Below are 72,089 nucleotides of genomic sequence, written 5' to 3' on the forward strand. Positions count from 1 at the left end.
AGTAAGTTCTAAGATTTGTTTCATATATTGTTAGAGTAAATCTCTATATGTATATTTTGAAATTCATCATTCAACTGTCCATCTGTAGCGAATAAAATCTAGGAATGAAAAATGCCTTTGTACTGGATTTGAACTCATGAATACTGCAGTCACAAATATATAAACACATGCAACTAACCACAAAGCTAAGCCATTCCTACAATTTCCATTGCTCTTACCATGCGCTGTATACCCTTTTTGCAATTTCACATGCTAAATTATTAATTAATACAGTGTGTCCTCAAGTCACGATGGCCCCATTATAAGGTCTTTTTTGCCTTACTATTTAGAACACGATATTTTTCCAGTCTCTTCATACGAGGACAAAGTGTTTTTCGACTTTTTTTCCGCCATACGACATCAACAACAAATACTCTCAAAAAGTAAAATGTGGCAGTTGGTGTACTGAATACAACTAAATAACAAAAATACCGAAATGCTATTCTCCGAAATCCCTCCCTCAATACCTGAAAGAGATATAGAGTGCTTGCAATCTCAGTTCAGCATTGCTCATTATAAGTTGTAGTAAACACGAATTCGAAAACAGATAAGCGGTAAAATTTTAGCATAAGAAAAAGTTGAAGTTTTCTTTAGTAAAACACGTACAAAAACTTAGCTTTACCAGTATGAATAGGTACCAATACCGTCATATTCAAAGTTTTAACGGATAGCTTCTACTGCAACATGAACTATTTTTTTACCTACACTTCCACACACTTATTTTTATTCTTAATCTATATATATATATGTCTCTCAAAGTTTGTCGTCTGTCTGTCCTTTGGTATGTCCAGTTATAGCTATCAAAATTTGGAATTAAAATTACACATTTAGTTGGACTTGAACTCAGGAAGATTGCAACCGCAGGTTTGCAATCCAATTATCTGACCCCAAGACTATGAAAGCTTTTACGACTGATTGTCCTTACCACATAGCGTGTACACCCTTTTCCGTTTTCACAGCCAAAATGACATTTTACCTGAAACTCTATTAGCTCTCTTAGACCTTCAAAACGCGATGCGTTTCTGTGTTTCCGTGAACTTCTATTTCCGCTTGTCTGTAAGGTTCAGTTGCTAAATCGAGGCCAAGGCCAACTCTCTTCACATGGAAAATTGTATATGTGGGAATAGCAAATTGTATATGTGTCAAGTAGGAATAGCCTCTACATTCCCTTTCCATTCGGTCAGAAAAAGGCTGTACGATATCTCATTTTTACAATTGTACCAGTATCAAGAGGTACCAGTGTTGTCGTATTCAAAGTTTTGATGAATAGCTTCTGCTGGAACAGTAACCTATTTTTAAACACACTTTCATGGACAAATTGTTATTATTAATTCAACATATTCAGAATTTTTTTTCAGGCTTATTAATAGTATCATTATCAAATCATATTTTATTGTAATTGTAGCAAAACAGACTTAATGTAGCTATTACTTGCTAATTATTCCACATTTACATTTAAACTCTTTTATGGTTGTTCTATTTTTTAAAATTTACTTGACTTGCGTAAAACACTTCTCTCATGATATGAAGTTTGAAAGTTACAGTTGTTTGACAAAGTTTGAAAACCATTACAGATATTTTTTCTGCTAATTTAGTTAAACTGCACAAAACACTTTTCTCATGATATGAGTTTGAAAAGTAGAATGGTAACTGTTGTTATATTTTAAATAAAATAAATTTTCTTTGCAAAAACTTTTTTTACCCTAGCAACACCAGACTTTCACTAGTTTCATATATTCTTGATTTCTATTAGTTCTTTTCCGTTCATATTGATTGTATTAGGATCTATAGTTTTTCAATGCAATCATTGTAGCAAAACAGACTTGATTCAGACAATACTCGCCAATTATTTTACATTTAAACATTTCTACGGTTGTTTTATTTTTACTTTTGATTCATTTGAGTAGCAAAAACATGATATTAGTGATATGAAGTTAAGAAGTTAGCAAAGGTAATGTTGTATATGTTAAATGAAAATAAATTTTCAATGCAAAGACCTTTTTGTTATTCGGGCAATGCCTAGCATTTGCTGTTCTATAATAAGAGCGGTGGTCCGTGATGAAAAACTAAACAATTTTCTTTAAAAGTTGACTTGCAACAAAATTCACATTACAGTTATTTGGTATCAAAAGATTCGCCATGTCTTACTCTGTTGTGTTGTAGGTGCCAAATATGTGGAAATGTGATTACAAGCTCTTAAAGGCTCAAAAACGAAAAGCCGCCGTAGATTGGAATCTCTTGATTTCGATGACGTATCCGCGGATTTTGGTTATTATTTTGTCACGTGATGTTCTCGCGTGAATTGAAGGCCAATAAAAAGATCAATATAAAACTTATCGTAGCAATAGTTTATGACAAACACTTCGGGTTTTACCGAAGACACCGTATCAAATATAGATGCTCGCTACTTTACAGTTTCAGCTTGGCCATTCCGTCTGACCATTCAACGTACATGTACATGTCTGAGTTGCGATCATAAAAAATGCCAAATTCTGAAGAGTTAAGACCCTGGCGTTTCGAGCCTGACGCTCTATCTGAAGAAGATCCTCAACAGAATCAAACCTCCCAGCAAGTAAGCACCGCCACTAGCCAGCTCTTATGTGCCAAGCTAGCTAGTGGTAATAATTTTAGCTAGAGAGTGATAGAACGAATATTATTATATATAATTTTAATGGTGATAATTATCGCTTCATATTGCAAAAAAATAATTACAGATTTTTCTCGAATGAAAACATTAACAATTTTAATATTCAAATCTAGTGCTGCACTGATATACTGTTGGATAACATCGACCTGATGTATTAGCTATGGTTGCATAGACATATCTGTTCATTTCTTTAGGAGCTAATACCACCGGCTACCGAGTGGTGTGTCTGCAAGCGCTGTCAATACATGCCATCTCTTCCTGAATGTTTGTGCTGCCATGATGCTGAGTTTGCGCATCGTTTCCATGACCGCGGGGAGCATGAATGCCTGTGTATGCATCCTGGTGTAGACGAAGTTGTGGCGCCTGCACCCCTTGAGTTGGGGTGGAATAATTACCTGCGTTATCATAGTGAGTTGGATTATCATTTAATGCCAACAGCACCAAAGCTATGCTAATGTGTCAAGCATTATCTATAATTCTTGTGTTATACATTTAATGCATCGGCTGAACACACATATCCTGAACTCGTGGAACACAAGGAGAACTGTTATATTTGGCTTGTACACTTACTGCAGTAGAGAGGGTATTAGTTTTATGATTTTATTATATAAAGATCGAGATTATTTTGATGATCAGCAATTATTGTTTTTCAATAATTGTTTTGGTAGATAATCTATTCCCATTTGGAGAGCCATCGCCAAATGCTCGGAAAAGGTTATGTGCATACCACAATCTTGTGTTTTGGCTTATGCCACAAATCTTGTTTGCAAGTCTGCAAACTCTTCTTCATCATCCGTTGTTGAGAAAAGAGCCCTAATCTTAGACGCCAAACAGGCAAGTAGAGGCCGTCGCTCACCGTGACGAATTTGCTGCATAAGCCAAAACACAAGCTTGTGGTATGCACACAACCTTTGTAACAACATCCATTGTAATGGACCTCACTCTCAGGCCGTGGGAAATTAGATCGGACTGGCATCGCTTGAAGCTTTCCAGCTCCATGGCATTAGAGCTGGTGGTCTCCGTTGACTGCAAAGTAAAGAAAGTGACGACCAACAATCACTTTCACATTATTTGAATGAATTATTTAGCTAGATCAGCAACTTCATGTTTATGTATTGATAACTACTAAAAAATTTGGGTTTTTGTCAGGCTGCGAAGTAAAAACTGTCAAAGTTTTACCTTGAAAAGATGGCTGCTGACTATTAAACCGCAGCTCTGATCCATCATAGTGTAGGCCCCGTATAGTGCGCAATGCCCCGGACTATCGCAACTACCGTCACCTGCCAAATCAAGCTCCCAATCGATTGCTGCCATCAATCCCTCGTTATGCAGGGTGTACTGCTCCGCAATACACTGTAAAATATTGTAAAACTTCATTATACAAGATTAATTTGTATCATTATCATTAGTCTAAGGATGTAGAATCCTCTTCCCCCTTTTTGTGTTATATTATGATGAAGAATCAGAATTTCAAATTATAATATATTTTGCTTGAAGGATGACATATTTTCATTTCAAGAAAAAAATGGTTTTCAAATGTCGTTATTCAATTAGTGTGCCTAGCTTTTACTCACATTTTCCAAGTTTATGGGTAAATATTAACATTCACACCATGTAAGTATTCTCTTTGTTGGTAGAGGCAAACGCTGTGGCTTGGTATCGCGATGTTCAGGAGCGACAGAAAACGGAGGTTCTGCGTAAGGCATCCGCCAGAAAAGAGTGATGCAGCTGCCAGCAGGGGGTTGATGACGTGAGCTCTGTTCACCCTGGCAGTTGTTTCCCAAGTGTACGATTGGTGACAGGAGGCACATGTAACCTTGAACTCTACCCATCCGCCTTCTCGCACCATCGTGAATGAGCAGGGGAGGGCGCAGGCATGACAGTGAAATAGTCGCTGGAGTGCTGTCACACTTACTATTATTTTCTCCTCTTTGAAGAAGGATTCGGGTCTGAAATTACAACACAATAGTTGTTGACTTGCAATAAGATTTGTACAACATCATTTTTTGTTATTATATCATATTTGCTTGATCAGAAAAAGAATAAATATATAGCCATGCAATCATGACACAGATTTTACAAAACCTTATCAGAATCCATGATATTGTAAACATAAAAAATTGAGTAATAACTCTATGGATATTCTTTATATTTTGTCAAGTTTGGTTAAGTTCAGCTCTATCTTACATGTAATAGGAGAGCGTTTGATGCTGGCCAACATAGCGCTCAAACTCTTCCTAGTCTTCAGTGGTTGGCACAAACTCTTCATCATCTAATACTAATAATAATCATCTAATAATATTAATATGCTATTAACGATGATACCAAAAAATGACAATAACTATTTTATATAACATATCTATAAGTGAGTGGGGTTAAGAACTTTGGCGAAATTAATGGTGAAACTTATAACATTATTTGATCAACTACAGATTGATATATTACGTTTTACAGATAGATATGCAGTATGAATTAGTTTTGTTATTATAATAAAAATAATACACGTAATTAAAAAGATAAAATACTAATAATATTATATTACAATTATTTTGACAAAGTAAATCTAACAATTTTACGGGCGATGTGAATGTGGCCTAAATTATGCACTCTTCTATTGGTGGAGTGACATTACCCATTTTGGACGCAAGAAATCTGTGATAACGTACTTCTAACTTGTCAAAAATTTCTAAATAAATATGAATTGGGAAATTTAGACATAGCTCTATCAGTTAATATCTATTGCTTGCAATTAAGCTTGGCTGATTTTATAACCTGCCTTGCAGTTTATTAGAGTTTTCAGTGTTTTATTTCATTTTAAAATTGAAATTATGCTTTTTTTAGAACTTTTTTTAATAATGTTTCATAAAAGCTCATTGCACTCATTGATATGTTTTCTACAGTTTGCAGCCAAAACTGGCTTTTTATATGCAATAGAAAAGGAGTTATGAGCATTGATCCATTGTGAATCGAGTTTAGATAAATGCAATGATGCTATCAAATAATATGCTATAAAGCTGCAACTTTGTTAGCTGTATAAAACTAATCTAATAAATGCTAAAAATATATATTCAAGAATGAGTGACATAAACAAGCCATATTTATGTATGCAAAAACAAAAATACTTTTGAAACACAAATATTTGCATCGTTTGGTCAGCCAGTTGCATTCTGATTGTTGCTTTTGTTTGGGACCATTTCAACTATACTATTTGAAAAATGTACTAGATGTGAGCTTTCCTTATGGAAGCTGTTATGCATGATGATATTGCATGAATTCTATTTAAAATATTAAATGTTTTTTACATGCATGATAAAAATATACAGCAATTATATTACCAAAGATCAAATAAATCTTTAATAAAGCAAGTTGAAAATATAAAACATATAAGATGATTAGTTGAAAATCCAATTTGACGCTGTGGAGGCGAACCTTGACTGACTTACTATCAATTCTACATATGAATATTTCAACATTTCACACGACCTGCAATCATTTTTCCAAAAGATGCAAAATAATTGGGCCAAATTCATCCAAACTTCATGCGCATATGCTACCCACCTTCTTCCAAATAGTAAAAAAATTTTGCTTTCAAAACTCCGCGTTGTTTTTGAAAACCAGCATTTTAAACATCCATCTGCAAGCTATTTGATTTTAAAAGGAAAAACTCTCATGCATCACCAGACTTACCCATAGCCTGTCAGTAAACCTGAAGGCAGTTGATTAGCACAGGTAATAGTTTCAGTCTAGTAAGCTTAATGTCATGAGTTCAAGTCTTATACAATGCAATATTTTATGAAGCACTTCAAGTACTGCCTGTATTCTTTGTGACTAGTTCAAACAATATTGAAAAAGGTTTTATAGGTATATGTAATCGACTGCCTCTCTGCTTTGTAGAATAACCTTCACTATAGTAAGTAATTGTGTGATCTGGAGCTCGGATTTCTTTTAAATAAACCATAACAAGATAAAAATTATTAGTAGCATTGATACAAACAGTTTAGATCTTGTGGGTTGTTACAATTTCAGTTGGACCTTTTTCTTCAAAAATTAACTATCAACATTATTTTATAGCAGACAGCATTTTGAAAGCTGAAGTATTGCAAGAGATGATAACTTAATATACATGTAATGTTTATCCTGAGTACTGCCCAGATATGACGAGGGTAGATACAGGGAAATAAAAAGAAGTAATGCTGTAAGTAAATAGGTAAATACCATTGGGTGATTCAGTGTAACTATCAAAGTAGTAAAGTCTGAGATAATAGTGTAGGTACAAATGTAAATACCTAAATCTACTATCATAATAATCAATAAATTTGGAAGAATATGGCTGGTAAAAAGGCGTCTATCAGTGAAATAGGTTGAAATTTGTTCTTTGATATAAACATTTTATTGCAAGTTTAAATCATGGCAGCTTTGACCAATTAAAAAGGTACAATATGAAGGTAAACTACGCTCAATAAGTATTGCTCATGGCAATTTATTTTAGGTTGTGGAATATGAAGTCACTGAGAATATTGAAAATTTCTGGGTGCGATATTGAAGTTGTTCCTGAGGCTGTCACTGACCTGAGTTCACTTGAAGAGCTAGTCATGTTCTCATGCAATATAAGACAGCTACCAGAGAGGTATGGCAATAGATTAGTTGAACTACTCTACCAATTCTTGAAAGAAAATTGCCTTTGTTATTTAACATCAATGTGATAAAAACTCACGAGTTGAGTTAAATTATTATAATAATATAATAAGTTATAATAGCACTTGATATAACATATATTAGAGTATAGAGTAGATATAGAGTGAGTTTAGAGTAGGTTTTAACATGGTGAAAGTAGGTAATCAAACAACTTATTAAATAGTTTTTTAAAGTTTCATGGTTTAATTAAATCTTAACACAATTATACAAGTTGTTGGTTGCACCATTACAAACAGTTTTGATTTTGTTACATTGACACGTTTTTAATTTGTCTAGTAGATTTTTTTTATTAAACTGCTGGACGTTATTTGAAAATAGAAAGTACTTTGGAAGCTGAAGCATCGCAAATATGGTATACCAAATTACTAGCAACATCTTTAGCCTTGTTGCCGCCGAGTTATGATGATGGTGGAATTGTCAATCAGATATTACATAAATAAGTTACTCTAGCCAAGTAATTTTCATACTTAAAGTTGGAGAATCATAACAATTAAATTTTGAATTTAATTAAACATACATGTACTTAGCTCATTCAGAATTGACAGAATATATTTATGCTTATGTTCCTTTGAACAATAACTTTTTAAGCAAACTGTAAGAATTTAAATCGTACATAAGTTGTCACTATTCATTTAGCAAAAATAAATTTTTTTAAATGCAACACTTCTAGACAAAATTGACTGAATTGCCTCAACAGTATACAAGCTGTTAATGTCATTACTTCCTACATTCATGGTTGGAAGTATAATTTTTCTATTACTATAACCTAATGTATTAAAATGATGTTTTGAACAATTTGGTATCAGCTATGAATTTTGATGAAGAATGCTATCAGTAGATGCATACCTTGAATGTTTTCCTCAAATGCAGTTTCCCATTAGTTCTTTTGTTTTTGTTTTCAGCCTTGTCTTCATTCTCATCCTCATTATTCTGTGTCTTGAAAACTTTCACATATTGTTATCTTGTCTCAATAAATTACTACCATGAGGTCTTATCCTGAGCATCTGATAGCAGTCAACTCCAGGGCAATCACTCTGGTAGTCTAGCCATAGTATCTGATGGCTACATGCTCCGTAGGTAGGCTGTTTGGTCATGGTGTCATAGCATCTTGTGGTACTCAACAGTGTGAGAACAGTTGTCAGGTCATAGCACTTGGTGGCTACCTGTCCAGGAGGTTGATGGCTGGGGAGTTTGGCCATGGTGTTTTGTGATAACCTGGCAATGATGGATCAGGCAGTCCCAACTTACTATCCGGGAAATCCATATCAATCGATACACGACCTTTGGAAAAGTAGCACACCAAAAAGGAAGAGGCAACCTGCTGGTGGCAAACACTACCTTGTAATAGCTTTTTTGCAATATTTTTAATGTTGGTTACGGCACTTTGTGTAAAAGGCTTTAGCGAGTAAACTGAGATCGACAGATTGTGTAGCCAGTGAGGAACTTGGAACAGCCAAAATAGAGTGACTTTGCCAAGTTCAATTTTCTTTTCCAATTCTTCAACTTGCATATCTTTTAGCCCAAATTTGATCTCATTAAGATTGGTTGAAGATATCCAGTGGCAGCTCGGTAGCGTAAGCTGCAAACAATTTTTATACATGTATGTGTAATAAAACTGTAGCCTTCTATTTTTAATGAGTTTTTTTGGTAATCATTTTAGTAGAAACACTAAACACTTGAATATAAAGCTTATATATTGGTATAGACAATTCTTTTACTGAATGCCTCCCTTGAAGTTTCTCATGAAGAGTAGCTTCTTTTCTTTTTTACCACATTCTTCCACATCCTAATCAATATTCTTTGTGTCAAGAAACTATTTACAACTGAATGGTCACTACGTATCTTTTCAGAAGTACTTAAAATGATTAGAAGCAATGTTTAAGACCTAAATTAATGATTATACCAGATATAGGTATATTGCCATGTTAATTATATATGCTTTTTATATTAGTCCGGTTGCCACACACCGTGTCAACAGGTAGCATAGAATGGGGTCTATAATGGTAGTTCACTAATTTCAATATCTTTTTGCCAGGTAATTAGTAATCTGGTGCCCTACATCTCTTTTAGTTGATAAGCTGGGAATAATTAGCTATTAAATGGTGAGTAGAAATAAAAAAATCTTTTTCTTTACGCCATGAGCAATTCATTAAATCAGCCAATCATAACTGTAGACCTAAATGTAGATTTTTTTTTCATATGATGAATACTTGCTTGAATCGATAGCAGTTAGGTCTTTAGTCTGGTTCCGGTAACCATCAGTTGAAGGCTGTGCAAAACCATGGTGTCCAACATAAATAGCTACAGTTTTTGTGACACAATATCATTGTTTTGTTCACTTTCACCTAGTCAGGCAAGTGAGTCATCATTATTTACAATGGAAAAATAAAGAGATATTCTTGTTGCTGCATGTAATTTGACACAACTATCAAAGTACTCAAGTTATTTGTTCCAAATTTTAGATATACATGTAAAACATATATACATGTACTATGAATATTTACCTTGAAAATTTGTAAACATGGAGTTGAGTATTTTATATGTAAAGTGTGAGTAAAAATTTATATTGACCCATTCTAAAAATATTGCAAAATTTTCATTGTTGCCCTATGCTATGGGCTAACATGTCAGGTAGCTAGGTGTACAAACTGATTTCAAATGCATACACACTGGTAAATGGTATACTGATTGCATTCTGCCATGAATATAAATTTTGGGTCTTGAGTGTTATGCAAACAGCATCAGAAAAATCGTAAAATAAAATGACATACGATTCACTTTCTGTACATATTATGAAGGGCTAGACATGACTAAAGACATCTTAGAGTTTGTGAGTTAGGAAGTTTGAACAACATTCCAAAATAGGTGTATTCTTTTGGAGAATAGTAGTACATTGTGATAGATAATTCTTTGATTTTCGGACTGTTGCGATTTTCGGACTGTTGTGTTTTGGCTTCATTCTCTACTAGCTCTTGCAGGCAACCATCTATTGAGTTAAGATTAGTGCCATATATTTTATTTTCTGTTTGCAGTAATGCAAGCAAATTCTTTTGCATACATGTGGTGTTTTGAAGCCTTTGAAGCTTGTGGTTAAGCGTGTTGACTTTCTTTAAAAGATTCGGAATACGTACATGTAATTCTGGTGTGATCTTTGGTCTACCTCGTGGGCGCTTATGTAGAGGGTTAGGAGTGACCTTTTCAGATTGGTTGGTGGCTGTTGGCTTTCCAGAGCAAATTGAGGGTGTATGATTGTGATATGGATTGTATTAATTGTGATATGGAATCATTAGACTTATAATCTACATCATTGATCCGTTGGATTGCAGTACACAGTTTTTGCAGATTAGTGATAAAGTGGAAAATATGCAGAATTTTCAATCAAGCGATGCATTTACTTCGTGAATGATCATTTGATTATTTATTTATGAAGCAACCCTTACTAAGCAATTTTATTTATTTTGCAACCCTTTCTTGCATAACGTCCTCATATGAGGACAAAATACTACATTCAATTTGTAAACCCAAAAATTAGAAGTTGTTTTTCCTTGTATCATTCAATTAATATTTTACAAATTGTTCTCTCCTGTTGTACTGTTATTGAGGCCATAGGAAGTAGGTCAAGGTCTGGAGGGAACTCTCAATTTAGGCAGCTGTGCAAAAGGTGAGTTTGCTAATTATCAGTGATTCTTTTGCTATTTCTTCAGTTCCTCTTCTTCTTAGAAAGGTGTCTTTTTTCTGAGCTTGTTCAGTCTTTCAGGCAAATGATTGAAACAAAACAACGTTGTTCAAAAGCTTGTAAAACTTTCAAAGTGGCTAAAATGAATTTTCCTCATTGGAGGGCATCATGCAATAACTGAATAAAAGTTCCATAATGCATAAAGTCTTCATTAGAAATCTTGTTGATAATAACACTGTCTACATTGTTTTTAGTCTCGCTAAAATTTCTGCATCTTTCAACTATGAGTGGTCAGCAATCCAGAAAAGCAGCCTCTGAGGCTCTTTAAGCTATTTTATGCTCAGACTCTGAAGATGGCTACATTTCATCTTCAGGTGACTGCAGTGATTTTGACACAGACTACAATGTGAATGCTCCAGAGGAACAGGTTAGCGATGATTCTGACTGGGAATACTCTGCAAACGCTTTTAGTTTGAACAGGGGAAAATTCTATGGCAACAGCAGTTTGAGTTCTGTCTGTTCTCTGCCTTCTCCACCTTTTACCTCAGCCGTCGCAACAACTCCTTTGCCACAGAAGAGAAGATAAGTGGCCGTTGCGTCGGCTTCTTGTTCTTCAGCATCTACTTTAGCTGCAGTTTCACAGAAGCAAATGTGTAAGACACCACCAGTTGCTAACTCTACACTTTCAACATTTGGTCCAAACGAAGCATTCCCATCAACCGTTATCAAAGCATCAACTAGTTGGACAATCAACAATGAAAACGACTATGCGCATAACGAACCTGTCTTTACTGGTAAACGTCAAGTAAATCTTGCAAATACTGAAACACCAGTCAATATATTCAAACATTTTTTTGACAATGACTTGCTAGATGACATTGGGTATAACACAAATCTGTACGCATCGCAGGCAAACATTAACTCTGCATTCAATTTTACAAGAGGAGACCTTATGGTATTTTTGGAAATAAACGTTGTGATCACCTACATAAGATATCCAAGATTACGGATGTATTGGTATAGCAACCAAGGAACTCGATGTGGATTGATTGCTGATGCAATGAGTGTCAATAGATTCGAAGCTTTACGCCGGCACCTCCACTGTGTAGATAATGAAAAGCATGATGCAGACCACTGATAAAGTATGGAAGCTGCGCCCTGTGATGGAAGCTCTTTGAAAAAGGTTTATTACAAGTGTAGATGCTGAGGAATGTCATAGTATCGATGAGCAGATGGTTCCTTTCACTGGCCAGAGTGGTCTAAAGCAATATATCAAGAGTAAGCCAAAGAAATGGGGTTACAATACATGGGTGAGATCAGGTGTGTTAGGCTACGTTTATGACTTTGCATTGTATCAAGGAGCAAGCGGTAATAAACCTGAAAAAGTCCTAGGACTGAGCCAAGATGTTGTGATGCAGTTATCAGACTGTTTGGCTGGCAAGAAACACAAGGTTTACTTTGACAACTTGTTTACAACGTTGGAGCTGTTAACCGAGCGAAAGACGAAAAAGATCTATGCTGTTGGTACTCTCCGCAAAAACCGGCTATGTGGCGCAGATGCAGTTTTGATTTGTGATAAAGGTATGAGAACGAGAAGAAGTGCTACCTATGCAACCAACAAAGACAACATCACTGTTGTGAAGTGGAATGATAACAATCTTGTCTACACTGCAAGCACATTTGTGGGCATGCAACCAACCAGCGTAGTACAACGATGGGACAAAAAAGCAAAGATGCACATGGATGTTATCAGGCCTCGTGCTATTGAAGTCTATAACAAACATATGGGAGGAGTAGATTTAACAGATTTCCTGATTTCATGCTACAGGCACAGCCTGAAGCACAAGCGTTGGTATTTACGTCTGTTTTTTCACTTTGTAAATGTCACAATTGTCAATGGATGGCTGATCCATCGCTGGGAACATGGAGACAGCGTTGACTTGCTTGAGTCCCGCAGCTCTGTGGCACGAGCGCTAATCACACAAAGCTGGACAATGTCAAATAAAAAAAGGGAGGCCATCAAGCTCATATGTACACCCTCCTAGTCTAACAAACATCAGAACGAGGGTAGCAGATGAGATCAGGTAAACAAAGTGATCATTATGAAGTTTTCAATTACTGACTAGTCTCTAGTTTACTAATAATTTTAGTAATAGTAATAGGTTACTCATTTATTTTAAAATGCTTACTTGTAAAAATATTTATTTAGTCAACATGTGCATCTTGCTATAACCCTACAACTTAAAAGCTCACAATTTTCACAACATTGGTTGAATCACTTTAGATACAACCTTGATGCTGGACACTGGCCAGAAAAGTCAACTATGAAATATGCAGGCCGATGTGTTGCTCCAACCTGCCACAGCAAAACAAGATACTTGTGCACAATCTTCAAAAAAGCTCTCTGCCCAGAATGCTTTGTAGCATATCATATCAAGTGACTTTGTCTGACTACAGCCTATAATGCTACCAACCAATTGTTGTTTGTCCTCGTATGAGGACAGAGCGCATTGTTTCATAACTGCATGGCGTCCTCATATGAGTACATTAATTTTTACGTATAATTTTTATGTATAAGATGGGGTGGAAGTAAAATAATAAATGTTTTGTGTATTTTGTGTATAAATGTGTAGTTTTTGCTTGCTAATTCTCCTCTAGCTCAATGGCAGCTATATTCATGCAAGAAAGGGTTAAGGATGAAGTAGATTTTGCAGAAGGCAAGTTTGCTGATTTCTCACCTTAGTTTTTTCAGATTTGAGATTCTTTGCAGATCGGGAAGTTCTTTGATAGTTTGACTCTTGAGTAAATGTCTCTTAGCGTTCAGTATAGTCTTTACAAAAGACGAGCTGTTCAAGTTGTTAAAGTGGCTTCCAAAAGACCTCTTAGGCTTTTTGTAGGTTTAGTACTGTTATATAGCTCACAAAAACGTTCAACTACTGGCTTGTTTCCAAAGCTTATCAGCTTGCTAGGACGTTGTACTCTATTGTAATGAATTATGCAATCTACGATAGCTAGCAATGGAAATCAACTTAAATATGTGATTGTGTCAAAAATGTCGATTCAGTGAAATTAAAAGCAATAAAAGGCTAAAACATCAGCTACGATTTGATGTTATTTTTGTCTTTGTAGACAAACCCTGTCCAGAGATATAAGCAGTTGAATGAGATCATTTATGAAACACTCAGATTAGAGGGGGTGCTTTATTTTCGAAATATATAGTGATATATGTGGAAAAATTCCACAAGTGATAACTATAAGATCTCATCTTTAGCCAATCATCAGCGCAAAATTTTTATATTGGTCATAATAAATGTTATCGCTCGTAAACCGCGTTGCCTGTGATCTCAAAGATTCTCGTTGCTAGGGATTTTACTCAATTACTAGCTCACGCATAGAAATTTTTATTCAATTTACTGTATTAATTGACATCTTTAATTTACTGAATTACTGCATCTATACGTTTATTGATGAAAAACAGAATTGCAACAATGCTTCCAGTTCCAGCGAAGGTGACTCAGAGTTTTCTGAGCTTCAGGTGGTTAAATATTGGTGCTGACAGCTGATGGTTAGCTGACAGGCGTCAGCAGCCTTATGCTGCATTTAAAGATAGGAGAATGGAAGTAATTTTGTCTTTAACTTTGAGTCTCCTATATACATACTAAAGATGATAACTTTAGTAATCATTAATAGAGTTGCCCCGATTATAATATCGGAATCGGTATCGGTGGCGATATGGGTGTTAAGTATCTGAATCGGTATCGGCCGATCTTTTCTTAAAAAATCGGAAACTTCACATACTTTTTACAAATCAACTATTTAGCAGAAAACCGTATTTTAGTCTGCTACACTAATAAAAAATCATCAGCTGCAAGTTCCTTACTTTTACCTAATGAATTCCGAGCCTGTCACGCAATCTATTTCGTGTCTATAGCCTAATAAACATCCACACAGCCGAGGAATATTTTGGCTTTAGTCCGGTCGTAATCACAAAGTGCGGTATTTCTCAATTACAGCGATATGATTTATTGCAGCCAATCACGAACAAAAGAACACTGATGAGAAACATGAATGCGGTGTTATGTTTCTGTTTACTAACATCACGAAAGTAATTTGAGCAGTCGATGCATAAAGTTATCTATCTCTCTCTTGATCCTGACTATATGATGTATCATTTGTATCGCATAAAATAACCTCAGTGGCTTATCGGTATTTAGCCTGTCCTCCATCATCTGTGGCAAGTGAGTCCTTCTTCAGTACGACTGGCTACGACGATAGTGATAGGAGATAAGGATGTCTCACTGAGCTAATTGAATCACTAACGATAATTGAGAGAAACATTTATTTGCTCTAAACTTGTACAGACGCAGCAGTTCGTTCAGCGGTGTAGAAGAGAGATTCAATTATCACAAATAAAGCTGTACCACTAACAGTAATTACCATTATTAATAACAGATTTCAAGAACCATGGACTGTTTTGTTACTAGATGCACGGTGTGGCAGTATGTGAATGTATATTCATGTATATCTTTTTTCCATAAATACAAACAAATAATACATCCATATTTATATTTTCTTTGCATTATATTTATATTAGCATAATAAAATTAACAATTATCTATGCAACGCAAAAGATCTGAATCGGTATCTGAATCGGATTATTTTTCAATAAGAATCGGTATAACGAATCGGTATTTGAATCGGCTGGGGAAATTAGAATTGGGGCATCTCTAATCATGAATACATTTACTACTTAATAAAATTATAACTTTTTTGTTATCACCAATCATTGTTTCACAACTTTTTTATGGTTTCACTTAGCTATAATACTTGCTTCAAATTTCCTTTAGCATTTTCAGCTAGTAATTTAGATTCATGATTAGAATTTATGTTCCCTTTTCACTTGTAGAAAGTGAGGAAAATCAATTGATCAATGCTCATCTTTAACTCCCAGAAACAAAGCTTTTATTAGTTGTCTTGGCGTACTTATGCTTTTGTTAAACATTTATTCATTTTTAAAATTACACTCGCAATCTATCCAACTCCCAAATTGAAAGCTTTCAGTAGTTACAAGTTAGAACGACATATCTATGAATAACATATATTTATTACATTTGTTTTATTAAAACAGGATGTTTATGTGGCACCACTAACTGAAAAGTTTTGTCAGTCTAGAAGTTGCCATAAATGGGAAAGAGAGACACGAATGTGTGCTGCACAAATCATGATATGTTTTGTTTAAGTTTGCTGCTGTAGATTAATTTGTCCTATTATATGAAATGAAACTATGTGAGTGGCCATAGCTTGAACAGATGTTTTTAATAAAAACGTTATGCCTAGATGAAAATTTTTGGTTTGTAAAAATTATATAATAAAATAATATTGTTGAAGATAATGCAAAACATGATTTGCAGAACATGTTGTATAAATCATAGCCCCGTTGTCACCTGTGCTGAAATATTGTCTGATGAATGGATTTATGAAGTTTAATCAGAGCTGTATTGACAGGTACTTTGTATAGCTCGACTCAGTTCCAAAGGACCAAATATTAAAAGCTCAACATTTTTTATGCTCTACTACGTGAAAACGTGTGAGTCCACAAATCACCAAACAGGTGCACGAATGGTTTTATTAGCCCTGTGCCAGAATCCGGGGGCTAATTGATTTTGAAGAAATTGATGTTGTTTTGCGTTCACTATTTTGGTCAATTCATAAAACCATTTGTTTTGTACTTGAATCAACTAATCAAGTGTGACGAGTAAACGTTTTTAACAACTTAGTGTTTATAATGACTAGATAACGTTGACAATACATAACATTTTTAAGAATGCAGTTGGTTTCACCCTATATTTGAACATATTCTTTGCAAAGATGCGACTTGTTTATTTTATTTAGTAACTATTTTTCGGTGTGGTTATCAACTGAAAATTTCGCTAATACAAAGGCTGCAATGAAACAAGTTAACTCGACGACCTAGTTACCGTTGACTGGCAGAATCGTAGTTGATACACAAATGTTCGCACAGCATTTAGAAGAAACTAATGTGACAAACTTTTAATTTCCCTTATTCGAGGCGTTTGAGAAATTTATAATAATGTATCTGTAGCTGGATTAAAAATTTTATCCTAGCAATAATAAGCAAATATAAAATAAAATATATGCCAATAGAGCTGCGTAGGGCTATACTTTTATTGCAATATCCAATGAGTATATGAGAGATAGCGACGGACTCTTTAATTTCACTATATCATCATTTTGGGCAAGTCTGAGCACATCTTTTTTCTGAGCATTTTTACCGCAATCAATTTTTGTCAATTTTAATCTTCAAATGTCTTGACAATGAGATCACCTGAAACAACAAAAACATGTCAACTGATAGAAAAATATTATTACTTTTTGTTAAAAACAACTAAAATTTGATGCAATCACATCTTTAAGTAGAGATGTTAAATTCTTGTTGCTGCTACCAATGATAGCGACTGTTTCTAACCGAATGAAAAGAGACAAAGTACTTAATTGCCATTGTCAGCCCTAAATAGCCACCAAATTACAAAAGTCTAGATCTTTGTTTGTAGAACTGATTAATTGATTTAGCTAATTACACATGGCATAAGAGAAAAATGTCAATGTATTTCTACTCACTATCTAAATGGCTAATTATTGCTGCTTAACAATAATATCACGGATAGGTGTAATTAAAAAGGTGAATTATGCTCCGGTCTATCTGTTAAACCATAGATCTATAAATTAACTATACCTGTCGTGGTGATGAAAAATTTTATGAAATGGACAAAAATTTGTCTAACATGCACTTGGCACCTCTTTGCACAAAACAACTCAAAATTGTGTCAGTAATGAACTTTAAAAAAACGTTTTAGAAAAACCATTACTTGCATGTGTATCTCAAAACAATTTACAAAATTCCTTGTTGTATATATCTCCATACATCTCAGAACCATACTTGAAAACAATTAGAGCAAAATTGATCTTTGAATCTTTCCCAGTGCTGGTATTTGCTCTACTCTCCATGGTTTCTTACCTAGAATTAGGACCTGGACTAGGTAAAGTGAACAAAGCAATGACGGTGTGTCGCAAAGGATGTGACTATTTAAGTGGGACACTATGTCTTCATTAGATTGCCCAGTCTAGTATAGCTAATAGGTCTATGCATTAAACGGTATCAGGTCACTTACCCCCTGGCCATTTACCCACCCCCCCCGGCCTTATACCCCCGGTCATTTACCCTCTGGTCCTATACCCCCCTAGGCTATACACCCCCCTGGTCAATTGCCCCCAGGCCAATTACCCCCCTCCCACGATATCTTTGAAAAGTTTCCACTAAGCACTAATTATAAGTGCAATATGCTTGATCTTAAATTAGGTATTTTGAAATTGAACTTGTAAGATATTTAGACAATTAATTGTTTTTTTTATTCCATGAGTACAGATGTCAACCAAGAATGGGTTGCAAAATAGAGCTGCTCAAAGGTGCTCAATACCCTTGATCCTGGGTTGGATAGATTCTTTGAAGCGTAACTTGTAAAGAACTAAGACAGTTAATGCATGTATATATATGTTGAAAACTGTGTTGTACCATTAGTATCATAAAATTTATCATGGAGTTCATTACTAGTACTAAAGGTGGTTCGAAGTTAGAGTATGAAGGATTCGTCTATGTGAAGCAGAAAAATTTAGCAAATGTTTGTGTCATATGAGTGTGAAATGAGACGGAATGATAAACTTTGCAAAGCTAAATTGAAACTGAAAAGTGAAGAAACTATTGGGAAGACCAACGAACACACACATCGTTTCTACTGGTCGTTCGGAGGCTTTGCAACTGCGTCAGTCAGTTAAAAGACGTGCACTACACGTCTTCTACAGAAGCTTCTACACATATTCCAGCCATTCGCACTATACGCAGATGAATACGCAGATATCGCCAGCATGCAGGCAACCCACACCCAGTTCCCCAGAGCTCTGAGGAGATTGTCATTCCTGAAGAATAAAAAGTAACATCATGTGGAGAAGATTTAAATGTAAATGTTATGTAAATTAAGATTTAAAACTAAATGTCTATACATGTACATGTTTTGCAAATACATGTAAATTACTGTCTATGTGTATTAAAATACAATTTTGTGATTAGTTTGTAAATAAATGCATTTATTCTTAAGTGTCTTTTTAATTATTAATTATTTACTACTAATTAAACCTTGACAAATTAATAACAAGTCATTCATGTGATTTAAACCCAAACTTACCTGATTTAAGTTAAACTGTATTGTGTGTTATGGGGGGTTATTGACCTAGGGGGTGTATAGCCTAGGGGGTATGTGACCAGGGGGTAAATGACCAGGGGTATATGGCCGGGGGTAAGTGGCCAGGGGGCAAATGACCTAAAATCCATCAAACATAAAACCTGTTACACCCCATAGTGCTGCCTCCTTTGTAAAAAGTGACACAAAAATGCCCTGTGGCAACCAGACTATATGCTATCAACCCGAAAAAAAAGTTTGGTAGTTTTAGTTAAAAACAACTTCACTGCTTTAGTTTTTTTTCTTCGTCTAATTATAACTTAGATCTTCATTTCAAAGTTTAGTTTAAGCACAGTGATAGAGGGTATATAAATAGGGTAAAACCTTTATTAGATCTGCGTGACACTCTATTTTTCTACCCTTTCCCATTAGTAGTGTTTTATAAAAGGTGCCGTCCTAATAGACTGCAGTGCTGTATCATTCGATGAGCACATCAGAATTTTATGAAGGGAAATTTAACCCTCTACAGGTAAGCGATGCTAATGTTGCCTATATTTTAAACTCTTTTGAGCGGAGCGACATTAGTGCCGTCAACCTCAGCATTATTACTAAACTCGTTGCCATGTATGTCAAAGTATCGGACCGAGTTAAACGAGGAACTACTTTGAGCAAAAAAATAATAGCCAGATGCAGTTATCAATTATTTCTACGGTTGCGGTGTTAAAGATTTAAAGATTAAAAAATACCGCAAAGGTTTGAAGTTAAAAAATGTACTTCAGTACGCATTATTAATGAATGCTATAATGTCGTACAGTGTTCCTCAACTTTTTTGCTACTGTAAGCCGATGTCTTGGCTATCGTGGTAATAAAAGTACGGATCGTAAGCCAAATTATCAGCCTATCAATAGGGTTTCACTTTTCTTTTCCTTACAAAACTTAGACATTAGCTAGACCAATAAAATTGTGTGTCCAACAAAAAAACTTTGTTCCCAGCCATGTGCAACCAATCGGAAATCTTTGTGCTTAGCAATTCTACTTCTAATTATGTTTCAAAACAGAAAAACCAGATCGCTATAGCCATAGCAATAAGAAATTCACTGCATTCTTCCAATGCGAAAGAAGTGTTAGAAATTTTAAGAAAGTGGAAGTCACTAAGCAGTTTTATACTTATCTTTTAGATAAGTTTTTTCTGAATAAAATAATTTTACAGTAAAACAATATTTGCATTGATTCTCAAGATATTGCATAAATACTAATGGTATATCGATTTTTCGAAAATCGGTTTGTTTCTTTTTTGGTCAGAATAGCGATTGTAGCCAATCGTGAAAGAATTAAAGGTCTTCTCATCATTTGTCAAAACACATTAAAGTCTTCATGTAAGATAGTAAAACCACATTATGGACAAATTCAAAAATAATTGATCAAATTTAGACCTTAGTGACTTTGAATCATTGAATCAAAAAAATATTTCTGAAGATTGAGATGATTGATTTTTGTGGGTACATCTTCACTAAAGTCATAGCAACCAATACAACAACAACCAAAGAATTAATCGCTTTTGATGTAACCGAGTTATTGTTAGTCAATTTTAGAGACACCTTTCTAATGATTCGTTTTTATTATGTGTTCTAAAGATTGAAGAATGTCAAGGTGGCGAGCAAATGCAGATGGCACTCAATTAAAGGGTGGCACTGTATTTTGCATTTGAGTAATTTAGTGTCACTAACATATTAGTTCTGGGCCTGAGTACTGGCCCTGTTATGATGAGAGTAAATAGATACAAATAAAAAGAAGTAATGCTGTAAGTAAAGAAGTAGGTACTATGTTGACACGGTGAGTGGGGTGATTCAATGAAACTATCAAAGTGGTAAAGTCTGGGATAATAGTGTAGGTACAAATGTAAATGCCTAAGTTTAGTTTCATAATAACCAATCAATTTGAAGGGCTGTGACTGGTAAAAAAGTGTTAATTAGTGAAATAAGTTGTAACTTGTTCTTTTATGTAAATATTTTATAGCATATTTAAATCTTGACAGCTGTGACAGGTACAAAGTTACAATATGAAGATAAACTACACCCAATAAGTACTTGTTCAAACTACATGTAATTTATTTTAGGTTGGGCAATATGAAGTCACTGAAAATGTTGAAACTTTCCTACAACAATATTGAAGATGTCCCTGAGGCTATCACTGAGCTGAGTTCACTTGAAGAACTACACATGTCCTCATGCAAGATAAGACAACTACCAGATGGGTATGTCAATAGATTATTAGGGCTACTCTACTGATCTATTAGGGCTACTTTAGTAATTAGCAGTAATAAAAACAGAAAGTACTTTGGGAAAGTAAGTTTAACTATTGTATTGGCAAAACGATGCTAAATTCTTTCATATTTTGCGCTCCTTCGGAAAGTGAAATTAATGCCGTCGGCCTAAGCATTTGTGCTAATCCTCTTTTTCATTCACGTCAAAGTATTAGAGCGAGTTAAACAAGAAGTTATGTTGTTTAAAACATTTGATGAAGGCAGTTATTAATTATTACCCTGGTGTTGCCTTTAAAGTTTTAAAGAAAAATACACAAAGCTTTGAATTTGAAAGTAAAGCTTTGGAGGTGTTCCTACGATATGCCATAACAATCGGTGATATTCCATCATATGTACGATATGCCATAACAATTGGTGATATTCCATCGTATGGTGTTTTTTGAAGAGTATTCTCATCGTTCATCAAAGCGCTTTAACTCTTCAGGTCAGATTGTAAACCACATCATGAATGAATCTAAAGACAATGAATTAGATTTAGACCTTAGTGACTTTGAATCAGAGTGTACTTCTGATGATTGTTGCCATCAATTTTTTTAATTTTACCATCACTTTAACCATGAAAACACGACTGCGACAATTAAAGAATTAATTGTTATTGATGTAACTGAGTCAATATTAGTGCTATTTTGTAAATACTTTTCTACTGATCACTTTCTATAGTGCGTTTGTAAAGATCAAACATAATGAATGTTAAAGTGGGGGGTCTAATAGTGGCACGGGTGATTTTGGAACAGTAGTCAGGCAATAGCATTTAGTAGCTACCTGTCTCGGAGGTTGACGGTTGATGCCTTTGGCCATAGTATTTTTTGATAGCCCGGTAATGATGGAGCAACTAGTCTTGCCATAGTAAAAACGAAAAATGTAACCAAAGTCGATACACGGTCTATGTAGGAATAACAGACTCCGGGAAGAAAACGCAAGCTTCCAGTGGTGCAAACAAAACTGATAACTTTTTGAAAAAATTCCGATGTGGCATGCCATGCACTGGGTTGAAAAAGACTTATCGAGCACCTAGAAACTAATTAAGTGCGGAGCCAGTGAGGAACTTGTTATATCCAAACTATCTGAGTTTACACGGTTTGAGCTGTACTTTTTAATGCTTTGCTTTATATCCCTTCTGGTCCACATTCAGTTATTTCAAAGATGAGAAAAACTTTCTTTTAGCAGCTTGGAAGTATAAGCATACTAGCTGCATTACCCGCCTACAGGAACAGATTCATGGATAGCATAAGGTTTATTGAGAGTTGTCTTTCATACTGTAAAACAATTCCAAATATGCAGTCTACTGAAATTGATGTCCTGCTCAGAGTATGCATGCACATATACATGGCAATTTTGGGGAGAACAACGAAAATCTGCAATGTATTTTAAAGCTAGATGCGTGTAAAATCTAGTAGATATTCTAGATTCATGTGTCTAGATTCATGCATCCGTTCAAACCCGTCTATATTTGCAGTTGACGATCACGAACTTCTGCCGCTGAACCTCCGCCTCGGCTGACCAGCCTTTACTCGCCGAGCAGTTGACAATCGCGCTCTTGCACTCGCCTCGCAATCAATCACTTCGCACTCGCAATCAATCGCCTTGCAATCAATTGGCCCACACCCGCCTCGCAATCAATCGCCTTGCACTCTCTTCGCAATCAATCGCCTCGCAATCAATCGCCTCGCACTCGCAATCAATCGCCTAGCACTCAATCAATTTGCAATCAATCGCCTCGCACTTGCCAACTCATTCATCCGGAAAGCCGTGCCTAAAGACTCTCGCTGTACTCGGGTCGAAAAAAGTCTCCCGCGCATCCCCGAGTGACGCCACGACCCCAAGCCTAGCTATGCTACCCGGCGTTGCCCGGGTAGTAAAAAAAGTCTTTGCACAGAAAGTTGATTTGTATTTAACATATGACAACATTTGCCATTCTAACTCTCAAACTACATATCACAAAAAAAGTGTTTTGTGTAGTTGAAATAAATTAAGAGAGAAAATAAAACAACTGTAAAGGTTTTCAAACTTTTTCAAACAATTACAACTTTCAAACTTCATATCAGGAGAAAAAGGTTTTGTGCAGGATAACTGATTTAAAAATAAATAAAACAACTGTAAAGATTTTCAAACCAATGTAAATTTAAAATTTCATAACTTTCAGCGACCTATATCTTTTGATAACGTATAGTAGAACCTCAGTTCTTGAACATAATCAGTTCTAGAAGTTTGAGATCTGAAACAATTTTGCCCATTAAAATAAAATAATGTTAATCCGCTTCAAGGCGAGAAAACAACTTTGGTAAAGTATTTTTTCAACATTTTACACCATAAGCTGTACTTGTACCCTGGTAATAAAAAAGTCTTTGCACAGAAAATCTATTTGTATTTTTAACATATATAACAACATTTGCCATTCTAACATTCAAACTACATAGGTAACATGAGAAAACATGATAGGTAACTTATCATGAGAAAAATGTTTTGTGTAGTTGAAATAATTTGAGAGAAAATAAAAACAACTGTAAAGTTTATCAAACTTTGTCAAACAACTGTAACTTTCAAACTTCATATCATGAGGAAAAGGTTTTCTGCCAGTCTAATAAATTAAAAAAAATAAAACAATTGTAAAAGGGATTAGATGTAAATTTCAAATAATTAGCAAGTAATAGCTAAATTAAGTCGGTTTTGCAACAATTACAATAAAATATGATACAGTAATGATACAATTAATACAAACTGAAAAGACAAAATAAAATTTGTGAATATGTTGAATTAATAGTATCAATTCTTGCATAAAAGTGTGTGGGTATAAACAGGTTACTGTCCCACCAGAATGACAGAATATTATAGTATTTTGAAGTTGAAATCTTATTAAAACAATGTCTGCCAGAAATGGTTGAATAAAAGAATTATATTAATAATAAAGATTGGAAACTAATCAAGTAATAATAACAGTAATAGGAAAATGAATAATGTTTAAACTTCAAACACGATACTCAATGTATGTTTAAAAGAATGCAAGTTGAAATAATAGCAACGATGAAACAAACTTTAAAAAACTTATATTATAAACTTCAAAAGTCATAAGAAGTTTATAAATGTAATAAGAGATTTTAAATTTATATATCTATGGGCCCATATATATTTCTCAAAGTATCCTATGTAAATGTATGTAAGTATAAGAGAGTGGAGAATAACTGATACTTGCAATCTTAAATGATAAATCTTACAGTAATCTTACAAATGTTTGTTGTAAAATGTGAAATTAATTACGGAAAACTAACTGGTTAGGTTTAACAGGAAATATGTGTAAGCTAATACATCTAGCTGTACAACCCAGCGTTGCCCGGGTAATAAAAAAACTGAACAGAAAATTGATTTGTATACTGCTAATTGTATTTAACATATAACAACATTTACCATTCTACCTAAAACAACTGTAAAGGTTTTCAAACTTACTTTGTCAAACAAATTTTAAACTTCATATCATGAGAAAAATGTTTGGTGCAGGTCAAATAAATTTTAAAATGTCTATAATGGGTTTAGATGTAACAGTGAAATAATTAGCAAGTAATAGCTAAATTGAATCTGTTTTGCTACGATTACAATATGAGATGATTCGGTAATGATACAATTAATTCGAACTGAGAAATCAAAATAAAATTTGTGAATATGTTGAATTAATAATAACAATTTTTGCATAGAAATGTGTGTATAAAAAAGTTACTGTTTCACCAACAGCTATCCATCAAAACTCTGAATACGACGATACTGGTACGACGATATGTTATGTAAAAATAAAATATTGTAGTGTCTTTGTCTGATCGAAGGTGAGAGAATCTAGACGCTCTTCCTACTCGAGATAATACGATTGTTCGTGTGAAAAGTAGTGACCTTAACAGCAATTTAGCAATTGAACCTTAAAAGCCAGAAATATAGGTTCACAAAAACGGCATCGTGTTTCATAGAGTTAATAAAATTTAATCTCTCAATTCTAATATCGAGAGAGTCTATTGTCGATATCGTTTTTCCGAAAACGAATCAGCCCTAATACGTCGAGGACAAAAAAGCATCGCGTGTCATGAAGCTAAAAGAAAGCCATAACGTTGTAATTATTACGTCATTTATGTGGGAAAACGGCAAATGATGAATAGGATATGTATAGAGGCGTGTACTAACCGGAGATTCCCGTTAATGCGCCCTAGATACCTAGTAGCGGGTCATAGTCCGAAAAGTACAGTACTCTATAAGACGGACAATCAATCTCACACGCAGACAGACAACGATTGCCGTTTATATAGTAGACTAGCTGCATTACCCGTGTTCGGGAAGAAATTTACGTAAAGCAATAGTTTTATTGAGAGTTGTATTTCATACTGTAAAACAACTCCAAATATGCAATCTACTGAAACTTTTGTGCTGATCTGACTGCATACACATATGCAGTCCTACATGTCAATTATGTTAAAGAGACCAATGGAAATATGCAATGTGTTTTACAGCTAGTCTACAATGCATCAGTCTCGAACCACTCAAATCGGAATTGTCCTAATTTTGTACACAGAACTGATAATGAAATTGACATTGAAGGCAAACTGAAGTTCTTCAAACTGGCAGTATTGAAAAGTTTTACATATTTTAAGAAATTCTAGAAAATATTTTCCTATTGCACTGCTTAGCTATCACCAGCATTTATTGAATTGAGACTTCTGCATGCTTGAAACACTAATCATGACTCACCAGTTCTTCGTCTATAGCCTGTGTTTTGACATGGTATATACAAACTGTGCAGCAGTAATACGGTTGTTGATAAAATTTATTATCAATAAAATCTACTATATAAACTACATATATGGCCTCTCGCCTTTCCAATGTAAGGCATTACATCTGGAACATTTTTGGACATTCGTCCCATAAAAAAATTGAACCCTTAATGTGTTGCAGGACTGTAGTCAAGTGCAAAGTTTTCTGTCCATACACGATGCCTGGTAGCAGCTGCTGTAGTTAGTGCATCTCACTGTTGTCGCCGTTTCATCTGCTCTGAAAATTCAGCTCGCCGAGCAGCTGTTGTAGCTAGTGCATCATGTTCTTGTCGCCGCTGCATTTGCTCCAAGGCTTCTGCACGTGTGGCCGATGTAGCCGCTGCTCTGAGCTGTTTGAGTTGCTGATGGGGTCGGTTCAGTAGTCTCTGCACTTCTAGCGGCTGCAGCATCTATTCTGGCCTGCTTTCGATGTACCTGTGTTTGTTCGGCGGTTTCTGCTCCTCTAGCAGCTGCAGTAGCAGTTCCGTTGTGGGCATAGCTATGTTTGCTCTGCAGTTTCTGCTCGTCTTGCTGCTGCTTTGCGAATTCGATCTCTTTCTCGACGAAAATCAATCTGTTCTTGCGTTTGGGCAGTAGGCTTTTTGGAAGGCATTGTACTGCTTCAAGCATTTCTAAAATTGAATGAGATGGTGTGCTTTTTTGTAATATACGCTGCTCGCTTTCTTCTCACCATTGCCTATTACCAGACTCGGAGTGCCCGTGCAAGTTCTGTAGTAGCTGTAGTTCTGTAGTACTCGTAGCTGGAAAAAAAAGTAAAAGTAACTCGGCTGCGGAAGGAAATGAACGTTTATTATCACAAACAGTGGCAAATCCAACGTTTTCCACCCTTTCACTGAAGTAGACTCATTCATGCGTTTTCTATGGTCGACCGCCATAGACACATTTTTGCGACTTTCCCAGCAATTGCTAGTAACTGAATTTTATTATTTGTTGATAACATAACTAATGATTTTTAAGACTTGTATGGAGTGACAGTGTTGTCTAAAGATTTCTCTATAAATTAGCCTAAAATTTAATTTTAAATCTTTGTTTGAGAATTTCCAACTTAACCCCTTCGGGTGCATGCACCGCTATAGCGGCTTCGAGTATATTCTTCTCAAGTTCATCAGCCAGTTTTTAGGCTTTGCGTAGTTGCATTACTCATCTATCTATATTTAGAGCCTGCTTACAGTTACACTATATCTACAAAGCTAAGCATGACCTTCAGACGTGTTTGCAGACATTGGACTGGTCAAACAGCTATGGTCAAATAAAAGAACTTCGAGTAATTTGTGTTCAAAGTTCAACAGTTCAACATCTCGATCAGTTAGTAACAACGCGTAGTAGCTAGTAGTTGACGCGCGTATAGGCTTCAATTCAGCGATAGAAATGGCAGACTTCCAGTAGAGTGGTGACGGAGATAAGTTAACAGCTATGGAAGAGATTGTAGATTGTATACACAGTATAATGTTTTAATTATTTGTTATTATATATACTTTTATACATTTTCATGCTACCCTTATTAGTCAAATATGTTCGTAGAACACAAATTTTAATAAAACCGCTATTTCATGCTACTTTCAATATTTATTATTTTCAATTTTTGAAATAAAGATAATACGATCAGATACAGAACTTTCTCTGCTTTTCAAAAAGTATAGGTGTTCTATGTAAAAATGTGAGTGCTTCTACGGTTAAAATGACTTTTGTTGACCTATGTCATAATCTGTAGAGCATCATGATTTAATTGTACCTGAAAACAAATCTGGATTGTGCAATTGTACCCGAAGTGGTTAAAGACAACCATTTTTGTGTAAGTTTTGAAAAAGCCACCGAGTTAGAAAACGATTACTGATGTTGATGACATAGCCGATTCAGATTTGTGTGATTACACATGTAATTAAAATAGCAATAGCAGTAACATAGTAAATAGCAATAACATACAACAATACTAACCTTTTCGATGTAGAAATTTAGTAGGTAAAACGCAGTAGCAGTACCCGTGCAAGTCCTATTGTAGCTCTGGTACTCGTAGCTGGAAAATAAGTAAAAGTAACTCAGCTGCGGAAGGAAATGAACATGTTTACTATCACAAACAGTGGCAAATCCAATGTTTTTAAGCTTTTCACTGAAGTAGACTCATGCGTTTTCTATGGTCGACCGCCGTAGACGCATATTTGCGACTTTCCCAGCAATTGCTAGTAACTGAATTTTATTATTCGTTAATAACATAACCAACGATCTTTAGGACTTTTATGATAGTGACAGTGTTGTCCTAAGATTTCTCTATAAAATTAGCCTAGAATTTAATTTTAAATCTTTGTTTGAGAATTTCCAGCTTAAAAGCGAAGATTTTTTGTGCGAGTTCATTAAATGCGTCCGAGTTAAAAAACAAATAACTACTTATGTTGATGATACTATAGCCATTTCAGATTTTTGTGATTACACAGATAATTAAAATGCACAAAGTATAGATACAATGATTTTTTTGTATAGCAGTGCTTGTTAACATGTTGGCAAAATGAAATATATAACCAAAACATACGTTATAGATAGAGTTTTAAATTGAAAAAATATCGTATACATATTAAGCAATATCGGCAAAATGGCTGGCAGAAGGCCGATAGCTAAATTTGTAAATGGACGCAAGTGAGAGGTTTATGTAGTGGAAGTGTGGCAATTCATAGACAATACAACATTGATTAAGGAATACATGTACTTACCTTTTTTATGTAGAAATGTAATAGGTGAGAACTGTGTTTTCCAGTGGCCGCAAGAAACCAACGTTCGCGTGACCTCGGTACACGTTGGCAGTAAATATTAATCGCATGTAAATTACTATTCATTAATTTAATTGATTTAATGATTAGTACATTTGTATAGCTGTATAGGCCGCCGAAATATAGCTAAATATGACGTGTTCCATGTAAAAACGATGATGATTAGGTTATGTATAATAGAGGCATGTACTAACCGGAGATTCCCGTTAATGCGCCCAAAATACCTAGTAGCGGGTAATAGTCCGAAAATTACGGTACTCTATAACGCGGACACTCAATCACACACATAAACACACAGACAACGATTGCCGTTTATATAGTAGATGCTGTGGTAAGGTATTAAAAAACTGGCCTTTTGTCTGTCCTCCGAAAATGCTGAGAATATTGACCTTTCCTAACTACTATATCAGTTCATGAGTTTTATGAGAATATTGACCTTTCTTAGCTACTATATAAGCTCATGAGTTTTATGAGAATATTGACCTTTCTTAGCTACCATATCATTTCATGAGTTTTATGAGACTATTGACCTTTCCTAGCCACCATATAAGCTCATGAGTTTTATGAGAATATTGACCTTTCTTAGCTACCATATCAGCTCATGAGTTTATGAGAATATTGACCTTTCCTAGATGCCATATCAGCTCATGAGTTTTATGAAAATATTGACCATTCCTAGCTACTATATCAGTTCATGAGTTTTATGAGAATATTTACCTTTCCTAGCTATCATATCAGCTCATGAGTTTTTATGAGAACATTGACCTTTCCTAGCTACCATATCAGCTCATAAATTTTATGAGAATATTGACTTTCTTAGCCACCACATCAGCTCATGAGTTTTATGAAAATATTGAATATTTGTAATAACATATATAATTAAACGGTCTGGTGAATTAGTTTAAAAGAACAAATAGGTCCTACTATGTCATGTACCTTTTGATATAGGCACATTTCAATGTGCCTATTAAATAAATTAGTTGCAATTCTATAAAATAACTCTGTTAAGTAAATTTAAAATTTGACAGCTTTGACTAGTAAAAGCACCTTTTACTAGTCAGGGCTTACTGAGGTAATCTACACTCGATAAGTACTTGTTCATGGTAGTTTATTTTAGGTTGGGCAGTATGAAGTCACTGAGAATATTGAACCTTCATGACAATGATATTGAAGTTGTTCCTGAGGCTGTCACCGAGCTGAGTTCACTTAAAGAGCTAGACATGTCTAAATGCAGTATAAGACAACTCCCAGAGAGGTATGTCCAGGTTTAATCTTAGCCCAGCAGTACGCCCAAGCATCACCAGTGTTACTATTAGCCTGGTGGTAAGTCTGAAGGCAGTCAATAAATGCAGGTACTATTGTCAGTCTACTAAGATGAATTTCCCGTCAAAGTGTTCTTTTATGGAAAACTTCAACTACTGTCTGTATTATTTGTGATGATTTTAAACAGGATTGCAAAAATAATTATATAAGTATAAGTAATAGACTGCCTTTCAGCTTTGTAGAATAACCTTCACTATAGTGATTACGTGTTCCGGCGCTCGGGTTTATTTTAAATAAATTTTAACAAGATGCAAATTGTTGGTAGCATCAATACAAACAGTTCAGATTCCATGAGGTTGTTACGATATCAATTGGACCTTTTTCTTAAAAAAATAACTTGCATCATTTATTTATAACAAACAGCATTTTAGAATTTCAAGCATTGCAAGAGATGATAACTTAATATATCAGTAATGTTTATCCTGAGTATTGCCCTGTTATTATGAGGGTAGATGTAGGTAAACAAAAAGAAGTAATGCTGTTAGTAAAGAAGTAAGTACCATGTTGGCACTGTGAGTTGGGTGATTCAGTGTAACTATAACCTAGCTTAGACTTAGTAGAGTCTAAGATAATAGTGTAGGTACAAATGTAAATACCTAAATCTACTATCATAATAACCAATCAATTTGAAGAAAATTGTCAAAAGAAAATTGTGGAAGGTATTGAAGAGCCAACATAATATGAAATGGTTTTAAACGAAAGCAACAGTCAGAACAAAACTGGCTGAGCAAACGGTGCTAATATATTTATTTTAAAAATGTTAATATGTGTTTGAAAAAATTAGTTTTGGTTAATGCATGTATTATACTTATAGTTTGTTTATGTCATTTGTTCTCGAATATATATGTGTGGCATTTGATAATTTATTATTATTATAAAACTTGTAATTTTGCAGATTCATACCATATTATTTGACAGCATCATTGCGGTAATCTGAACTCAACTTACAACGGATCAACACTCCGTAACTCCTGTTCTATTGCGCATAAAATGTCAGGTTTGGCTGCGAACTGTAATAGACATATTGATGAGTGCAATGAAATTTTATGCAACCTTGTTACATATAGTTATAAAATAAAAATAGACTTTCAAATTTAAGATTAAAACTAAAAGCTCCAACAAATGGCAACACAAGCTATGAGATCATTGTTGGTTAACTGTAAGCAATAGATATCAACTGGTGAGAGAGATATGTATCAGCTTCCTCATACATATTTATTTAAAAAGTCTATGAAAAGCTGCATGTAATTTAGCAATTTTTTTGCATCCGGAAGTGTTAATGTCGCTCTGCCTGAAGGCGAGTGCGAAATATAATCAACATTTGATTTACCCGTGAAAGGGTTAAATTTATCTTTTCTACATTCTGGAGAGGTTTTTGAAAAATATAACACCACCCTTTATTTGAACGTCACTTCTAACAAAGCGCCACTTTAAGGAAACAGTTGAAAAATATTTATGGCAGGTGTTTAAATAAAGGTTTAACGGTATCAGTAGTATCTTTAGCCTGAGTACTACCCTGTAATAATGACTACAGGATGGTCAATCAATTGATTGCATAAATGAAATGCTTTAGTTTTGATGGAAGTTGACTATAAATGATGAATACTATAAATCCAGTCTTATGATATAAAGCCAAACCTTGATTGACTTACTAACAGCTCTACATATGAATATTTCAACATTTCACATGACGTTCTGCAATTATTTTTTCAAAATGCAAAATAAATTTCTAACATATAAAACAGTTTCCAACACAAGACACCTGAAACTTCTTGAACCCTAAAAGTTTTATATATAAAAGTGTAAATGCTGATAGATATCTATTATATTAAATCCCACATTGTCATTGTCTGTCTGTTAGTCCACATAAATTATATACTTTTCCTCTGTGTTTGTCCAATTTCATCAAAATTTCTCGCGCATATGTTACCTGCCTTCCTCCAGGTAGTTAAAAATATTTGCTCTCAAAACTCCATTTTGTTCCTGAAAACCAAAACGCTTCAAGTACTGTCTGTATTACTTCTGATGATTTTATACAAGATTACAAGAAGAGTTTCATAAGTACAAGTAATCAACTGCCTTTCAGCTTTTCAGACTAACCTTCACTATAGTGATTACGTGTTTCGGCGCTCAGATTTTTTAAAATAAACTTTAACAAAATACAAATTGTCGGTAGCATCAATACAAACAGTTCAGATTCCGTGAGGTTGTAATGACTTCAATTGGACCTTTTTCCTTGAAAAAATAACTTGCATCATTAATTTATAGCAGACAGCATTTTGGAAGCTGAAGTATTGCAAAAGATGATAACTTAATATATCAGTAATGTTTATCCTGAGTGCTGCCCTGTTATGATGAGGGTAGATATAGGTAAATAAAAAGAAGTAATGTTGTAAGTAAAGATGTAAGTACCATGTTGGCACTGTGAGTTGGGTGATTCAGTGTAACTATCAAAGTAGTAGTCTGAGATAATAGTGTAGGTACAAATGTAAATACCTAAATCTAGTCTCATAATAACCAATCAATTTGAAGGACTATAACTAGTCAAAAGATGGTGGTAATTAGTGAAAACAGTTGTAACTTGTTCTTTTATGTTAAGATTTTATAGCAAATTTAAATTTTGACTTTTCCACCTTGTAAAAAGGTACAATATCGATGTGAACTCCACTTTGTGAGTACTGTTTCATGCTAATATATTTTAGGTTGGGTAATATGAAGTCACTGAAGATATTGAACCTTGAAAACAATAATCTAAAGGTTGTTCCAGACGCTGTCACGGAGTTGAGTTCACTTGAAGAACTGAACATGCCTAAATGCAAGATAAAACAACTCCCAAAAATGTATGTCAAAATATTAGAAGGGGTACTCTACTAATTTTTGGAGTACTAGTGTCTTTTCTTCTTTTCTTCTCAGCATCTGATGACATCTGGCAGTCTTGATATACCAATGTATGTAGGAATCGTTTTTGCATTTACAAGAGAAAATGTATGACTACGTATTTTGAAGCTAACAACTGGAGGCTGTTTTGATTACACCTAGTTTCTCTTTAGCCGTGTTAGAAGTTTCTATTCTAAATAGCATCACTTGAAAGGTTTCACTCTGCTAAAAATGGTTTGGACGCTAATTATATCGACAAGTTCAGCTGTGCAAAAGAGAGCTTGGATTTATCTTAAATAAATCTCATCAGGATAAAAATTGTTGGTAGCATCACTACAAAAAGTTCAGCTTCTGTGAGGTTGTTACGATGTCTATTGAACTTTTTTTGAAAAAAATAACTTGCAACATTATTGCAAGGAATTGAGGTCAGAAAAAAATTGTGGAAGGTATTGAAGAGCCAAAATAATATGAAATGGTTTTAAACACAAGCAACAATCAGAACAAAACTGGCTGAGCAAACGGTGCTAATATATTTATTTTAAAAATGTTAATATGTGTTTGAAAAAATTAGTTTTGGTTAATGCATATATTATACTTATGGTTTGTTTATGTCATTTGTTCTCGAATATATATGTGTGGCATTTGATAATTTATTATTATTATAAAACCTGTAATTTTGCAGATTCATACCATATTATTTGACAGCATCATTGCGGTAATCTGAACTCAACTTACAACGGATCAACACTCCGTAACTCCTGTTCTATTGCGCATAAAATGTCAGGTTTGGCTGCGAACTGTAATAGACATATTGATGAGTGCAATGAAATTTTATGCAACCTTGTTACATAAAGTTATAAAATATAAATAGACTTTCAAATTTAAGATTAAAACTAAAAGCTCCAACAAATGGCAACACAAGCTATGAGATCATTGTTGGTTAACTGTAAGCAATAGATATCAACTGGTGAGAGAGATATGTATCAGCTTCCTCATACATATTTATTTAAAAATTCTATGAAAAGCTGCATGTAATTTAGCAATTTTTTTGCATCCGGAAGTGTTAATGTCGCTCTGCCTGAAGGCGAGTGCGAAATATAATCAACATTTGATTTACCCGTGAAAGGGTTAAATTTATCTTTTCAACATTCTGGTGAGGTTTTTGAAAAATATAACACCACCCTTTATTTGAACGTCACTTCTAACAAAGCGCCACTTTAAGGAAACAGTTGAAAAATATTTATGGATGGTGTTTAAATAAAGGTTTAACGGTATCAGTAGAATCTTTAGCCTGAGTACTACCCTGTAATAATGACTACAGGATGGTCAATCAATTGATTGCATAAATGAAATGCTTTAGTTTTGATGGAAGTTGACTATAAATGATGAATACTATAAATCCAGTCTTATGATATAAAGCCAAACCTTGATTGACTTACTAACAGCTCTACATATGAATATTTCAACATTTCACATGACGTTCTGCAATTATTTTTTCAAAATGCAAAATAAATTTCTAACATATAAAACAGTTTCCAACACAAGACATCTGAAACTTCTTGAACCCTAAAAGTTTTATATATAAAAGTGTAAATGCTGATAGTTATCTATTATATTAAATCCCACATTGTCATTGTCTGTCTGTTAGTCCACATAAATTATATACTTTTCCTCTGTGTTTGTCCAATTTCATCAAAATTTCTCGCGCATATGTTACCTGCCTTCCTCCAGGTAGTTAAAAATATTTGCTCTCAAAACTCCATTTTGTTCCTGAAAACCAAAACACTTCAAGAACTGTCTGTCTTATTTGTGATGATTTTAAACAAGATTACAAGAAGAGTTTCATAAGTACAAGTAATTGACTGCCTTTCAGCTTTTCAGACTAACCTTCACTATAGTGATTACGTGTTCCGGCGCTCAGATTTATTTAAATAAACTTCAACAAAATACAAATTGTTGGTAGCATCATTACAAACAGTTCAGATTTCGTGAGGTTGTTACGATTTCAATTGGGCCCTTTTCCTGAAAAAATAACTGAATCATTACTTTATAGCAGACAGCATTTTGGAAGCTGAAGCTTTGCAAAAGATGATAACTCAGTATGTCAGTAATGTTTATCCTGAGTACTGCCCAGTTATTATAAGGGTAGATAGAGGTAAATGAAAAGAAGTGATGCTGTAAGTAAAGAAGTAAGTACCATGTTGACACGGTGAGTAGGGCGATTCGGTGTAATTATCAAAGTAGTAAAGCCTAAGATAATAGTGTAGGTTACAAATTTAAATACCTAAATCTACTCTCATAAAAACTAACCAATTCTAAGGGATGTGACTGGTAAGTGTTAATCAGTGAAATCGATTGTAACTTGTTGTTTGATGTAAATATTTTAGGCAAATTTAAATATTGATTCTCCACCTGGTAAAAAGGTACAATAAAGTTAATCTACACTCAGTAAGTACTTGTTTGTGCTAATTTATTTTAGGTTGGAGAATATGAAGTCACTGAGAATATTGGACCTTTCCTACAACAAGATGGACGCTTTTCCACAGGCTTTCAATGAGATGAGTTCACTTGAAGAACTAAACTTGTTTATCAACAAGATAAGACAACTACCAGATAAGTATGTTAATAAATAAACAGGGCTACTCTACTCATTATTGAAACACAAATATTTCTGTTCTTTTGTTATACAACATCTGATGCAATAGAAACTCTTGAGTTGAGTTAAATTATTATAATAATATCCCTTGATATTTTATATATTGATGAAGAGTATGTTTGAACAAATACAGTAAATTTAGGTAATTAGAAAGCTTATAAAATAATTTTCAGAGATCTAAAGTTTAACAAAATCTTACCAAAATTCAAATTGTTGGTAGCACACTTACTGTATAAACAATTTGGATTTTGCAAAAATGAAACAATTCTAATTTTACTTATGTGTATATATTCTTTCAATAAACCGTGGGCCATTATTTGAAAACAGAAAGTATTTGGGAAGATAAATTTAACTCTTCTATTGGTAAAACAACAATCGATTTTTTTTAAATACACCGTCACTTTGACTATTTAAACACTACTGCAACAACTAAAGAATTAACTATTGATGTAACTGAGTCAATATTAGTACTATTTTTTGGATAATCTCTTAGTGATCCCTTTCAACGATAGTTTTGTAAAGATCAAACATAATTAATGTTAAAGTAATGGCAAATAGAGGTGGTGTTCAATTAAAAGGCGGCGCTGTTTTTTCACCCTTCTCCTGTAGTTGCGTTCTATTAAAGGTAGTATTTAAGTAAAGGTGTCGCTTGAATAAAGGTTCTACAATGTTTAATTAGCATTATTAAATATTCTTAAATGTTTTAGCATTTAGCAAAACAGACTTAGAAAGGCAAAATTTCTAGACGATGTTGACTCAATTGCCTTTACCATCCAAGCCGTTAATGTCAATACTTCCTACATCCATGATTGGAAGTAAAAAATCCCTCTTTTTATAGCCTATTGTACGAAAATGATGTTTTGAATGATTTTGGCTCAGCTATGGATTTCTGTGGATATATATTAGTACTAGCAGCGTGCCCAGCTTTGCACAGGTATTACCAAACAGCTTATAAACAGTGGCAGGTAACGTAATGGCCTTCCACTTGTCACTAACCTGGCACATTGCCAATGGCTAATTTGAGTAAACTAGTACAGTTCACCCAATAGATACAATTTTTATCCGTTCCAGGGTTGACACCGTTTGGTGAAAAAATTGTATGTAGGGGTATAGAAACTAGTGCTGGGCAGGTAGTTGCAGCTAGTGCAGGTAATTAAATTCGTTGACCTTGCGGGTGTGTTTTATCTCAAGTTTCAGGTAATAGAGATTTTGAGTATTTCAATTTTGCTGACTCAGGTTCAACCTTGCGAGTTCGAGTTTTGCTACACGACTCCTTCGATTAGAGTGGTAAAAACTCGGTCTATTGTGCCTGCGCAATGAGTACTGTTTAACAACTTGCCCGCTAACGCTGAGCAGAAGTACCATTTGATAACTTGAATAGAATTATAATTGCATTGTAAATTTAAAGATATGTCCAATGTTTAGAAAATACTTTGCGAAAGACAGCCAACTATTGCTGATGGTAGTGAGACAGTTTGATGCCTTTTGTGCAATTCAACTTTGAACGATAGTTGTGGCTCTACGATTTCTATGAGAAGGCATATGAAAAAGATTTATCCTAAACAGTGGCTTGAGAGGCAAGATGTAGTTGGTACCATTAAAAATCGTCTATTAAACTTCTTAGCAGCTAGGGACTCTGCTGCCTCCAAACTAAAAGAATTTGTGCATCAAGCTCAACCAACAATTGATGATGATGAAAGCTTTAGTAGTCAGTCAACGACAGCATCCTTAGTTGTTGCTACCACTTCACAAGGTTTGGCGTATACTATTTTGTTATTGAAAACTTATTTAATTCAAGTATTTATAAATTAATAAATTTGTTACATTTCTTGCATTCTATTTATACCGTTTTTGTTAAACCTCTGTAACTTGTTCTCTAGTAAGTTCAAATTTGTCATAGCTGCACCTATTCTCAACGATGATGGCAAGAGCAACTACTCAGATCTAGCTGCATTTCAAACCCCTATTGTTCGCAAAGAAGTCGAACCTAGTTCTAACAGTACATGTAAAAAAGCAAAGAGGCAGCGATCTATCTTATCATCCTTTATGGAACCCTACGGAAGAGATAGTGGTCAACATTGGAAGCTGACTTCAACAATAATCCCACTATATTTGTATAGATGATGTTCCAGCATATGCTGTTGAAAAAGATTTCAAAGCAATGATTGCTGAGTTTGATAGAAGGTATGAGAGTAAAAAAGAATATGGGCCAGGATGTTAGAAAGAGAGGCTAAGTTGAAATTTATTAAAATTTAGACGGTTGCTCAGCTTAATAAAGGAAGATTTACAAATTTCTCTGCAAAAAACTTTTTTCTATGTTGATTAAATCTGATTTTATAGTCAAAAGTCTGCATATACTTTTTTAAACTGGTTGAAACATGAATCCAAGAAAATCGCGCCTAAAGTTTCAAGTGACGTAACTATTTGTTTACGATTAGAATCACCTTAGCAACCACTATTAGATTTAGCCGTAGTTCTACAACTACATGTACATAGGTTCTAGGACAGAATTTTATGCTGAATCTGAATTGGTAAATTAGAAAATTGTAAATAAGTTATGTCTATAGACAATATTAGCTACAAGTTGATAACCAACTTTTGTTGATTGCAAAAAGTTTGTTTGATTATTGCACAAGAATATAGTAACATGTAACATAAAAATACCTTTCACCTTATCGGCAATGCAATGAAACTTAATTCTAACCAAATAGTTAAATTTGTTAAACAGTCCAAATAGTTAAATGTTTCCATTAGTTATGATCCATATTAGTAAGGATTCATACCAAGTCAAAATCAAAAGATGAAAATGTTGCTGGTTATGGCTACTTCCCTGTTACTTTTTCCTCCGTTTTCTGTCCAGCGCAGATCTGACACGGATTTACAGCAGAGTACTCTAGGGACAGCAAATTTTACAGTCGTTTAAAACTAGAGATGCTGCCTTTCAAAGATTCAGCATTAGAACTTGCCTTAGAATATTGGCTGTATACATATTTTTAAACATACGTGAAGGTAAACTTCTGTAGCTTCTCGAGATATTCCATTCAATCTTCCAGGTAGGACTTAACTGCGCTGTTGCAAAAAATTTTTCAAGAATGTTTGAAAGCATATACACAATGTTAAGATGTGGTACTTGTTTTGCTTTCACGATTTAGCTTCCTTGGAATCATTGACTGGACTGACTTGTAGTGATTTGTAATCTGGTCCAGTGTGTTGACACAAGTAGTGTGCATATATGTGAACATAAGTCTGCATACCGATTTACTATTTACTATGGTGTTTATACTCAGTTCTGGCTTTCTTTCTAAGTGAATTACTCGCTCTTTTTTGTAGAAACTGTTTGTTTACTAGCATGACATTTGTATTCGATCTTTGCTATGATACGTAGCATTATCCAACTCAGTACTGGATAGTTCAGAGCAAGCACATCTGCAGAGACTGATTTCATTGCTCTCAAATTGAATCATACACTTGAAGCCTCCTAAGCCTCATTTACAGGAAAATTTGCAAAAAAGTGGTTAGCAAGGTAGAATTTTTCATGAAGTTTACTGTCGTGAATGATTATCTCTATTTTGCGTAGCAACGGCCTCACAAAACAAATTTGGGCTGCTTTAAGCTTCTATTAGTTAAGTAGAGTTCCAATTTTAAAAGAGCATACTTGATTGGTCTAAATAAATGTAACTTTTAAAACACAACAAATGCACATGGCATTGAGTTTACAAACTTGCTATTGCTATTACGCATATTTAATACGTTCGACTTAACTCCACTTACAAAAATCGCGACCCATATGTTAGGGCTTTATGTAATTCCAGCACATGCCAATTCTGTAAACATCAGTGTATGGTAGCTATGCGTGTGATATTTGCAAATTGATAAAACTGTTTTTGTGTGTGACCATTTGTCATTAAATGTGACATACATGTATTATAATAATATAAATACTACGCGATATGTAAATATTTGCAGCAAAAATTATATTTATCCTCTATTTCAGGGAAATAGAATTAAAACCTTATAGTAAGGTGAAGTTTGGAAGGGTATGACTATGTTTACTCTCTACCTTATAGGCCTACTGCTGTTGGAGATATACTAGCAGGTAGTTTTTAGGTTAGCGATATTGATGCCATACTGTGATAGTCATCTGCTAAATGCCTTACTTATAGGGGAAGACGCAGTCACCATATCACTTTTTCAACCAACAGTCATACTTTTAACAAAATTCTAGTGCCGGAAGAGAGTGAAATTGCCTTGACTCGACAGATCAAGTCCTCCATCTTAGAATATATTAATAAGTGCCATTAGTACAATGCTGATTATGGGCAACTGATCTCAAAATGCAGCTTCTTAGGTCAAAGGCGAACAAACTCTAATGGCATATTAATGTGACATAGCTACAAGATCTATAGCATAGGCTAAACTGCAGGTACGAAGCTTTTGAAACAGCGCTGTTTAATAAATACCCTACAGGATAAAAATAAGATTTTTCCATTGATACTTTAATCATTAGTTGAAAACACAGCGTTGTAGTTTCCGATCTTGCTAAGGTTTCTTTTGAAAATTTGGAATTCAAAGCTATTCACAATGGGAGCGTGGAAGAAATTATACTTTGTGAGTGTAAACAGCTGGCTTCAGATATACAAAAAACAACCACACTAGAGTCTGGCACCACCAGCTGTACTGCTTCAAGAAAACGCAAAAGTTGGGGAGCGTATCTTAATGCTCTGACTACTCCGGCTCTCACTACTGCCCGCGGTGACCGGCTTAGCAAAGATGTCTCATTATACACAAGTTTATTGACAGTGGCGGAAAAAACACTGACTCTCTGACTTGGTGAAGCCAACTTTAAACTTTTCCCGCCTCGGAAAGCTTGCTAAGAAGTATTTGTGCGTTCAAGCTTCTAGTGTAGCTAGTGAAAGGCTGTTTTCAAATGCTGGGAACATTACTCACAGCAAGGCGAAATAGCCTAAACTCTGCTAAAGTTAATTAACTATGTTTTTTATTCTCAAACCTGGCTTCTCTGTTAAACAGATTCCATACTGAGGTTTTTATAAGATTAATGTTTTTTTAAATGTTAGTAAAATTAAAACACATGCTTTGTTTTTAAATTACCTGTTCATTAATCTTACATAGTTAAAATTTCTTAGGTTAAATGCATCGCAATCGTGCATGAACAGGTATTATAGTTTTGTCAATGTCAATTGCCCAACTGAACTTGGTGTAGAACAATGTAAGTTTTTTTAAATTTCTAGTCTTCATTGTCTGTTTGAAGCTTAGGCGTATACCATCAGAATTTTGGTATTTATGAAGTGAAAACAGGTTTTTTCACAAATAATTGCAAATTAAGTATATAGAACAAGTAAAATGCACCGTATATCACAAAACCATAAAACAACACACAGTCTAGCTACATGGATATTCTACAAGTTCTTGCTCCTAGTTTGTGTCTATAATTGAAATGATATATTATTTACATAGAGTTGTCTCCTTTATTCAGAACACCTGATTATGATAGATAGTAAACATGAAATCCGTATCAACAAACCCGATACCCAAAAAAACCCATAGGCCAAGAAATACTCGTGCCCAGCACTACCACCTAGTCGATACCCGAAAAACTCAATCAGAATAGGGCGAGCCTAAACTGGTTGGTCAAGAAGTACTCGGGCTCAGCACTAATAGAACCCATAGTAATTATGTATATAATGCAAACATTCCCTGGTGAAAATCGTCAAAATTTTATATAAGTACTGTACATATTAAAAACTAGTAAGAAAATAGTATGATAACCTTAGTAACTATAATTACCTACAGTAACTTTAGTATATTCAGTGTATTTGTTGGTTACGAACTGTAATTAAATGTAGCATTATAATGTAACAGCATGTATCATAGAGAGTTATAACTTTCAAATAGACGTATTTATAACTTTAACTTTGAATTTACTTCAAAAAAGTTTAGCTTATCAAACAAATGCAATTAAAGCCAAGTTTTAGTTTGCACTTTTTAATAATTTTACTGAATTTCAACTTTTATCCCTAAAATTTTTATCACTTATTGGTTTCTGTCTGCGCTTTCACTAGAACTTGTAGCGGACCTTTTTAAAACTATTTCAAAGTAATTCGGCAAGAAAGCCCAAACGATGCCGCATTCATAATGAAGTGGATTCTTGTTAGCAGATTAAGAAATGTTGTTTGACAACTGTTTGAAGGAATCGCAACTCCAATGTTGCTACTGGTTCTAATGAAAAATCTTACTGTTTCACACACGGGAATTGCTGAACTGAGAGAAATCGGTCATTGTGTTTCTTTCAGGTGTTGTGAAAATATTTTTAGCAAACGGCATTTGGGCGTTTTTGTTATTTTACTGTACGTAATAAGCACATCGACTGCCAAATGTGAACTCGGGCAACAAATAAATTGAATTCATATGGTGAAATAAGATTCGTATGGTGAGGTGAAAAACTCATCATGTTCCACTTTGTAAGATAAAAAATTGTATATCAGGTTAACCGCATCTTGAGAGTGCACTGTATTATGAAACTTACTAATAAGAGCTGTGAGAGCAAGCATAAAATGACATTGCGCAGCAGTGCATAGAGTTATGCGTATTTTTACCCACATAGCGATATATAATGCCTAATCAGTTTATCAATCTTACCTAGCTCGGTGGTATAAGCTCATATCGTCTCAGGCATGGAAAGTTTTGAGATCAAATCTTCTGCTATTCGGATTCTTCATTCTAATATTTTATTACCTATAGCTGGACGAACCGAATCGCACACACACACACACGCACGCACGCATGCACACACACACACGCACGCTCAATCAATCACACACAGACACCTTTATGGTAGGTTTTGAGATATCAGTGCTCAAATGACTGCTTTACAAAAATTATGAAATAGACGCGTAAGGATAACAAACATGGTTTTATTGAATGCGGGAAGTACATTTGTGAAAATATTTCGAGGAATGAGGTTGCATGAAAGTGAAAACAGAAGCCATCTTGCTCAATTTCATTTCATTTGGGCCGTTTTGGAAATGGATTCCAATCTAAGGCGTTTTCGTGATGACTGCGATTAACTGTTCGTTTTTGAGCTTTTACACCTTTGCACCTACAACACAGCAGAGCAAAACATGGTGAATCTGTTGATACCAAATAATTGTAATGTGAATTTTGTTGCAAGTCAACCTCTAAAGATACCAAGAAAAATGTTTTGTAGCTTTATTTAAAAACTTAAGCTTCACTTCCCTGCTTTAGAAGTTTAGTATTTTCCCAATTTTATTGTAACTCAATTCTTGATTTCCGTAGTTAGTTTGAGCATAGCATTATATGATATATAAATTGATGGTTGTTGGTTCTTTTGTGGATTTCTTCCTAGTCATTAAAGTAGACAGTATGCTGGAAGCTGAAGCAATGCAAGAGATGATAAATGAATTTATCAGCAATGTTTTTAGCCTGAGTGCTGCCTCATTATGATGGCTGCAGGATGGTCAATCAGTTGATTACATAGATGAAATATAAACTATACAAATTCTAGTATAAGAAATAAATTTCATGGATGCAATGGAAGAATCATAATGACTAAGCAGTAAATTTTATAAAATACACTTAGCACCTTCCAGACTAGCAGCATAATTATATGTATAAGCTTTTTAAAAATGGACCTCATGTAATTAAACGATGTTTTGAATGTTTTAATTCAGCTGTAAGTTTCCAATTAGAGGAAATGTTTGCAGTCTGCTATAATTTACCAAGCTACTGTCACCTTTTACGATGTTGAAGCTAACTACATTGACCTAACAGAAATTTCATTTAAAACGCTCTATAACAATCACAAAGCGTCGTTTACACAACGAAATGGAACTGCCACTAAACTCAGCAAGCACATTTGGCGGTTGAAGGATTCAAACACTAACTATTCCAACAACTGAAGAATACTGGAGCAGTCCATACCACTGGCCAATGGCTCTGAGAACTGTACCTTGTGTCTACAAGAAAAATTTATATTATATACAGGCCACACCTTGGTTCATTGAAAAAATGCACTGAACTCGTCAGCGCCTGCATATACGCTAGCAAATTTCTACTGTCCAATTTTAAAACCTATTGTTTCTATAAATCCTTCAACGACCAAAATCTTTCAGCTATGAAGTTTTAGTAATTTTAATAGTTCTAGCTGTATATAAGTTACCAAAACTGGTGCATACACTTTATCTGAAAATTGCTCTTACCAAGCATGAAACTACTTGTAATCGAGTGTTTTATCTAAAGTTATAGTCTTTTTTATTGATATGTATAAATTAAAAAATTAAATAGTTTACTCATCTTTTTTCAGCTACTGGCAGTTTCTTGCTAGTGCGATCCTCAGGCTGTAGACTTCAATTTGATAGAAAGTATGTTTAAAGACCATCCTGAGCAAAGTTTAATTTAGCGAAAGCTTTATATTTTCTCGCAATATCTTCTTTGCAATGACCTGCCATGTCAAATGCATTATAGCTATGGAGGGTTTTACTGATTATAAATCAATGGTTTTCTTATTATTGAACAAAAACACATCTATTGAAGTATTGTGAGTGATTACTTGTGGGTACGCAAATTAATTTGGTAGCAAAAGAGTTAAAGTAAATGGGATAGATGAATGGACTTACTTTCTGACCCCAGAGTCACAGTTCATGGGAAAAAAATCAGGGCAAAGTTTTGAAATCTGTTATTAAGGTACCATTAACCTAAGAAGCTAGAAATATCAGTAAGCATCGATCAGATGGACTGTAGGTGGGTGTTAAAGAGGCTGTTTTTTAAGAACAGTATGAGTTTTGAGACTAAATATTTGTAGCGATCTCACAAAAGGGACAGATAATATGAGAGTGAAATTTGAATGAAATCAGGTTCAAGATGTGAAATGATAATGTTTACATGTACTAACACACGCGCAATGACCAATTGAATTTTATTAATATGAATTTTCAATAATTTTTTTACTTTCATATGTATAAAACTATCAGTGTTTAACAAGTTTCCGATGCCTTACGTTGAAAATTTCTTTGCAAGTAAAAAGTTTTGGGAATTATTTTGCACATCAGGAGAAACCATTGCAGAAATTAATGTGACAAGTCAAAAAATATTCATATGTAAAGCTGATAGTATGTCAGTCAAAGTTTGACTGTACATGTGAACTAGCCAGTGGGTACATACCAAATCAAGGATTTGTAAACCAAACATTTAGACAAAATTTTAATGGCTCACAAAGTAAATGGGATAGATTAATGGCCTAACTTTCAGTCGAAGTCTACAGCCTGAAGATCGCACAAGCAAGAAACTGCCAGTAGCTGAAAAAAAGATAAGTAAACTATTTAATTTTCTAATTTGTACTGCTCCATCCTACGTTGAGCTCTCTGATCTTAGTTCTAAGTATGATACACTTCAATATATATACAGTCAAACATGGATAACTCGAACTTCACGGGACCGAGCAAAAGTGTTCGAATTATCAGAGCGTTCAAGTTATCAGAGCACTGTCACAAGTCCATGTATTTACTTATTTATTAGTAGATACATGTACATATGCAAACTATAATATAAATCAAAAGCAAAAATGGCTTGTTTCAAATTAAATGCTTCTAATGTAAAGTTTAAAGCGTTTTTATCAAAAAGTATAGAGATTTTTCTATCACTTGAGATTGGTTTGTTGTTTGAGGTGATGTTATTGCCAGGACGTTTTTTAGATTGACATTGGCAAAACTTGATCGTTGTTGAAATGCTCAAAAGAAAAGACATCTTTTTCTTTTGAGCATTTTACCCACGATCAATTTTGCCGATTTTTTTTTAAGTTTATGCAACTTCAAGAAAAAGTTACCAAAGACAAATCCCTTACTTTACCTCGGATTCGTTAAGAGCAACACTCCGAGGCAGTTCAATTAAAAGTTTTATGAGGTTTAACGGTACATTGTATATCACTCACACTTTTTGAATGAATACTTATTGAATGTACACACGTATTCTGTGTTTAGGTCAAACGATGAATAGTTTTTTTAGCTAAGACAACGTATACGTTTAATAAAAACAATTTTTAAGACGTTTTAAACATTCAACATTCCGACGTTGATTCAACACGGAATCAACGTCGGAAAACTATTCGTCACGGGCTAGCCGGGTCACGCACTCAAGGATTTTTGCCACGCACATACAAAACAACATGCTGTTTTTGTTTTGTATGTGCGTGGCGAAAATCCTTGCGCGCGTGACCCGTCAAGCCCGTGCTATTAATCGTATAGAAGTATAAATCAAATTTGACCAAACCTTTAGAAAAGTCGTTGACAAAATTATTTTGCCGATGGTGGTAATAACAACGCTTATGAATTACGAAAAGATGAGGTTTACCTCTATGGCTTTGAATAAAGTGATTTTTTAAAGCGATAACAACCGTTTCGGTAGCCGTTGGGCAAAAAAACAGTTCGAATTAACAGTGTTGAGTTCGAGTTATCTATAGCAATTTATCATTACGTGGGAACGGACCAAAGAAACCGTTCGAATTAACCATGTGTTCGAGCTATCCGTGGACGAGTTATCCATGTTTGACTGTATATAACTCAATATATATATATATATATATATATATATATATATATATATATATATATATATATAAATCAATATATATATCAATATATATACTATATTTATATATATAACTCAATATATATATAATATATATATCAATATATATACTATATTTATATATATAACTCAATATATATATATAATATATATATAATATATATATATATATATATACATATAAATCAATATACCGGTATATATATATATATATATACAGTGAAACACGGATAACTCAAACCTCAAGGGACCGAGCAAAAGTGTTCGAGTTATTAGAGCGTTCAAGTTATTAGGACAGTCATAAGTGCACGTATTTATCAGTAGATACATGTACATATACAAACTATATATCAATCAAAAGCATAGATTGCTTGTTGCAAGTTAAAGGGTCTCTTGTGTGAAGTTTTAAATATTTTTAATCAGAAAGTATAGATATTTTTCTATCACTTGAGATTTGTTTGTTGCTTTAGGTGATGTGATTGCCAGGGCGTTCTCAGATTAAAATTGGCAAAACTTGATCGCGGTTAAAACGCTCAGAAAAAACACATACGTATTTTTCTACCGAGCGTTTTAACTAAGATCAATTTTGCAGTAAGTCAGTTATTACAAAACTGCTTTACTATTAAAAACCCATTATCAATTTTGCCGATATTACTTTAAAGTTATCCAAATTTTACCTCGCTTTTCTTGCTTTCGGAGGGCTTATCGCTAAGCGGATGTTTGTTAAAATTTGATTTTTGCAAACCTTTAGAAAAGTCGTTAATGAAAATATTTGCCAATGTTGGTAATAACGAGGCCTAAGAACTACTAAAAGTCGATGTTTATCTCTATGGCTTGGAATAAAGTGATATTCTAAAGCGATAGTAACAACCGTCTCGGTAGCCGTTTGGCAAAAAACTGTTCGAGTTAACAAAGTTTCAGTCGAGTTATCTAAAGCCATTTATTATTGCGTGGGAACAGACCAAGCAAATCCATTCGAGTTAACCGTATTTTCAATATATCCGAGGGCGATTTATTCAAGTTTCACTGTATATATATTTGAAAAAATATTACAAAGAAAGTAAACTTTTAGTAATTGCACTAAAAATTTGCTTTGTGCGATGCACTCATCAGATGCAGTTGTACTAAAATGAAAAGTTTTACCGAATGTGCCGAAATGTCAGAAATGGGCTCGCTGTGTGAATCATGTAATTTAGTGCTAAGTGTAACCAAGAAGACAACTCCTAGCATGTCTGCAATTAGAAGTCAATTCATTTCTTTTATTCAATGTGCCTAAGCGTGGTTTGCATATTATGAAGTATTTTTCTAGTAATCATAGTTTGCATCGTTTTGTTTTGTTTGTATATGGTTGTGCTTGAGCTAATATTTTCTATGTTATGTTTTATGTTGAGTTGCTGTCTTTCAACTTCCAAATGTGCTTGCTCAATTCTGTGTGGTGTTGTTTGTTTTTGTGGTTAAGCGAGGCTTTATGGTTGCCGTATCTAGTTTTAAATTCGGTTGAGCTAAGTCCTATGTAGGTCGCTACGTGGTTGTTTGTATGGTTGTTCACTGTTGCTTGATATATCACATTTTTGGCTCTGCATTTTCCTTCCAAAGGGCAGTTGTTCTTTTGTCTGCAGTTTCAACTTTTTTAGTTGTCTTTTCTTTGTGGTGCAATGGTTTTAGTAAGTGTTTTGTTGCTCGCATCAATGATTGTTTTCGTGTTTGGCATTACTGAGTAGCTCAGTTTTATAGTTTGTCTATTAAATATTGCTTGGAGTGGGTGTTTCTTTGAGAAGCATGTTGTAACTATGCTGAAGAATATTTGTCCGATATTGGTTGCAACATTGGCCCTGAATGGGGGTTGTACCATGTGATTTTTCTTTGTCTGTTACATTTTTTAGATTTTTTTCATGTTAGTGTCATATTGTAGTTTGCTGTTGTATCCACTCTTGTGGAGCGCTTCTTGAGATGGTTGCACTGCGCTGTTAAATTGTTGTTCATTTGATGAAAATGCATTTAATCATTTGTTTATGTTGTCTGGTAAGTTTTTCAATATGGAAAGTGGATGGTTGCTTCGTTTATGCACATATAGTCTTGTGTTACCTGGTTTTTGGAAAGGATTGAAGTTGCTATCTTGTAGATTTAAAGTTACGTCAAGAAAGTTTACTAATCGTTTGTTTGCCTCAACAGTACTTTACAAATTGTTTGATTAAATATGTTGCATATTAGTTTCTTTGTTCACTCTATAGCTTGTGGTTTACCCTTGCAAACCGCAAGTTCGCCGTCTCTGTATAGTCCAATACGGCAAGTCAATTCCTTGGGTATTTGAGTCAGTAAGTCCCTACTAATTCACGAGTCTCCGCTCCGTCATAGCTACCCATAGTCACGTCAAACAATTTATTAGAGTTCTTTTTTGACCAGGCCGTGTTGTTGTGCAATACGAGCGAATTTTTTGCATGTAGTATGATTGTCTTTTTGTCTTCTGTGATATCTGTTATGTTGCTTGCAAAGTCTAATGCTTTTTAATAGGCTCTTTTTATAGGCTTTTTAAAATGCTCTGTTATTGAAGGGTAAAATTTACAAACGCCAAAAGTAATAAATGCTTGCTGTTGTTTTTCCTTTATTTCTCTAAACCAATTCAGTATGTCATCCGTACTTCGCCATAATGTTACATTAGTTTCTCTTTTCACTTTGTTTTTGATACTTGTGAGCAGAGTTTTGCTAAATTCTCCTATTTCAGATTTTGTTGGATTGATTAGTCTACATGTGGGGTGGTTTGTGAAGTTATCTTTGTGGTATTTTAATGTTATGAATGGCTGTTTCTCTGCTATTGTCTCAATTCTTTTCTCAAGTCTTAATTTGTGCGCTATTTTTTTGTCTTTCGATGTAATTTGGTTTACTGCTGTCTTTAAGCTTTTTTGTAGGTTTTAGTCACATTATTTTGCAACATTTTGCTGTATTCATCATTTTCAAGTCTGTAAAAATTGGTTGTTTTGTCGGCTTTGACAAGTATTTTATGTACATATATAGTATATATGTATTTATAGTATATATATAGTATATATACATATATAGTATATATATACATGTATATATATTGATTTATACATATATGTATATATGCATGTATTTATATATATATATATATATATATATATATATATATATATATATATATATATATATATTGAGTTATCCCACCGACCAAACAAGAGTGAAGCGATTGATTCGGAGATTTATGATAAATGCACATGTGCACACAACTCCCAAAAAATTATTCGTTAACGGCCGTCACCAAACCCTTGCAACGAAATCCTATCAACAAATTTAACTATTTTTCAGTAAAGCCGTTTAAGTATAATAATGATACAAAACGCATATAAACCTATTTAAATATGTTACCAAACCTTTGAAAGGTTACCGCAAATTCCTAAAACTAATCCATCTGATCGAATTATACATAAATAGACAGATTTATTAGGACGAAAATCGTCACAAAACGTTTGAAAAGCTTGGTTAAATAAAAGTTAAGACCGGAAAATGAAACGCTGAGGAACAGAGAATAGAACGATAAAGTATTGTGCATTTCACGAAAAAAACGTGCACTTTTCACCAGTCTATAGCATTGTTCCCAAGGTTTCGGCAATTAACATAGGAGTACAGAAATCGTTTCATTCTTGTCGATTTCAATTTTTTCATTTTCAATTTCATTTGCTGACACATTTGAGTACTTTCGTATTCTAACTGATGTCCAACGAAGTATAAATAAAGGAAATGACGATGATATTTTTTAACAGTTCTTATGAGATTATTACAATAATTAATTATAAGTTTGGATAACTACAGAACAATGACTACGTAGTACAGATTTTCTAAAAATCTAACGCAGTGTAAGTAGCCTAAAGGGAAAGACGATGATATTTTTAACGGTTCTAATGAGATTATTACAATAATTAATTTTAGGTTTGGATGACTACAGAACAATGACCACGTAGTACAGATTTTCTAAAAATCTATATCAGTGCATTTTACTTCTAATATTGGCCGATATTGCATTTCTCTTTTTGCAGGAGGAGAAATATAAACATATAATCTTTTCCTTTCATTATTGCTATTTGTTGTATATAATAACACCCACACCCAGTACATGACAGCTACCATTGCAGTTATCCTATTTGACTGCTAATATTGCATTTCTCAACCATCAGTACCCTTTCTTTTTTCCAATATCACTTTGGTCGTGGGCTGTATGACAGTGGAATTTCTAGTGATATATATATATATATATATATATATATAATATATATTGAAATGTATCATTCTTAGAACTAATATCTCACGGAAGACAGAGGTCATATGACTGTGAATTTTGGATGAAATCAGGCGCAAACTGTGAGAACCATGGCGTTTAAATGGACTAACACACGCACGCGCGCACGCACACACACAATGACAAAGTGGAATTTGTGTATATGTATATGTATATGTATATACATATATATATGTATATATATACATGTATATATATTTAAAATTTATTCATGTAAAACCTTAGATAAAAAACAACTTCATTACTATTAGTTTCATGTCTGTTACGCAGACAATCATCAGATAAAATTGTTTTGGTCCAACTGAGTTATATATGTAAGAGAGGTGTAATTACTATAACGACTGATAGCTATGTAATTGCATTTCGTAGTGTGTATTTAGCAGAATGTCGGCATGTGGAAGCTAGCTCGTTACGCTTGTTGAGTGAGCTCATTTCTGGCTTTGTGAGGATGATGTACTTTTCTGGTTCAACCCACCATATAGCAGAAACGTGGCAAATAACATCGGTCAGACATTCATCAAAATATTAAATAAATCTTTTCCGAGCAATCCCCCTCTAAGAAAGCTATTTAATAGAAACAACACAAAGATTGGCTACAGCTGCATGCCTAACATCAAACAAACCATCAACAATCACAATAAGAAGCTTTTGAACAACGCCTCGACGCACCCAGCAAACAACAAAACATGCAACTGTCGTGCGCCAAATGAATGCCCTCTCGAAGGAAACTGTCTTAGCAAGTCGCTCATTTGCCAAGCTGTAGTCACCGCAGACGACGGTAGCAAACCTACAGAAAGTTATATTGGCCTCACAGAAAATACCTTTAAGACACGATTCAGCGGCCACATATCATCTTTCGGGCACCAGGACAAGCAATCTGCCACAGAGCTTAGTAACTACATCTGGCAGCTAAAAGGCCTGAACACACCGTATACAATTAAATGGAAAATCGTTCAACACGCAAGGCCATACGACCCAGCCACCAAGCGTTGTAACCTGTGCATATCAGAAAAGTACATCATCCTCACAAAGCCAGAAATGAGCTCACTCAACAAGCGTAACGAGCTAGCTTCCACATGCCGACATTCTGCTAAATACACACTACGAAATGCAATTACATAGCTATCAGTCGTTATAGTAATTACACCTCTCTTACATATATAACTCAGTTGGACCAAAACAATTTTATCTGATGATTGTCTGCGTAACAGACATGAAACTAATAGTAATGAAGTTGTTTTTTATCTAAGGTTTTACATGAATAAATTTTATATTTAAGCTCTGATCACTCATTGAGCACTATTTGGCAGCTTTAACACACTACTTTGGAATGTATATATATTTATATATATATACTATATATATATGTATATATACTATATAAATGTCTATATTCTATATATATATACTATAGTATAAATACATATATACTATACTATAGTCCCACGACCAAACACGAGCGAAGCGATTGGTTTGGGAGATTTATGATAAATGCACATGTGCACACAACTCGCGAAAAATTATCCGTTAGCGGCCGTCACCAAACCCTTGTAACGAAATCCTATCAACAAATTTAACTATTTTTCAGTAAAGTCATTTAAGTATAATAATGATACAAAACGCATATAAACCTATTTAAATATGTTACCAAGCCTTTGAAAGGTTACTGCAAATTCCTAAAACTAACCCATCTGATCGGATTATACATAAATAGACAGATTTATTTGGCCGAAAATCGTTATTTAAACTTGCTAAGCCTCACTTTCGTCAAAGTTAAGACCGGAAATTAAAACGCCGAGCGACAGAGAACTGAACGATTAAGTCGCGCGCATTTCACGAAAAAAATAACGTGCACGTTTCACCAGTCTATAGCATAGTCAAGTTGCTGAACGTTTCTGTAATTAAGTTAGGAGTACTGAAATCCTTTCATTTTTGCCGATTTAAAAGTAACTGAGATTTTAGACAATTTGGAGTACTTTGGTATTCTAACTGATGTCCAACGCAGTGTAAGTAAAGAAAATGACGATGATATTTTTCTAACAGTTTTTATGAGATTATTACAATAACTAATTATAAGTTTGGATGACTACAGAACAATGACTACGTAGTACAGAATTTCTAAAAATCTATATAAATATCACAACTTCTTGATATTGTTAGCTATGACGTTTTGAAATGTAAACAAAATTGTGCATTGGTTTTATATTATTACTATGTTAATAATATTGGTTATTCTAATAATATCAGTGCATTTTACTTCTAATATTGGCCAATATTGCATTTCTCCTCTTGCAGGGGAGAGATATAAACATATAATCTTTTCCTTTTTTTTATATATATATTGGGCATGTGCTTGTGCAATTTGAGACAACTCCTAAATAAGATTTATCAATATCTTAACAAGGCTACTCTCTTACATTTTGGAGCTCTACTGTCTTTGATGCAATAGATATGACTCAATAGAAATTTATGATTCAATTTAGAAATATACATACAGTAAATATAATTTTGGAAAAATTTATTTAAATATTGTGCAGTTTTACAGTTTAATTAAACTTAAAAAAGATATAAGTTGTTGGTAGCACCATTGCAGACAGCTTAGATTTTATGAGATTGCGACGATGTTGATTGTTTTTTCTTTTGAAAAATTAACTCGCGACATTATCTACTAACAGACAGCATTTTGGGAGCTGAAGCATTGCAAGAGATGATAACTTCATATATCTGTAATGGTTATTCTAAGTATTGCCCAGTTATGATGAGGGTAGACAGAGATAAATAAAAGGAAGTAATGCTGTAAGTAAATAAGTAAGTACCATGTTGACACAGTGAGTTGGGTGATTCAGTGTAACTATCAAAGTAGTAAAGCCTAAGATAATAATGTAGGTACCAAAATCTAGCCCCATAATAAACATTCAGTTTGAAGGACTGTGACTGGTAAAAAGGTGTTAATCTGTGAAATCAATTGTAACTTGTTGTCTTAAATAAGTATTTTTTGCAAGTTTATATCTTGACAGTTGTGACAGGTACAAAGGTACAAAATGAAAGTAAACTGCCCTCAGGAAGTACTTGTTCATGCTAATTTATTTTAGGTTGGGCAATATGAAGTCACTGAGAATATTGAACCTTTCTCTCAACAATATTGAAGTTGTACCTGAGGCTGTCACTGAGCTGAGTTTACTTGAAGAGCTAGACATGTCACAGTGCAAGATAAGAAAACTCCCTGAGAAGTATGTCAATAAATTAGCACCACTACTCTAATATTTATTCTTGGAGCAGTACTGTCTCCACCATTCTGTTACTCAACATATGGTGCTATAGAACCTCATGAATTCAGTTAAAGTTATTATAATAATATCATAAGTTGTAATAACACTTTATATCTTATATATTGATATGGAGTAGGTTTGAACACAGTCAGTAAAACTAGGTAATTAGAAAACTTATAAAAATATTTCTCAGAGTTTTAAAGTTTAATTAAATTTTACCAAATTACAATTTGTTTGTAGCATCACTAAGAACAGTTTAGATTTTGTAACAGTGATGCAATTCTAATTAGACTTATATATTTTTTTATAAACCCTGAATCATTATTTGAAAACAGAAAGTACTTTGGGAAGATAAATTTAACTCTTTTATTGTCAAAGCAATCCTAAATTTATTTTAGGTTGGGCAATATGAAGTCACTGAGAATACTGAAACTTTATGGTAACAATATTGAAGTTGTTCCTGAGGCTGTCACTGAGCTGAGCTCACTTGAAGAACTATACATGTCCTCGTGCAATATAACACAACTCCCAGAGAGGTATATCAATAGATTATTAGGGCTACTCTACTGACCTATTAGGGCTACTTTAGTAATTAGCAGTAATAAAAACAGAAAGTACTTTGGGAAAGTAAGTTTAACTATTGTATTGGCAAAACAGTGCTAAATTCTTTCCTATGTTGCTCTCCTTCGGAAAGTGAAATTAATGCCATCAGCCTCAGCATTTGTGCTAAACTGTTTTTCATTCACATCAAAGTATTAGAGCGAGTTAAACAATGAATTATGCTGATTAAAACATAAATGCAGTTATTAATTATTTCCTTGCCATCGCTTATGAAGTTTTAAAGAAAAAACATGAAGCTTTGGAGTTGGAAGACTTCGATATGCCATAACAATTGGTGCTATTACATTGTATGGTGTTTTAGAAGAGTATTATTAAACCATATCGGAATTGGACTTTAATGACTTTGAATCAGAGTGTAGTTCTGATGATTGTTACAATCAATTTTCTGAAGTACACCGTCACTTTAACCATGACAACACTACTGCAAGAACTAAAGTATTAATTGTTATTGATGTAACCGATTCATTATTAGTGCTAATTTGTGAACACTTTTCTACTGATCACTTCCTATGATGCGTTTGTAAAGATCAAACATAATGAATGTTAAAGTGGGGGTCTGATAGTGGTGGCAATCAATTAAAAAGTAGCACCGTTTTTATCAACCCTTCTCCTGCAGTCGCGTTCTATTAGAGGTGGCATTTAAATAAAGGTGTCGGTTGAACAGAGGTTCTGCGGTGTTTAGTAAGTTTTATTAAATGCTGTTTAATGTCTTAGCATTTAGCAAAAATAAAGTTAAAAAGGCAACATTTCTAGATGAGGCTGACCCAATCGGCTTAACTACTCAAGCAGTTAATGCCATTACTTCCTACACTCATGATTAGAAGTAAAAATCTCTCTCTTACTATAACCTCTTGTACAAAAATGGCGCTTTGAATGATTTTGGTTAAGCAATGGATTTCTTTGAATATATATTGGTACTAGTGGAATACCCGGTATTACACGAGTATTAACAAACAGCTTATAAAACAGTGGAAGAGAATGTAGATGCTTGCCAATTGGCATTAGCCTGGCACATAGCTAATGGTTATTTTGAGTAAGCTAGTACAGTGCACCCTCATAATACGATTTTGATTTGTTCCTGGTTTGGCATCATATGATGAAAAAATCATATTTAGGTGTGTAGAAACCATATTAATTATATAGGCAAACATCCCCTGGTAAAAGTTGTCAATACTTGATGTTTTTTCACCCCAAACCTCAAAAATTTATTCAAGTGTGGTACATATTAAAAACTAGTAAGAAAATAGTATGTTAACCTTAGTAGCTATAGCTACCTACAGTAACTTTATTGTATTTAGTGGTTATGATCTGTAATAAAATGTAGGACTATTATGCACTGGTACATACCATATGGGTTTCTCACTTTCAAATAGACGTACATATAACATAAACTTTGAATTCACGTAAACTAAGATTAGCTTACCAAACACACGCACGCTTGCATGTACGCACACGCATGAACTTCAAGCTGAGTTTTAGCGTGTATTTCTAACTATTTTACTGAATTTCAGCTTATTATAACTAAAATTTTATTACTTAATGGTTTCGGTCTTCATTTCACTAAAACTTGTAGCAGACCTTTTTAAAACCTTTTTCAACCTACTTTTATTTGGCAAGAAGACCTGAACAGTACTGTTTTTGTAATGAGGTGGATTTTTGTTAACAGGTTAAGGAAAGTTGTCTGACCACTGCTTGAAAGAATTGCAACTCAAACTTTGCTATTGGTTTTAAAGAAAAACCTTACTATTTTACACATGAGAATTCCTGAATTGAGAGAAATCGATCATCGCGTCTCTTTCAGGCGTTGTGAAAATGTTTTTGGCAAACAGCGATTTGGTGTCTTCATAAGCCCACCGACTGCCGTATTTTGAACTTATAAGGTTAATTAAAGCACATCAATTATATCAGTACTTTTATCATAGATTTCAGTACTTGAGAGTCTTGACTTTTGAATGAGCCTATATTCAAAACACAAAGAATAATATAACTATGAAAAACAGGATGTCAAAAGTATGTCCTGCAGTAAAATAACACTTGGTTGCGGTTCCCACAATGTGATGTCATAATTAGCATATAGCCTTAGGTCATCGATCCCTTTCGCTGCCATTGAGGCTACGCTTTTCTGTGACAATCGGTGCTCTTAAACCCAGAGAGCACTAATAATAAACTAGGTTTCTAGATAATCAACATTGCTGGGAGATCATGCTAACACCCGACCAATACAAACACATATTCTGGGTTAGTAGATTTTGTGGGATAGTTAGAGATTGCTTTTTTTCATCCTTTCATTCATCTTAAACATTTACAATATAGTAATTATTATCACATCATTTTATATGGGCGTTTTTTATCGGCTGCCTCTGCTTGGTGCCTTTAGAACCATAAATTGTGGAAGTAGCTGCTGCTGTAGTAGTATTATTAACTGAATAATTTGTATCACTTTCCATGTTGCTTTGTAAATATGATTATGCTTCAATAAATATAGTGTTGTTTATAAACGTAATGAAATCACATCGATTAAATCATGACCTGCAGTGGCATGGCCCTAGGACTATATGTAGATTACACTCTCGTGAGATCACGCAATGCTTGAAATTAATTAGCCTCTGTCACGCCCTTCAACATCACAATAAAAAGAGAGGGGTAGTGCATAATATCATCGGGAAAACTTAGTATGGTGCTTAGATTCTGAGCTATTTATCATAGAAATAATCTGTACAAGGAAAGCTAATGACACTGATTCCTTTGTAATATTCATCAGTTTTCTGGAGTTGTCTTACCTTTGCCTGTTACTAGTCTCATTATCGTGGTTGACAAATAAGCAGTAAGAACACACAGCACCAAATATGAAAATTGTGGCGTCATAATTTTCGAGCCTATACCATTCAACATTTGTATGGTAGAGCTTTGGGGAAATCCTATAAACACTAACCAATGTCTGTCCCACCATGTCAAACAATGGCTCATTTAAAAGCCAAGATATTGAAGAACCTGAATAAGCTGAAACAGTACTGATATAATTGATGTGCTTTAAATAAGATTTAGTATGGTGAGGTCAAAAAATCATCATGTTTCACTTCGCAAGGGAAAAAATTGTATATCAGGGTAATCGTAACCTGACAATGAATTGTATTGCAAAACTTACTAATAAGAGCCGTGAGAACAATCATTAAATGGTGTTGCGCTGTAACGCAGAGCGGTATGTGTATTTTTACACACATAGCGACATATATTACATAATGAATTTTTCAATTTTGTGTAGCACAATTGTGTAGCATATCATCCGGGAGCGGAAGGTTCCGAGGTCAAATCTTCTGCTTAAAAGATTCTTTAATCCAAGATTTTAATAGGTATAGATAGACATATACACACATATCCACATTTACATGAAATTTGACAGATATATATGAATACAGTGCACCTTCGAGATACGATGTTAATTCGTTCCAGGGTTGGCATCGTATGGTGAAAAATTCGTATATCGGGGTATAGAGACCATTGTAATTATACTATGCAAACACCCCTTGGTGAAAATCGTCAATTTTTTTTATAAAAATTTGTACATATTGACAATTAGCAACAAAATAGTATGTTAACTTTATTAATTATAGTTACCTACAGTAACTGTATTGTATTTAGTGTATTTTAATGGTTATGATCTGCAATAAAACGCAAAATTATAATGTGTGTACCAAATGTAGTACGTACGGTGAGGAGTTCTTGCCTTCAAAAGGTACGCATAACATAATCTTTGAATTCATTTCAAGTTTAGCTTGCTATGCCTACACTTAAAACTAAGTTTTAGTATGTATTTTGAACTATTTTACTGAATTTCAACTTTTGATCACGAAATTTTATCCTTCAGCAGTTCCTATCTTCACTTTCACTATTAACTTTAGCCTATCTGGTTGAAACCTTTTTCAACCCAAATCAATAAGGCCGAGCGATGCAGTTATAGAAAGCGGCCTCTCGCACACTTGACCATTTAATGGCTACCGAAAAGAAAGATAAAATTATGTTTTCTATACTGGACGCACATACCTTTGGAGTAATGTGGCTTTAGCTGGTACATGTAGCGGGTAAAGCAGAGAGGAGGCAAAAACGTATCAATGCTAAATGTGGTGCTGTACACTTTAAAATAAATTTAAAACGTAATGACTTGGAATTTTTTAGCAGGCTAAAAGAAGTTGTCCATTCCTGTCCAATTTTTCTACGAAAAAATTGATGGTGCAATGCAGAAAATTGCTAGCTAGCGCTTGTAAAAGGATCCAGAGAATGTGGTACAGTAGTTTGTCTTGTATGAAATGTGCACAAAAATCAATGTAACTGTCATAGACAGAGAGATAAGGTTTATTTCTATGGTCTTAGATTACTGGTGTTTCATCATAACCATGCCTGTGTCATTGGCTTGTCAAGTCTGGGGAAAATATTAATCCCCTAATGCTAATTCAATCAAGGTCAACCTGGTATTTCATCATCCTTACTAATTAGTGTCTCACTACTGTAATGTTTAGATCACTTGTTACTCAAATAAACTACGAGATACATGTAAAACTCGGACATGGCGCTGCGAGTAGGGTATTGAGTAATAAGTAAAGAGTGTACCCGGTTAATTTGGAAAATGAATTCTCTGAAAGCTCCAGCTAATTTAGGCTTTGTGAATAGCTCTACTGCATGGCCTGAATGGCTGAGGAGATTTAATAGATATAGAAGTGCGTCTGGACTGGATACGCAACCGCCAGAGAGACAGATTAATACGCTCATTTATATAATGGGTGAGGAAGCTGAGAAAATAGAAACTCAGATAACAGTTAGACCACCTAGGGCAGCTGCTGAAGATATAGCAGAAGAGGATGAAGCTGCCACTAGATATGATAGAACAGTAGAGGGTTTTAGCAATTATTTCAACCCCAGAAGCAACCATCTGCATCATGCCGTTTTATTCGGATCTCGGGTACAGCAATCAGGAGAAACTAGCGAACTGTTTATTTGTACTTTACATGATATGGCTAGCAAATGTGAGTGGGAAGACCGTCACAGAAGCGAGATGCTCAAAATGAGGTTACTCGTCGGCATGCAAGACAAATCTTTGTCGAGAGAATTACAACTGGACCCTGATGTAACCTTGGATACTATCAAACAAAAAATGCGAGCCAAGGAAATTATCATGAACAATCAGAAAGCTGAGATAGATGGTGCAGTAGCTAGCAGCAGCAACCACGTAGCTGTTGCCGCAATAAACAAAGATGGTCGGAGACTGAGATACAGTGCTGGAAATCAAAGTTCTGTTACAACCTCAAATTTTGCAGCTAAGTCAAACCCTAGTAATAACTTTATTAGTGAGTGTAAGTTTTGTGGTGGTTCTCACGCAAAGGGCCGTTGTTGGGCATATGGCAAATCATGTAGAAAATGCCAAAGGGTCGGGCATTTTGTAAAAAAATGTCCTTCAACCATACATGCTGTTTCACAGGATGCGCAGGCATCGCAGGAATACAAGGAAGATGATCAACTTTTCTCAGTAGCCAATATAGAGAACAATGTCGATAGTATAGGGCATAGTAAAGTGTCTAATTTGAATAAGTGGATTATTGACATTAGTATCTGTGGTCATTCTCTGCAAGCAAAAGTAGATACGGGGGGTGGAAGTTAGCGTGATGACAAAGAGGGTGTTCTTGTCACTAGGTTTTGATAAGGTTGGGAAATCACAGGCTTCACTGTCTGGGTTTGCGGGTCACCGGATGAATGTTATTGGGAGGAGGCGCCTCACCATTGTGCTCCATGATGGCAGGAAAGGGTCCACCATGTTTTATATAATTGATGGTGAAAGTGATATGGTAACCCTAATCGGAATGCCTGCTATACGAGAGCTAGGGCTAATCTCAGAAATCAATGAGGTCAAGATGCCAAATAATAAGTCTAGCCTAGAAGTAGTAGCTGAATTTTTTAAGGTCTTTCAAGGGCTAGGAAAACTCAAACAGGAAGTCAATCTAGAGCTGAAAAGTTCAGCAGTAGCCAGAGCAGCACCCCCTCGTAAGGTTCCCCATGGTGTTAGAGATAAGCTCAAAAAAAAGCTGACAAAGCTAGAAACTCAAGGGGTCATAGCAAGAGACACGGAACCGAGCCAATGGTTAAATCCCATTGTGATAGTTAACAAGCCTTCCGGAGATATTCGTATTTGTCTCGATCCACAATATTTGAATACCCAGTTAGTCAGGAGTCATTGTATGTTAGACTCTACCACTAAGATTTTTGCCAGAGTTTCACAGTCTAAGTATTTTACCAGTTTAGATGCAAATCAGGGTTTTCATAAGGTGTTTTTAGACCGTGAATCGTCCCGCCTGACATGTTTTCTAACGCCTTTCGGTAAGTATCGATACCTCCGAATGCCAATGGGCATATGTAATGCTCCAGAAGTTTTTCACCAGCGAATGGGTAAAATTCTGGGTAACATCGTTGGTGTAGAGATATATATTGATGACGTACTCATTCACGCACCCACTCTCGAGAAGCATGACTCCTTACTTAAGTTAGTTTTAGAGCGTTGTGCACAGGCAGGTATTACACTCAACAAAGACAAATGTGTTGTGGGCGTTCAGCATATCACATTTTTAGGCCATGAGTTGTCTGCAGAGGGTGTCCACATATCCAAGTCTAAGGTAGAAGCTGTCATACAAATGGTCACGCCAGAAGATAAAAAGGCTGTTGAACGATTTCTTGGTTTCATAAATTACCTCGCAAAGTTTGTGCCACAGATTTCGGAGCACACCCATTCGCTGAGGCAGGTTTGCCGGAAAGGTTCGGAATTTTTCTGGGAAGAACCCCAGGCTGAAGCGTTTGCTAAAATCAAACAGTTGATCCAACAGGCTCCAGTTTTAGCATACTTTGAGGAAAGCAGGCCTGTTGTGCTATCTGCTAATAGTTCGTCCCACAGTATCGAGGCTGTTCTGACGCAAGACGGACGCCCTGTTGAGTTTGCAGCAAAGAGTCTGACCGAGTGTCAGCAGCGGTACTCACAGATTAAGAAGGAGTTTCTAGCGTTGATGTTTGCCTGTAAAAGGTTCAAATACTATTGTTGGGGTAGGGGTAAAATAACTGTCGAGACAGATCACCAACTGCTTCTTGGTTTATTTCGTAAGGACATCAGTGAATTGACGCCTAGGTTGGCAGCGATGAGATTAGAGGTATTGTCTTATCCGATTGAGATCGATTTACAATACAGGCCTGGTAAAGAACTTGTGTTGGCGGACACGCTCTCTCGGTCTTGTCCCCCCAAGTCCGATTGTTTTGAAGACCTGGGCAAGGATCCTCTTGTGTATGTGTGTTCGCTGGTCATCACATCGGAGCAAGCAATGGAAAAGTATGTCAAGGCTACAGAGCAAGATGAGGAACTGGCAGTTGTTAGCAGGTATATAGTAGATGGCTGGCCAAACTGTAGGAAGATGTGTGCAAGCCAGGCCATGGCATACTGGAATTTCCGAAATGAGTTATCTCTGGTTGATGGTGTGGTGTTTTATGGTGACAGATTGGTCATTCCGGTTGCATTGAGAGTGGAAGTGTTAGGCGCATTGCACCAGGCTCACCAGGGGTGACCAAAACACTGCAGCGTGCGTGTCAAACGGTTTTCTGGCCCAGAATAAAGAGAAGGATTGAAGAGATGGGCTTAGCTTGTGAGTCATGTCGAGAGAAGGAAAGCAATGAGAGACGAGAGCCTTTGATCTCCGTATCTGTGCCAGATTATCCATATCAAATAGTAAGTATAGATCTCTTTTCTTGCCAAGGAAGAAACTTTCTTATGATAGTGGATTATCTGACAAAGTGACCTGTGGTTAAAGAGATGCCGAACGGGACTTCTAGCTGTGTCGTGATTGATTTGTTGAGTGAAGTTTTCAGTGATTTCGGGACCCCAGAGAAGATAGTTTCGGACAATGGTCCTCAGTTGGTTAGCTATGAGTTTCAGCAGTTCTGTAAAAATAGTACAATTGGGCATACCACTAGTTCCCCATTGCATCCTTCTGCCAATGGGCAAGTTGAGCGAACCATTGGGACGGTCAAGGCAATGATGAAACGTTGTAGGCAGGACTGGCGAACTGGGTTAACTGCAATTCGAAATACTCCGGTAAATGAACATGTGCCAAGTCCAGCCATTTTGCTACAGGGTCGCACCCTCAGGGATAAGGTGCCTGTATCACAGGAGAAGTATCGAGTGAAAGAGTATAACCTAGAGTTAGTCAGGGAGAACCTGACTCAGAGACAGATAAATACCAAATACTTTCACGACAGTCATAGTGGCCCAGAAAAAAGTACCGCTAGATGCAGGGCAAAGTATCCACTTTAAGACAGCAAAAGGTCCGTGGAAAGCAGGTAAGGTAGCGGAACTTTGTAGTGACCGATCTTACATCGTAAAAACAAACGAGGGTTTAACATTTCGTAGAAACCGAAAAGACATGAAAAAGTCTAGTGTAAAACAATTTGAATCAGTTCCATTGACCCAGCATGTGCCAAGTGTATCCATTACCTATAGTAGATGCTCCACCCAGTAGTGAGACTAAGGAGAAAACACCAGAGTTAGTTAGGGACAGTGCAATGCACATGGAGGTCAGTGGTGGGTTGCCGACTCCTAACCTTGATCCGGTGACTGGCATTCGTAAATCGGGGAGGGTTACACGCAAACCATTGTGGATGTCCGATTATGCTATGTAGGGAGGCCACAGATGAGAATGTTCATAATCTTGGTTAACTACTATTTTACAACCAATACACCGAGGGTGTACACTTACCTTTCTTTTTTTGTTATGTTAAAAACTAATACTTTTTGATCCAGTTTGTTTATTAGTTGTAAAGGAAAGGAGATGTCATAGACAGAGAGATGAGGTTTATTTCTATGGTCTTAGATTACTGATGTTTCATTATAACCATGCCTGTGTCATTGGCTTGTCAAGTCTGGGGAAAATATTAATCCCCCTAATGCTAATTCAATCAAGGTCAATCTGGTATTTCATCATCCTTACTAATTAGTGTCTCACTACTGTAATGTTTAGATCACTTGTTACTCAAATAAACTACGAGATACATGTAAAACTCGGACAGTAACCATACATACAAAGTTTGTACGTATTTATACCCTATGGGGGGACAGGGCTTTAGCAAGTTTCAGAAAGTAATGTGGATGCGTCAACTATCTTGAGTAGCTAGTTATGTGAGTTACATACATACGATGAATTGTATTCACGTAGAAGATAACCAGCCCACATGCAAAGACATGGTTAAACAAGAAAATATAACATAAAATCAGAAGGAAACAAAATGAATAAAATATGAAAAACATGTCACACAAGAGATAAATAATATATATTATACATGCATTGTTTTAATGTACCAGTCCACATCAGTAGATTAAACACTTGAAATATTTCTGCGAATGTGGGATTTTCTGTATTTTCTACATCCTCGCCTTTACTAAATGGTTGCTCCTTTTGAATGGTGATCGCGTGCATGACCTAGCTCATTCAAATCTTCAGTCGGAAGCTCTTTCTTGTGCTTGCTTTAATGGAGTTCTTGTTTTAATAATAATTGCAAATGCTGATTGGTTGCGATCATATTCCTTGACAATGTTAATAATACGGGTCCCTTCTTATTTACGACATCCAACTTTGTTGACATAGAAATCATTTTTCCTTTGTTTTGTAACGTTTGTATCGGTCTCAGATTCTATAGATAACAAATTAAATGTAGATAGTTGTAGTTATATACGTATGCTGACTTAAAAGTTTATAGTAAAAGCTATAATAACGCTACAAATGAATATTTGCTCCCACTTGTGTATTTTACACGAAATTTTCCACGCGGACATGAGAGAAGTCGATCATCGTGTCTCTTCTAAATGTTCTAAGAATGTTTTCGGCAAACTATATTTTGGTGTCTTTTTTATTTCGACGTGTGTTATGAGCACACCGACGGCCAAATTTTAACTCGGGTGAAACTTTTCTCAAATTCGTATGGTGAAATAAAATTCGTATAACGAGGTGAAGATATCACAATGTTTGACTTCGTAAGGTGAAAAAATCGTATATCAGGGTAATCGTATCTCGAGGGTGCACTGTATATAGATATATGTAGTACATATATATAATTACTAGCTGTACTACCAGCATTGCCCGTTACTACCCGACGTTGCCTGGGTAATAAAACAGTCTTTCGACAGAATTTTTATTTTTATTTAACATACCGTATACATCATTTACCATTTTAATTTTTATACTTCATATCATTTCAATATTTTTAACCAGTTCAAATGAGTTCAGAGGAAAAATAAAACAACTGTCAAGGTTTTCAAGGCTTTTCAAACAGCTACAACTTTTAAATTTCATATCATGAAATAAGTGTTTTGTTGCAATAAATTAGGAAGAAAAAAAAACTGCAAATGTGTTTAAATGTAATTGTGAAATTATTAGCAAGTAATGGCTAAATATAATCTGTTTGAGTATGATTACAATAAAATTTTATTTGGTATACGTTTATAGGATTTTAATTCGTTTCAGTGTTGGCATCATAAGGTGAAATTACCGTATAGAGTGGTATAAAAACCCATAGTAATTATCCATTGCAATCCCCTCATGGTAAAAACCATCACCATTAAAAATAGTACCAAAATACTATGTTAACCTTAGTAACTGTAGGTACCTACAATGACTTTAGAGTATTTTGTGGTTTTTATCTGCAAAGTATAAGATTGCAATGTACTCTGTGGAGAGTTCTTACCTTCGAGACATATGTGTAACATAAACGCTGAATCTAACTTTAGTTTAGTAAAAACATACTTGAAAGAAGTTTTCGCATGTAATGGATTTTAGTAAACTTTCAATTAAAATTTCATCAATGTTTATCATCTGTTTGCAAACGGTTTTACAACAACGGATGAAGCTGAACTGAGATATAATCACCAAATTTTAATTTCGGGAGACATTAATTTTGATTTTGTTTTGCGGAAAACAAAATCGCTCTAGTACAGCGAAGACGGAAAAAGCATCGTCTTTCATAAAGTTAATAAAATTCATTGAGCTTCGATTAACAGTGTTAATCGAATTAACACTGTTAATTAATTAACACATTCAGTGTAGAAATACCTGCAAAATTGTTGCACTATGATCAAAATTACAAAAGGTAGTGTGGCTGGGAAAGTCTTCGGAGCAGCGAAAATAAATTAGCAGAGCAAATAAATGTTGATGAGAAACAAATAGCAAGTTTGTAAACTATGAAATAGATGATTGTGTAATGATACGATTGACACAAACTGAGAATACCCAATAAAAATCGTTATTTCATGGTAATCAGTACAACAACTGCCAATTTTTAAGTTCGAGAAAATCTATTGTTGATATCGTTTTATGGAAAACAAATTAGCCCTAATACAGTAAAAACAAAAAAGTGTCGTGTTTCCTAGAGCTAAAAGAGTTCATGGAGTTTAAATTATTACGCCATTTTTTGTGTAGAAACGGAAAATGGATGTATACCTTATGTAGTATGTGCCATGTATTGAGAGAGCATTTGTGGTCAAGGGGTTACAACAATGGATAGCACACCTGCGGTCGAGGTCTTTGTGAGTTCTAATCTATCAAAATGTGGAGTTTTAATATCAAGATTTTAATAGCTATAGCCGGAATGACAGACATACGACAACATGCAAACTTTGAGAAATATAAATATAGATTAGCATAAACAGAGTAAGAAGATGCAAAGATTTGAAAAAAAATCATTTGTTGTAATAATATATGCAGGAATATGATGTAGATTTGCAATGCTCTTTTTTGCAACAAAAATAATTCCTTTGTGACATATCGTGGAGCTAGATTATAATAAATATGGACACCATAAATAATATGGCAAAATATAACTTCTTACTCACAATAATTATCTAAATTAGAATTAATATTCATTCTAAACAACTTATCAACTGTTCAAATGCAAAGGCATTGTCATGACATTTGCTATGACCCAGTTTTATGTTTAGAAAATAAACCGTGACAATATTTTAATGGCTTTTGATAAACAGTTCGTGTTTGGTAATCTTCTCTGGTTAATGTACAACAAAAGTAACTTAACCAATCTCCAGCATGTTTACTCCATAAAAATATACCTAATTTTGACTGTCTCTTGAATTTTAGAAAATGATCTTTGTAGGAAAAATGCATCTCAAACCTGATAAAACTCCCTTGATAAGGTTCTGAGGTTGTTTCCGGAATGATAGTCGCATTGTAATGTTAATACTGACTGTTCATAGTGGTAACTGTTAAAATGGAGTTACCTATCGCAAAGAGCATATAACACTTTTTACAAAACTGTGCGGTAAGGAGAGGGCTACTTTTTATTGCCACTCACAAATATCTATACCCAGCTCTAATATGAATTTGAATTTTGAAACTTTGAATTTTGTCATAATTTGGGATGAGTGTGACAATAAAAATCACATTTGTCTGTTACATCATGTGTTATAAAAATAATTATATAGTTTTTTATGAATTAATATACTAAGGTTGCACTGAGCTTTATTTACATCAACTGAGTTGCACTGAGTTTTTTTACGTCGACTTACAGTACTTACCCTACTCACAACTTTCTTTACTTTACCAGTTTGATAAACAACTTTAGTGTTTTGTGTCTAGTTTGACATTTTAAATTATGTAGAGTTTCTATTAAGTATTCTATAAAAGGATTTTATAAGCTATCTTAAGTTGATTTAATCTTCAGTGAGATATTTAGTTTGTATCAGCCTGAATGAATTTTATCTCATCTCTAAAATTGCTCTAAATGACTGCATTTGTTCCCGCTTTTTACCAATTTTCACAAAGAATTGCGTGTCGTGTGTTGTTAGAATATTGGAATTTTTTTAAATACAGCATGTCTGTCCAGAGTTACTTTATTTATTAACCCATCTTTATATCAGACAAATGTTTTAGTCACTATAGCTGTTCAATGAAGCCAAGTGTACAACAATGTCAGTGGTTTTAATCACGACCTCTGCCATTAGTAAGATTGCTAGATAATCAGGTCATAGCATATGGTGGCTGTCTAGTAATTGTAGAGCAGGTACTTTGACTATAGTATCGGATGATTAACAACTCTACAAGCCCTGGGTGGCTCCGAGCTAGTGGGTTAGCCTGGTAAAGGCTCCTTTCAGCTTATAAAAAATTGAGTCGCAAAAAAATGGAGTTGTCTTTTCAGTGTACAAACACTGCACAGACCAGTAATGGTGTTGAAATTGTCACTGCTATTGAAGAGTGGTGGTGATGACACAGTAGTGGCAATGCTGATAGTATAGATACAGGTTTTACCTAAGCTGTATCAACTAGCCTTGTTTTAGCAAATATAATTTTTGATCATTTAAGTTTAAATTTTTAAATATAAATTTATAGAAACGAAAAATGCTGATTGGCTCATTTCTGCAAAAAGCTGGTTTTATATTAAAGATAAATACTTTATAGTGATTGCCTGGATTGAGTTTTGTTATGACTGCACCAACCAACTTCTGCAGACTCGAGGTTTAGTCAGGTGTTTAGTGTACCCTCATCTTATACAACGTTAAACTTTTCAAGTAGCTTACATCGAGTGGTTTTAAATTTCCTAAAAGTATCACGACAACATGATGCCATATTATAATGCGTTTCAATTGCATAATTTGAAGCAAATAAAGACTAAACTATGGCCGTTGATGTTACTTTATTTTGTAGCTAAAAATCTTGTGTCATTGCATTACTTCACAGATTTCAACTCATCAGCATGCAGTCATAACAAATAAGTCGAAGATAATGTCTTATGGTTCAATTATTTCATAAATTCATTTTTGTTCATAAACTAATACCGATAAAAAATCATTTTTGTTCAAATGTTTAAAATACTATTTTAGATGCCACAATCTTCAGTCCTTGAGATACCTTGACATATCTCGTAACAAAATCCAGTCTCTCCCGTTATGGATCTATGACCTAGAAAAGCTGGAGTTTCTAGATCTGCGCTACAATGAAAATCTGCTGAAAATAGAGAGTGCAGTCTTAGGGATGAAGAGTCTTGTTAGTCTTAACTGTGAAGAGTGTGAAAATTTGAAGGAGCCTCCATACAGTGTTTGTAAACAAGGAATCGCAGCTATCAGAAAGTTCTTTGTTGATCTTGCTGCTGAAAAACCAGTAAAGTTGACGGAAGTTCCAGTAGCAGTTATCGGAAACCCAATGTCTGGCAAGACTAGCTTATTTAGAACACTAAAAGCTGGCAAGCGCATCTTGACGTTTCGCAGTAAACGCTCAGAACAGGATGAGACAACGAGAGTTTTCCAAGTAGAAGATTTGCCTCTTGAGGCTACACATGTCAAGCTATTTGATTATGGAGGCAATCAAGCTTATCATCTCGCTTATTGTATCCTTAGCAAAGAGAGGTGTGTTCCTCTCATAGTTGTCGACATTGCAGATTTTGGGAAAAGGGCACAGGCTAATGGGTTGGAAGAAGCATGCAAAACTGTCTGTTTTGATTGGCTATCTCATCTCTACCTGGCTTGCCCTAAACTTGGTGCTCCAATTCTTGTTCTCACTCACACAGATGAGCTCCCAAGTGATCAACTTATTCAGGCACGGGAAGATCTTCTAACGACATGCGAGTCTATCAGAGGAAAGCTGTTAGATGAAGAAAACGCACTTGCGAGTCTCTTTCCTAAAAAGCTGATACACATTCAGCATCTTTCGGACCGGCAGCTTCCATTGTTTGATACGGGTAATATTTTTGAGTTTGGGAATGATCCAGGTGAGACATCTAATATAGAACGGCTCAAAGAAAAGTTGAATGAGAGGTGTAAACAGCATATCATAGAGCTACCAAAGTTGTGGAATTCTGTGAAGATTTTTATCCAACAATGTTCTGAACAGCCATTTGTAGAAGTCTCAGAAGTGCAAGCAAATTTTCCAGCTGATGAACCGCTGATTATCTTGCGGTACATGCACAATGCTGGTCGAGTGTTCTTCTTTGAGAAGATTGAAGGTCTCTGTCACATTATTTTTCATAAGTTTACAGAAATCACATCCATGATAAACATGTTGTTTCATCATTCTTCACAGCAGCACTGGGATGATCATCTCTCCAAGTTTGTTCCTTTCACTTATAACGGCAGAGCAATTGGTAAGCTTGAATATGAGTTACTGATACGGCGCCTGTTGTGCGATGGTGTTCTGGCTGAGGCCCTTCTACAAAATCTTCTCAAAGAATCCGCTTTTACTTTTGCCATCTCGGTTGAGCTCATGCGCGCTTTCTTGATGATGCATGGTCCGATTGGTCAGTCCAACCATGGTGAATTTCTGGTTCCAGCTTTGGCTTCTGAATCTAACAAGAGTTTATTCAAGGTGGAAAGTCATTTGAAGCTAAAGTTAGACATCATGTTTGGAGGTCTGTCTATACCAAAGTATGTTCACCATCAGATATCCGTTACAGTCTTGAACCTGCTTAAGAGCCCTCTTCATGTAAGCTCAGCTCAAAGGAATGGTGTAACCATCAGACATGGAAACAGTGTCACTAATGTTGTAAATGATTTGCACAAAAAAGTCGTCACGCTGCAAATTGCAACTACAACACAAGAGCTTGGGAAATCTTGGCAACGCCTGATTGATGTAACAAAAGCCATCATTCATCAGTTATCTGATTCATGGAAGGCTTGTCCTGTCGATTTCCGCATCTACTGCTCTCACTGCCTTTTTAATGGGGATCATCAGCCTGACACCCAAGTTAACCCTGAATGGCTTTATCTCACGCAAGAAGAAATTGGGGCCGAAACTAAAATCAAAGCCTCTCCATTTTCAGGAATAGAGTCAGTTCTTTGCAAGAGGTATTCACCTTCTCCAGTGCAGGTGCCAACACCTTTAAGGTTTCCATGTAAGTTGACTTCAATTGTAAGTCATGAGATTTCCATGTGAGTGGTTATTAAATGTACGTCATGTAACACTTGTTTGGTGCTCAGTTACTTTATTTTTGTTAACTCTCACCTGATGCACAGTTACTGTATTTCTGTTAACTCACACCTGATGCACAGTTACTGTATTTCTGTTAACTCACACCTGATGCACAGTTACTGTATTTCTGTCAACTCTCACCTGAACCACAGTTACATTATTTCTGTTAACTAACACCTGGTACTCAGTAACGTTATTTCTGCTAAATTACACTGGATGCACAGTCACATTATTTCTGTTAAATCACACCTGGAACACAGTTATATTATTTCTGTTAAGGAACACCTGGTGTTCACTGTGCTTTCGATTCCAATTTCTCATTGAAGGCTTCCAACTTCTCATTGTAGGCTTCCAACTCACAGACAAGGAAATCACAAAGCTTGATGAATATTTAAAGACATTAAAGCCTTGCCAAGGCAGTTCTACTGATGTTGAGCGTTTGCACAGTTTGCAAGGTTACTTGAGACATTCTGTTCGTTATGAGTACATGAGCATATCCAAAGTAAATAAACAACTCTTTTGCTAGTTGTTTCCTTGCTAATCGCTTCCTTGCTAGTTGCTTCATTGCTAGTTGCTACCTTGTCAGGTGTTTCTGTTGTTCATATAATAGACTATTTGAATGCAGACCTTACTAACTTTAGGCTGTTGTTGGTAGATTTAAGTGATGATGAAGGAGTCTCTCCTGTGCCACTGACAGCCATAGATGAAGGCAGTGATTTGTCTGATGTTGAACAAGAAGGGTATTGTGATGAGAAATCACCTGCTGCTATCATCATGAGACCAGCTCCTGTCAGGAAAAAAAGATTGAAAGCTCTCTACAACGATGAAGACAAGGTACTTTGGCATATTAAAGGATGTGTTGTAGTAACTTCACCACTCCGTAGCTGAGTCTCTAAGATTAGCAAGTGAAAAACAAGGAGTTTGCCACTGTCACTTGAGTAGTCGCAGCTACCTTTACCTTCCTCAAGAGAGTGCTACTCCTACTCTGGTAATCTGTCAATCGGTGATGCTCATCTATTGTTTTCCACAGTTTAAATCATCTGCCACCTTCTGCCGAACCTTCAATGCAATTTCTTTAAAAGCTGACAGATGACTAGTAATTGTATTCACAATTAATATAAATTTTTATAAGAACTACAGGAGAGCCTTTGTTGTCAAAAGAAATATAGATATATTCTTTTCTATAATGATGATTATAATTATTTTGGTTGTTCATGAATGTATGACATATGCTC

General features: G+C 34.8%; 2 protein-coding genes across 2 annotated transcripts; both read left to right on the plus strand.

Moving 5' to 3' along the window:
- Positions 1 to 12,289: 12,289 nt before the first annotated feature.
- LOC137390535 (piggyBac transposable element-derived protein 3-like) lies at positions 12,290 to 13,102 on the plus strand. The gene has a single exon (XM_068076863.1). It carries the CDS (start codon positions 12,290 to 12,292, stop codon positions 13,100 to 13,102), a length of 813 nt encoding a protein of 270 aa, XP_067932964.1.
- Positions 13,103 to 29,021: 15,919 nt separating this feature from the next.
- LOC137390536 (uncharacterized) lies at positions 29,022 to 56,745 on the plus strand. The gene is made up of 7 exons (XM_068076864.1): positions 29,022 to 29,065; positions 30,314 to 30,451; positions 33,222 to 33,359; positions 35,876 to 36,013; positions 54,077 to 54,214; positions 54,652 to 54,789; positions 56,676 to 56,745. The coding sequence occupies exons 1-7, from the start codon at positions 29,022 to 29,024 to the stop codon at positions 56,743 to 56,745; spliced, it is 804 nt and encodes a 267-aa protein (XP_067932965.1).
- The last annotated feature ends 15,344 nt before the right edge of the window (positions 56,746 to 72,089 follow it).

This window comes from Watersipora subatra, chromosome 3, assembly GCF_963576615.1.
Source record: "Watersipora subatra chromosome 3, tzWatSuba1.1, whole genome shotgun sequence".
In the NCBI taxonomy this organism is placed as follows: Eukaryota; Metazoa; Bryozoa; class Gymnolaemata; order Cheilostomatida; family Watersiporidae; genus Watersipora; species Watersipora subatra.

Bases quoted from the DNA above. Each gene is read 5' to 3' on its own strand.
- LOC137390536 (XM_068076864.1), top strand. From the start codon at position 29,022: ATGGCTGGCAGAAGGCCGATAGCTAAATTTGTAAATGGACGCAA. The intron at 29,066-30,313 runs GTGAGAGGTTTA...AGTTTATTTTAG, and splicing joins AAATTTGTAAATGGACGCAA to GTTGGGCAGTATGAAGTCAC. The intron at 36,014-54,076 runs GTATGTTAATAA...AATTTATTTTAG, and splicing joins ATAAGACAACTACCAGATAA to GTTGGGCAATATGAAGTCAC.
- LOC137390535 (XM_068076863.1), top strand. From the start codon at position 12,290: ATGGTTCCTTTCACTGGCCAGAGTGGTCTAAAGCAATATATCAAGAGT.